This window comes from Arachis hypogaea, chromosome 11, assembly GCF_003086295.3.
Source record: "Arachis hypogaea cultivar Tifrunner chromosome 11, arahy.Tifrunner.gnm2.J5K5, whole genome shotgun sequence".
Lineage (NCBI taxonomy): Eukaryota > Viridiplantae > Streptophyta > Magnoliopsida > Fabales > Fabaceae > Arachis > Arachis hypogaea.
In genome coordinates this window covers 7,982,208-8,054,296 of record NC_092046.1, presented here as the reverse complement: position 1 = coordinate 8,054,296, position 72,089 = coordinate 7,982,208, and the positions used below count along the sequence as shown (strand labels likewise).

Below are 72,089 nucleotides of genomic sequence, written 5' to 3'. Positions count from 1 at the left end.
CCATTAAATTTGTAATTTTTATAATATTTAAATTTTATTATTTTAGTTTAAGAGTGATTAAACTCTTGTATTCTTATTTTACCAATGTTTTCACTTTGAGTCCTGCGCGAGAGAGCTAATGGAATATTTGTACAATGTGTACAATGGGTTATTTATTTTTATCCCAAAAGCTTAAGTTGGAGTTCACCAAAGATCAAACTCTTGACCTTTCGGATTTAAAGCTCTGATACCATGTCATGAAACCACTCATCCCAAAAGCTTAAGCTGATGGGAAAAGATAACACTAATGGTTATATCTCTAATACTGAATCGGACATCCCTAAATCTCCATTATACACATTGTACAACTATTTTACTGGCTCTCTATGCTTCCACCTTCACTTTTAAAATAGCTTAATCTCCCTCTGCAAACCAAAAATACCAATAATTTCTACTAGTTAGATGGACAATATTAAATTATTTAGATTTACTTAGTGCATATACATATATAGACGGATCCAGAAATGATATTATGGGGTCAATAACACATATAATATTAAAAATTATGTAAAAAAATTATATAATATAAGATGTATTATAAAAATATACGGATAGAGAATATATTTTAAAGTAAAAAAATATGTGTATACTTTTTACTAACGAAGTGGTCGATTCTTCGTATCATAAAATTCACCGATAATAGAATTTGTGTCAAAATTTTCAACAATTTTTTTTCAATATAATTAAAAGACAATTAGCAAGAAATTCATCTTTTATTTTGTTTCTAAGTTATTTTTCACAATATTCATAGTTAGAAAAGATCTCTTAATTGTAGCAGTTGAAACAGAGAGAATTAATACCAAACGAATAAAAAAACGCCCACAAGAAAAAAAAAATCACTTTATGAGATTTAAAAATTTTTATTTAATTAAAAAATATTAGTAATAATCTCTTTTTCAGATTTTTTTAATATTGTTACTTATTTTTTAGATATTAAAAATTATTAATATTTAAATTAAACTAAACTTTTATTTATATTAAATTAAATACTAAATATTTTTAAAAAAAAATCAAATTATACCTAATAACTTATTACTATTAAAAAAGTTGGGAGGACCAAGTCTACTCGCCCCTTTATGTCCGTTCCTATATATATATATATATATATATATATATATATATAGTTGATAGAGTGAAGCTCAAATCTTGATAGTACCAGTGAATTCATGGCTCCAGCTTTGAAGTTATGTGCAACATGGGGCCTCTTCTCGCGAGATAAATATACCAAGGTTGGCAAAACGATTCCATCTATATCCTTGGCGCTCGAGTCTTTCCCATGAAGTAAAATCTACAGAGAGATTAATGTGTAAAACACGCGCATAATAAATATAAGTTTATATATTGATTTAATAAGTATTTATATATAAACTAAACCGTAGTTTCGTTGTAACAATACAACAACAAACAATCCTTTGTTGATAACACCATTAAATTTTATCATATATTATATTTACATTAAAACTGTTTACAAAGTCATACGGGAGACAGCATGACTTTATATGAGTCATTAGATCGATCACACTGGAAGACTGCGAGAAGCAATAGAGGATTTAATGTAACAATCCATATTTCTAATTATGGCAAAAATAGTATTATAATAAGGATACTTCCATAAAGACGCAGAAAATGTCTTTTTTTAAAGATATTTTTTAATAATTAAAATTTAACACATATAATCATTTAAATTATGTTATTTTTGTCAAAATTATGTCAGACAAATTAATTTGACTGAAAAATAGTGAATCAAATTTTAAATTTGTCTAAATTAATATCATTTTTTATAAAAAATGACTACAATACCCCTATTATATAAAATGACTAAAATACTCTTATTATATATATTAATTTTAAAAATTCTAAATTCTAACCCTTTTCTTCTCTATCGTTATAGGGTTAGAATTTAAAGTTTTCAAAATATATATATATATATATATATATATATATATATATATATAAAATAGGAATATTTTAGTTGTGTTTTATAATAGGGATATTGTAGTAATTTTTTATAAAAAATATTAATTTATACCGGTTTAAAAATTTAATTTATTAATTTTTTTGCTAAATCGATTTGTCCAGTCTAATTTTAATAAAAATAATATAATTTAATTGATTATATGTGTTAAATTTTAATTTTTAAAAAACACCTTTAAAAAAAAGATGTTTTTGACATCTTTATATAATGGCTCCCTTATAATAAAACGGTGAACTACCAAAATCACATTTCGATTTGTTGAAATGCTGATAAAATAATATTCACTTCTAGTAACGATAAAAATATTTTTAAAATATTATAAAATGTTATAAAAATAATAAAAAATAATTTTTTTATAAATAACAAATGAATTTTATATTTGGAAAATCACTTACGCATTTAATCCAAAATTTTGTAAGAATATTTAGATAACTATTTAAAAACTACATAAAAAGAACCAAATAAAAATTCGATTTTTATAATTTTTTTAAAAGTATTTTTGGTTATTGGTAAAAAATCACAAAAAATCTATTTATCATAAAATTACTAAATTTTAAGAATAAAAGTATTTTATTTTTTAATTATGCTTGTAAAAAATTAAACTAAAATTCAATCTCTAAAATTTTTTTTAAAATACGTATTTAGTGTTAAATATTTTTGTCGTGTGTAAAAATATTTTGAAGATATTTTTGTCGTTAACAAAAGTGAGTAGTATTTTTATTAATATCTTAAAATTTCAAATCGAGTGATTTTAGTCGTTTATCTTATATCAAAATTTAAAATTAAACTCATTTGACAAAAGAAAATAATATATATAAAATGATTACAAAATAGTCTGATATACCTTAAATTTATATTCAAAAATCGAAACTATCTTTCTATTATCTATAATATTCTGTTAGTCTAATATAAGGTTGTGAAATTAATTTTTAGGATATATCAAATTATTTTCAATTTTAAATGTATTTTTATTCTCTCTACATTTATTGAATGTGTATTTTTGTTTATTTATTGAGAAAGATATATTACATAGATGCTGCAAAAGCATAAAGAAAACGTTAGAAGAAGAAGAGGCATACTTGAATAATTGCATCATGATCCCTTCGAGAAGAAAATGAATCCCACTGAGAAAATCTCTTGTTTTTGGAGCGAATTTCCTCAGGTACTTCACCCGACTTGCCTGCATTTTCTATTCTACTTTCCATATCTTCATACAATTTCTACACGTAAAAATAAATAATAATCATAATAATAAGTAACAATATTTATTGATTTGTTCTATTTATTAAATATTCAATAATGTTATATATATGCATGGACAACAATTTTCCTATTATCATTATATACAACAAGACTTTAAAAAAATTCATATTTACTTTAGTGATCTAAAAATATACTTTTAATGTAGATGTTTAAGAACTTTGTAAATTTTAGTTGTTCAGTGGTTATATAAAAAGGAATGTTCATGGTTAATGCATGCCAATGCAATCCAGGTAAGGTAAGAAATGCAGCACCTTTTAGAAAAAATATTATGCTATTAGAGATAATAAATAAAAGAGTAATAGTATAGAACTAATACTATAACAGTTAATTTTAGTCAATATTATAATAAGTTGTCAAATAATTTTAGTATGAATTTTATTAAAAATAAGTTTTTGTTGAGTTTAAATTACAGATGTTTTTTCTAATTATGTTTCGGATTTTTTTTTTTAATTTTAGATGTTCTTTTTCTTATATTAAATGTTAGTTGTAATGTTGGAGGTGTTATGTTTGTTCCTAAAACTTTTTTTTAAATATAATAATAAAATATTATATATATACTAAAATTAGTCATCATATATTTATATATAAATATATATAATTTTATTTATTTTAATATATATTTTATATTTTAATATATATTCTATACTAGTAGTTGATTTTAGTGTATAAATATATATTATTTTTTTTATGGTTGATAAAATAGTAGATTAAAAATTTTAATTCTTTTTGTTAAAAAAAATATATGTAATCTATTTGAATTTTGTTTAAAAAAAGGTTAACTTGATTAGCAAGTTATTTTTTAAAATATCAACCATTATATGAAATATAATAAAATAGAAAGTAAATAAAATTTGTTTATTTAATTAGAAGTGCAATATTCTATAGTATATGAGGAAATTATGCCATTTGAACTATAATTCATTCGTTTATTTTTCTTTTACCGAAGATAGAGAGATTCGAATCCGCAATCTCTTAAGTAAGTATAGAAAAACTATGTCATTTGAACTATAGTTCATTGACGATAAAAATCCATTTTTACCTTATTCGATCTCGTTTAGTTTTACAATAGTGTGTATAAAATTTGTCTCGTCTCTATTTATTATAGATAATAAAAATTTATACTCTAATTTTGCCAAAATTTGTTCCATACTGAACTAAGTAACTTATCCGACTCGGACGAATAGGGACAAATCAGATACCTACAAGTTCTAGTGATATTGTTATCCATAAAAAATATATAAACATTATTTTTATATATTTTTTAATATTTTTTACTATTGATATTAAAAGTGATTAAAGAGAAAGGAGAAAAAAATTATATCATAAAAAAAAGTACAAAAGAGATACAAACAAAAAGTGATACAAATATCATACTACTTATATTGAGTTCCGGAATTAAAGAAGAAAAGAATATTTGTATTATTTTTTGTGTACTCTTTTTTATACAACTTTTTATATAGTATAAAAAATAAATTTTTAAGAATAAATATTTAAATTAATTTTTAAAAAAATTTAGATTAAATATTTTAATTTTTAATAAATTTTATTTTTTAAAAGACTTTGAGAATTCTTTTTCTAAGATAAGTCGGTCTCTTTGTCACTTTCATTCAAATTTTTAAAATATATGTGTTGGATAAATAAGTTTCTAACAAATTTTATTATAAAATAATTAAATTCAAAAAATTACTATAAACAATTATTCTCCCATCAAAATGATAAAATGACTAATCTATCTTATGGAATTAATTTTTAATAGTTTATAGAGAATAAAAATTTATTACAGACGAAAATATCCTATCTAAACTTTTTTGAAGTCTAATTCAATTTTTTATTCAAATTTTGATATTTTAATTTTGTATTAATTACTTTCAATTAAGAAAAAATAAGAATTTTTTTTGGAGTGGTCCTACGCCAAAAATAGATTTTCTTATTTTTTTTAATTATTCAATAAAATATAGTATCTTATTTTATATTCTTTAAGTGGAATTAATATATATATATCTACTCAATAATAAAAGATCACAGCTTACAAAAGAATTAAGAAAAAAAAAAGATTTAGAGGATTCGGTTCCATCCTACGCTTGCTGACCCTCCCTACAACTGGTACTCTGTCAGTGACCATTCAAAAATAATTTCATTTTAGTCCCCACACCATTAATGCTACCACAAGTTAACTCAGGTTATTTTTCCTGCTCTATGAATCTATGAAGTATCAACAGACACCAAAGTAAGATCTTGACGTATTAATTAAGCATAACGTTTGAGGGGGCTTAATGTTAATATATTTATTCGTTTAGCTGTAATGCTATTCAAATATAGAAAAATTGCTGCATTACAAAACTGTTCATGCGTTGCTCTGCTTCTTCACAAATTGGTATAATAATTATTTTTAGTACGGACAAACACAACGAACAAAAGGGTATAAAAAAAACTTTTCAAATCAGTAATTTTTAGTATTTTTTTTATTATTTAATCAATATAAATACTAAATTATCTGTAATAAATAAACTTTATTAATTTGTATATACAAATTTTAAAAAATATGAATATAAATTATATTAATTTATATATAAATTCTGATAAATATAAGTATAAATTATATGTTTTTTGGTGAACAAATCTCTTATAAATATAGGTGTAAATTATTACTACTAAATACTGAATAAAAATAATAATATTTACTAATAATGTAGGGTATAAATAAGGGTTAAGTATGATTTTGGTCACTAAGATATAGGTCGAAAATTTTTTTGTTTCTAACCTTTTTGGCATACAAAATTGTCCCTAAGGTCCAACTTGGTTTTAAAATCGTCTTTCGGACAATTATACCCTCGCCTCACCCTATCACCATCTCACTCACCTGTCCCTCTCGATCTTGCTCTACTTCTCGGCTTCTCCTCTCCCTCTCCCTCTCCCCCTCCCTTCTTTCTTTCTCTTTTTTTCAAAGAATCATAAAAAAAAACAAAGACGAACAATAAATTCTAATCTCAACCTCAATATCTCTAGCAACTAGTTCAGTGGCCATCTCTATTAGAACTACTCTCCAACAATGAAAGTTTCAAAACAGAATCCGCAAACAAAGAAGCAGCAAACAACAATGGAAGTTTTAAATCAACAAACAGAAATAAAGCAAAAATGAATAACAAAATTTGCATTTGAAAGAACAATAAAATTAATAAATCAACAAGTAGAAATAAAAAGAATTTTACAATTCACAGCATCAATAAGAAGTAGAAATCAATACCAAAGAATCAATAAATTTATATTTTAAATTTATTAATAAATTTACAATGAAATCAGAAGCACAACAACAATAAAATCAAAGAAACAGAATAAGAATCAAAAGCACAAAAATAATAAAATCAAAATCAGAATCAAGAGAAGCAAAAGAATAATAAAAAGCATAACAAATAAGAAGCAAAACCAGAACAAATTAGAATAAAAAACAGAACAAATAAAAAACAGAATCGGAACCCTAGGGAGGACCAACGACGAGAACGCGAAGCGGCGGCAGGGCAGCGGCAGAGCGTGACGGCGACGAGACACCCCTTTTCCTCTCCCTGGCGTGCGTTTTCTCTCACTCTTCGCGAGCTCTTCAATGGCGGCGGCAAGACGTGGGTCTCATCTCTCCCTCGCGAGCTCTCTCTCCTTCTGGTTCTGATTTCCGACGGCGACGGCAACTCCAAGCCTCGCTGGTGCCGTCCTCCCTTTCCCCCCTCTTCTTCCCTTCCCTCTCCTTCCCTTTTCCCTTTCCCCTTCCCCCTTATCCGTTGTTCTTCTATTTTTTTTCTTTTTTTTTTATTTTATAATTTATTTAATTAGGGATAATTTGGTAATAAAAATTAAAATTTAAACAAAAATAATTATTTTAAAACAAAGTTAAATTTTATGGATGATTTTGTGTGCAAAAAAAGGTTTAGAACAAAAAAAAAATTTAGTCTATATTTTAAGAATTAAAATCGTATTTAATCCTATAAATAATAATGTTACCTTGATGATGACCAACTCTTTGGAATTTATAGAATCATCTGAGTAAGCAGTTGAGGAAATACTCTTGAAATATGCAGCCGGTGACCTTGGTTCAACATTGAACTTCTTGCAAAATGGCAACCAATGCTTGGCAAAATTAGATGCCTCTAAAAGAGCATAGAACGTAATATCCGAACCTCCATCATCGGAGAGATAGACACTAAGCTTATGAGTTGGATAGTCATATGCCATAACAGAGAGAACTGTATTAATCACCATCATTGGTGGTTCTATTTTTGGATCTGCTGTACACACAAATATGTCCACTCCTGGCAGCTTATCATCATCATATCTGGTCAGAGTTAATTCAAATCAATAATGTTTTGCGGCAAAGATAAATAAGAAAATAAATTTGATATGATAAAAATATAAAGGGTTATACTACGTGTACACCAAAATCAGTCATCAATATAAAATATATGTTAGAGTATAAATACACATTGAAAATAAATTAAACTACATATGTATTTATACACAAATATATTGGTGACTAATTTTAGTGGCTAATTTTAGTGCACAAATAGCATTCCTGAAATATAAATACGAGTGAAATCAACTATCAATATAAAATACACATTAAAAATAAATTAAACTACACATATATTTATATATAAATATATGATAATTGACTTTAATAGCTAATTTTAATGTGCAAATAATATTTTTAAATATTAATAGTCATCAATAATTCAAAAAATAAAATATTACTAGCAGATATTTTTTGTCACTAATTTCTTCATTTATCAATATCTGTCACAAATTCATAAAAATTCGTCACTAATTCAAAAGAGTTTAACAGTTTTCTAAGACAGTTTTATCTAAAATATATTAAATTTCAATGAATAAAAGGTTAAATAGATGATTAAGAAAAAACAATGAATATCTATCACGGACATGATCACAGGTTCATTAACCAAAGGGATTAATTAACTGATGAAGGACGCTCCCACTCACCATGTGACCTAATTTCCACTTTATAAATTTCGCCGAACCTTTTAACCAAAAAATGAAATATGGAAAGCTTGCTAAAACTACAAATCAAGTGCTTCTAAATATATTAGATACATACTTATCTATGTGTATATTTATTAAACTTTTAAAAAACATATTATTTATTTAATATCTTAGTCTAAATATTTATTGAAGAGTTTAAAGCAATATATCACCTTTGGGAAAGTGTGTGGCTGAAGGGTTGTCGGAAAACAGGGTTCCATCTGAGTGAAAGCCTCATGAGCCAATAAAGACCAAACCATAGCTCACATAAAAACATTCCAACCCAAACCCATTTCCCATCTTCACTACTTTTTCTTGGCATGTAACTCACTCTGTAAACCCAGATGAACAAAATTCCCAAAAACATGGAGAAGGAGAATATTCTATGAATGAATATTCCTTTGGCTCTCCTTGTTTCGAACAATGGATGAGACTCTTCATTCTTGCCCATATTTCTTCTTTCTGGTGCCGAGGTCCAAACTGTGTTAGTTGTTTAGTCTACTATATAATAATGTAACGATTTGACATTTGGTAAGAGGATACTGTTATTATTTTCATCAATAATAATCTTATATAGAAACATATTTTTTGTCCACATCATTGATTACGGATATCAGCCGTCAAGGTAGGCTAAATTCGTTAGGCTGATTTATTTATAGATTTTTATCTTTTAAACTATAGGTTAAATAGTTCGAGTTAAATTAATCCAAAAAAATAACAGCTTAAATAAGTTAGTCTATTGGCTAACGAGTGATATTTTCTTTGAATTTTTCAAAAAATTGACTTTTTTTAATATTTTTTATAATTTAATCCAAAAATTCGACTAAACTATTAAAATAATTCTGTTTATATATTTTTTATTATTTTAAATTAATTAATTACTAAATAATTAGACCAATTTGATTTATTTACTATTTTTTAGTAGTTTGTTGACAACTAATTTTTACTTTAAATTGGACCTTTTTTTTTTTAATTAGGAATAAGATTTGAACCCGAAATTTTTTAAGTAAAAATAGAAAAATTATACAATTTGAACTATAACTCGTTGGCAGTTATAATCACTCTATTATTTCTAGTGTTCTATGTTTTATTATTTTTTTAAGTTTTGAAAATAAATTTAGAGATTTAGAGATTTAACTAACACCAAATAATAGAATAATACATATATTACTAAGTAAATATACACACAGCACTATCCCATTAATTAAGTGTGTATGCATTTTGTTGGTTATATATTTACAATGAAAAGCTAAGATTTATCCGTCTTTATCGATCAAACATTCTAATAGATAAGAATAAGATATATAAATGTTTACAAAGATATTCATAAATAATATAATTAATTTTGTTAGTACGCATTTTAGAAATAAAAAGTAAAAATGAATTAGAGCGTGGTTCGTGATGAATGACATCAGGTAAATTTGTATACTCTCTTTATTTTAACAAAAGAAAATTATATCTGTATATCGGTGTATGTCCGTATTTAATGTCATTAACTGATAAAAAAGAATTATTAAAAAATATATTTTTTAAAATTTTAATGTGTTCAATAATTTTTTTTAAATAAAAATAAAAATACTAAAAAATAAAATATCTTTTTTAAAAAATTATAATTCTCATTTTTAAAATATATTTTTGAAAAAAATATTTTAACATAATAGATAAATAAAAATTATTTTTATATTACTATAATATCTAAACATAATTAATAGTTACAAAAATATTTTTGCATAAAATATCTAAATACTAAATTACTTTAACTTTTTAAAAAATCTTGAAAAAGATAAATCACTCAAAAATTATTTTTTTTAATACTACATGTACAAATTTTTTTGGTAAGTAAGTCGAGTTAATATTCAAAATGACTCCCAAAATTTGACTATCAACTCAATTTGATCCTCCAATTTTTAGTTGACCCAATTTATACCCTGAAATTTTAAAGCGTAACTCAAATTGGCATTTTTGTCCAACTTCGTCATCGAAGTGATGACATGAGTACGTGACACCCAAACCTCACCACATGCCTCTCCTTCTTCCTCTAAATCTTCTTACCATCGCCATCGCCATCGCCATCACCACCTCCCCTCTACCAACACCCTCCCTCTCCCAATAAACAACATTCACAACCCACCAACACCCACACATTTCCACCACCACTTATGAAGGATTTTTCTATTATCCGATTCTTCTCTTTTTCACCATCACCATCACCGTCACCATCTTTCCTTTACCAACATCCTTCCTCTTCAACAAACAATATTAACAATCACTAACATTAACAAATTGAAGAGAAATAGAAAAAAAAAAAAAGAAACACACACCACATTTTAGATCCCTCTTAATAAGAACACAAAGATGAGTGTAATGGGTGAGGGTGCTTCTGAGAGTATTTCGAATTTGGGGAAAACATGTATGCTAAATGTGATTACATGAAAATGGGGTTCAAGATTTTTAACATGATTATGCACAAGGATATTATTTCTTGGGGTGCCGTTATTTGCGGCATGACGATGAATGGTCACGGTAAGCAAGTGTAGGTATGGTGAGTGTAGGTGTTATGCTCTTCAAAACTATGACGACGGTGGAAATGTGTGGGTGTTGGTGGATTGTGAATGTTGTTATTTGTTGGAGGAGAGAGAGTGTTAGGAGAGGTGGTGATGGGGATGGTAAGAGGAAGAATGAAAGACATGTGGTGAGGTTTGGGTGCCACATTATCACTCCGGGTGACGGAGTTGGATGAAAGGGTTAATTTGAGCCACGCCTTAAAATTTCAAGGTATAAATTGAGTCAATTGAAAATTAGAGGGTCAAATTCAGTCGGTTGCCAAATTTCGAGAGTCATTTTGAGTATTAACTCTAAATAAGTCTAACAAAGTTGGTCTATTACCAATAAAAGATACTCTAAAAAAACACGCATGCACACGCGCTCCACTAGCGCATAATTAGAGTGTGTATTGAATTTTCTGCACTTTATTGGAGATCACACAAATTTCAAAAAATAGCACACAAATTTTCGAAGTATAACACACTAAATTTTGCACATAATATAACATAGACTTATCGATATAATAGCACAAATTTTTGTATATAACACATAAATTTTTGAAACGTCGTACACAAATTTTCAAATATAGCACACGAAATTTTACACAAATTTATCAATATAGTTAGGATGTTCATATTTCAGTTTTTTTACATAGAAATTAATTTTAAACCAGTTTATAATGTAGTGCACCAATTTAAATCAGTTCATAAAAATAAAACTAATTTAAACTAGTTTATATGTTAAGACTAGTTTTTAACATATAAAAAAATCATATTTAACATCTTTCCCCTCTTTCCTCCTCTTTTTCTCTCTCCACACACTCTCCTCTCTTTCTCTTTCTCTTTCTCTTTCTCTCCCAACTTCTCTCTTTCTCTTCCTCCCCTTATTTATCTTTTTTTTTTCTTTCTTAATTTTATTTTTTATTTTTATTTTTTTATGCTTTGATACAAAGATTTTTTTTTTTATTATCCTCTTTCTTATAAAATATTTCATTTTAATATGATTATGTATTAATCAAACTGAAATTATACATTTATAAGAACACTATAACACAAGATTTTTAATCATTTATACTAAAAATTGGTTAAACTAATTTTTTTAAACACTCTTAGATATAGTATACAAATTTTTACATATAACATACAAATTTTTGCATATAGCACACAAACTTTTATACATAGCATACAAATTTTTACTGCAAATATATTTTTTAGTTGGATGAGTGATGCATCACTATTTCGTGATATATTTTGTGCTTAATTTAGGTGGTTTTTATCCACTTTTTTCACATTTATCCAATGAAATAGCATGGTTTCATAATTTCTCCTTAAATTGTACTTAAGTGTAAAAATATACTTTTTAGGCCTTTAATTGGTTAATTTTGATTCACCTTTGATTCCACTAGATGTCTTGATGTGTTTGTTAGTGATTTCAAATTGAAAAGGCTAGGAATGGATCAAAGGAATGAAGAGGAAAGCATGCAAAATAAAGAAATCATGGAAAATAAGGATCGGGAGAAATTCACTCCACGCGCACGCGCAGCAGACACGCATGCGTGAAACGATGAGGTCGCATGACGACGCGTACGTGATGCGTACGCATGGAACGCAAATTGCCAAGCGACGCGTACGCGTGACCCACGCGTACACGTCAACGCTCGCACGTGACTTCTTTAGTGAAATCGTGCTCAGCAATTTTGGAGGGTTTCCAGGCCCAATTCTGAGTGGAATTCTGGCGGGAAAGGATTAAAAGAACCAAGGATTGAAGGGGATCACATCTTTTACACATTTTTAATTTCTAGTTTTAGTGAGAAGTAGTTTCTAGAGAGAGAAACTCTCTCTTCTCTCTAGAATTAGGATTAGGTTAGATTAGGATTTCTTAGATCTAGGTTAATTTTATGCTTTGATTTACTCTTCCTTTATCAATTCTTGTTCTTCTACATTCTCTCTCTAGTTTAGCACTTAATTCTTGTAATTCTTTATTTTTATGTTAATGCACTCTTGTTTCTTCTATTTCTCTTTTAAGGCAATTCATGATTCATGTTCCTTTATTGTTGATTTGAATTGTTGTTGTTTAATTCCTTGCAATTGAGTAGTGTAGATCTAGATTCCTTGCAATTTTATCTTACTTTCTTTTGATGCCTTCCAAGTGTTTGATTAAATGTTTGGAAGGATGTTAGAGTAGATTCTTCTCCTCCTGGCCTTGGTTGAGTAATTGGAGACTCTTGAGTTATCAAATTCCTTTGTTAATTGATAATTGAAAGTTGTTAGTTGATTTGAATTCCACTAACTCTAGTATTTCCCTAGGAGTTGACTAGGACTTGAGGACTCAAGTTAATTTCTCCACTTGACTTTCTTCCATAGTTAGAGGTTGACTAAGTGGGAGTAATGGACAATTGATGTCATAATTGATGATGATAATGAGGATAGGACTTCTAATTCTCATACCTTGCCAAGAGCTTTCCTAGCCATTAGTTTTATTCTTTTGCCATTTATCTTTCATGTCTCTTATCAAAATCTCAAAGATATAACTCATAACCAATAGCAAGAACACTTCCCTGCAATTCCTTTGAGAGACGACCCGAGGTTTGAATACTTCGGTTATTATTTTTAGGGGTTTGTTACTTGTGACAACCAAATTTTTGTATGAGAGGATTCTTTGTTGGTTTAGAAATTATACTAGCAACGAGATTTTATTTGTGAAATTCTATACCATCAAAAATTCATTCATGAATGAGTCAATGTTTTGGGTATGTAGTCCTCCAAAAATTTGTGTTGCACACCAAAATTTATGTATTGTGCGTATTTCATTAGTTCGATGTTAATGTTTTGGACATATGGTTCTTCAAAAATTTTTATGTTGTATACTAAAATTTGTGTGTTGCACACCAAAATTTATGTATTGTGTATCAAAATTTCTGTGCTCTAATCTTCTAAATATTTATAAGAGAAGAAGATGATGAAGACGATGAGTACGGCGATAATAATAATAGAAGAGGATGAGGAGAAAAAAAAGAATAAATTAAATAACAATAACAACATCAACGATAACATCATCATCAAGAAGAAGAAAAAGAAGAAGAAAAAGAAGAAGAAACAGCGGTGGCTACAGTGATGACCGCGACAATAACTGGAGCGACGATAATGTTAAAGAAGAAAGAAGAAAAAGAGAAGGAAGACGAAGAAAGATAAAGTAGCACGTAAATAGTTTTTAAATTTTAACAACTTAATTAAATTTAGTTACTTAAAAAATTTAGACACTTAGTATTTTTTATTTTTTTATTTTTTTAATTCCGTCCGAGCAAGTCTCATTATATCCGATTTTCATATACGCTTGATGATGACAATATATATTTTACTACTATATTTAAAGTTATATTTGGTTGAGGGATAAACAATGGGATAATTTATTGTCATAAAAAAGACAAAAAAAAAATTTAAAAATATTAAAGATTTATTTGGGTAAATTTTTTTAAAAAAAAATTTTTAAACTATTTTTTATATATTATTTAAAAAAATAAAATTAATTTAATATTTAAATATCTCATATAAAATATTTTTTATTTATTAATTATGTTTAAATATAATAATACAAAAATACTATTTTGTTTATTTATTATGTTAAAAAAATTTTTTAATAAAAAATATAAATAATAACTTTTAAAAAATGATATTTTTATTTTTTTAATATTTTTATTTTTATTACTAAAAATTTTATCAAATATACTAAAAATAAAAATTATTAAAATAAGATCTTTTTTCAATGACTTAGTACTCGTTTAGGTATTATTAATTAAGTTGTTAAAAATTTTTTAATATATTTAAAAAAATTAATAATAAAAATAAAAATACTAAAAAATAAAAAAACATATTCTTTTAAAAGTTATAATTTATATTTTTTTAAATTTATTTTTATTTACACAAAAAATATTTTTATATTATTATATTTAAATATAATTATTATATAAAAAATCCTTTTAAAAAATTACTTAATTTTTTAATAAAAACTCACCGAACAAACTCTTAATAATTCTGAAATAAGCTCTAAGTTCATCTATATCCATAAAACTCCTAAGTCCAAAGACACTATCCGTAGTAGAGAAAGGAAACAAAAGAAAAACATAATATAAGAAAAACATAAAAGTGACTACCGCCAAAGAATATATATATATATATATAGCCATGCATCATGCATGACATAAGAGATTTAATGTCTTCTTGTGCTGAAGGGACCCAAAACATATTTAGAGAAAGGAGATTATGAAAGCCAACAAATTAAAGGAATATATAAAAAAAATTAAAGCTACGCGAAAAGAATAACTAAAGTAATATATATGGAGAGAGTATTTATTTATTTTAGTTCCAAAGAATTTTGAATCATACACTTTAATCTTTAGTTAAAATTAATTATTTGATTGATTCTTAATAATTAATTTCGTTAATCATTTGAGTCTTTTGTTCTATCAATTTTAACGGGAGATAAAATGGTCTCTGACAATTCTAACAAACAGAGAACAAAATAGTTCTTGCCTCTTCTATTCGAAAATGATGCTGTTCTCTCTTAATTTTTATCGTATCTTGTATAATACTAATATTCATACTCTCTTTCTTCACCTTCATAGTCTTTTCTATCTTTTCCTTTTTTCTCTTCAATTCCAAGATTAAGTCATGGTGTAACTGCCACACGTGTCGTACCTACCTCCACATATCATGAACCACACACTTCTCAAATATTTGTGATTGGTACACCCACCTGGCCTTCTCTGCACTTCACTTACCAGAAGCATCTACCTTTACGTCCTCAATAACAGTATCACCTCCAACCCCGACAACATCCACTACATCCTCAAGACCAAGTTTCACAACTACCCCAAGGGTATGCCTTTCTGCACTCTTCGACAAGCAATATAGATTGTTCGACATTATGACATAATGAGAAGATTCTCCTTCGACATCATATGAAAATTCTCATTCGAAATGGACCTCGAGTGCTTCATTCCTTCTCTCCCGGAGACTAAGTTGGCAGATAGCTTCGACCTCGCATCCAAACTATCAGTACAGCGAGCAATGTCACCGTCGCTGCTCATATAGAAACTAAAGCGATTACTAAACATTGGTTCGGAGAAAAAAATGAAGGAAGAAATTAGAGTGATAGGTGGACAACGTGGCCATGGAGATGATAGGGTAGAGGAGGAGGGAGATAGCAACGACGGCGGGTTTTAACAAATCGGACTGTAGAGGTACCAGACTCAATCAAGAAGAAGAGAAAAGGGAGAGGGAAGATTGAGAGTGCAGAAACAGAGAAAGCAGAGAGAAGGAGAGAAAAACTAAATTTGTATTGATTTGGTTTTGTGAACAGTGAATCATCTAGCTCAGCGTTTTGGCTTGAGACTTAACTATATATATACAAAGGGTAAATCCAGCTGTCATAACTAACTTCTAACACATGCTGCAATTACAAAAGCTAACTCTAACAGTAATGTCTAACTAACTGTGTTTACTAACAGCACTAGCTAACTTCACTTGGCTAACTCAACTCTATCATCACCCCTACTGATTGGCCTTTCTGTTGTTGCTTCAAACTTGTTAACTGAACAACTCCATCATGACCCCTGCTGATTGGTCTCTCTGTTGTTGCTTCATTATTCCTTTTTGAGTTTTTAGGATGCTCCTTGACTGCTTCCTCCCTTGACTCTTCTTGATTGAGTCCAGCAACATTGAGCTTCTTCAAGTCTTCTACCATTAGCTTAGACCTGAATGCTAGAAACGCAGCACTTGGCAAGGGCTTTGTCAACACATCAGCTAGTTTTACTGTACCAGGGACATGACTAACTTGAACTACCTGTTTAGACACATAGTCTCGAACAAAGTGCAAATCAGTTTCAAAGTGCTTAGACTTTGAGTGCAGAATTGGGTTGGCAGCAAGCAATACAGTACTTAGATTATCACAGAACATTGAAGGGGGTGTTGAGATTTTGGCACGAAGCTCAATCATGAGACTATTGATCCAGATTAATTCAGCCACAAGATCAGCCATAGCTCTATATTCAGCTTCAGTGCTGGATCTGGCAACAGCACCTTGCTTCTTTGAGCTCCAGGAAATTAGATTTTCTCCAAGAAAAACACAGAAGCCTCCAGTGAATTTTCTGTCATCCGGATCTCCTTCCCAATCAGAGTCACTATAGGCTCTAATGTTGTGAATGGTAGTTTTATGCAAGTGTAACCCAAAACTTGCTGTACCACTTACATATCTAAGCATCCTTTTACCGGCTTCCAATGCTCATCTAAAGGTGCTTGCATGAACTGAGACACCTTGCCAACACTATAGGCTAATTCTGGTCGAGTGATGGTTAGGTACTGCAGGCGACCCACCACTGACCTATATAGCTTTGGGTTTTTGAACACTGAACCACCAAATGCAGAGAACTTTACTGAAGAAGGCAAAGGAGTCTGACATGGTTTGCAATTTTCCATATCCGCCTTCTTGAGTAGGTCTCTGACATACTTCTCTTGTGAGAGTATTAGACCACCCCCAGCAGTTTTAGTGACTTGAACACCAAGAAAATAATGCAGTTCACCCATGTCCTTTAGTGCAAACCGATTGTTCTACTGCTGAATTACTTGAGAAACTGCTTCATCAGAGTCCCCTGTGATGAGTATATCATCTACATATACCAATACAATTACCACTGAGTTATGCCTAAAACTGATGAAGACAGAGACATAAGATTTTGTGGCATTAAACCCCAAGTGTTGCAAGGCTGTGGACAGCTTGTGATACCAGGCCCTTGGTGCCTGCTTTAAGCCATAGAGAGCCTTTGTGAGCCTGCATACTAAGCTGCCATCACCAACTTCATATCCCTTTGGCTGTTTCATATAGACATCCTCGGCCAAGTCACCATGCAGAAAGACATTATTTACATCAAGTTGCCTAATTTTCTAGCTTTTGGATAGAGCTAGTGTGAGCACAATTATGATTGAGGTAGGGTTTACCACAGGGCTGTAAGTCTCAGTGAAGTTAAAGCCAGGCCTTTGAGAAAAGTCCTGAGCTACCAATCGAGCTTTGTATTTTTGCAGGGAGCCATCTGCATTGTACTTGGCTCGAAACACCCATTTACTCCCAACAGCTTCTCTGCCTTCAGGTAAAGTGACTAACTTCCATGTGTGATTTTTCATTAGAGCATCATATTCTGCATCCATAGCAGCCTTCTAGGCTGGTGAGACAAGGCAGCTCTCACTGTCCTAGGTTCAGTAGCAGCTAGGAGAGCTTTGGGTTTGAACACCCCATTCTTACTCCTTATGATCATTGGGTGAGTGTTTAGAGGTAGGATTTGGAGATCTGGTTGATTGTCAGATACAATTTCTAGGTCAGAAATAGGGACTGAAATTGCTGTGTCAGAGGGAGCTGAGGGTGCAGGGAAGGTGGAAGCAAAATGACTAGAGGTATTAGAGATAGAGGGTGTTGTTGAGACTGCTTGTGTAGGTGAAGAGTGTGAGGATAATTGAAGCTGTATAGCTGCTGGTGTTTGTGACTGATTGAGTTGGTTTGAGGTATTTGATAAGGAAGGTTGTGGGAGATGGGTTGGACATCTCTTGATAAGTGGAATGGTTGGAGACAAATGAATATGGGATGGAGCTTTTTCTGGGTTAGGGGAGGATATGAAGGTTCCAGTTTTGAAGGGAAATTGAGACTCATCAAAGACTACATTGCTGGAAACAATTATTTTGCCTTGTGGAGTAAGGCACCTGTAGCCCTTGTGAACTGCACTGTAGCCTAAAAACACACAGGCTGCTGATCTAAACTCAAGTTTGTGTCTGTTGTAGGGTCGCAAATACGGAAAGCATAAACAGCCAAAGGTTTTCAACCTGGAGTAGTCACACTTCTTTCCAAATAGTTTCTCAAAGGGTGACTGATCTTTCAAGACTAGAGTAGGCAACCTGTTTATTAGGTGTATTGTCATGACAAAGGCCTCCCCCCAATACTGCATTGGCATGCCAGCTCCAGCCAGGATAGCTAAGGCTTTCTCCACAACATGCCTATATTTCCTCTCTGCACTGCCATTCTGCTGATGTTCGTGTGGACAGGAGAACCTGTGCATGATCCCTTGCACCTGTAAATCTTTAGCTCGGCTCACATATTCAGCCGCATTGTTAGATTGAAACATTTTGATTTTAGAGTTTAATTGCAGCTTAACCATTTGTTGGAAATACTTGAAAACAGATTTGAGTTGAGAGCGAGTTTTAATAAGGTATAACCAAGTAAATTTGCTGTAAGCATCAACAAAATTGACAAAGTAAAAATTTCCATTCAAGTCAGGAATGGGTGCAGGACCCCAAATATCTGAATAAACTAGCATTAAAGGAGCAATATAGACAGTAGTTGAAGGAGGATAAGGAAAAGCATGAGATTTGCCAATGCAACAAGAATCACACAGGTTTTTATTATTTGAATGAGCAACAATATTACATGATTTTAAAACAGAAGAGACGATATTATTAGAGGCATGACCCAATCGATTATGCCATAGAAGAAAGGGATTAGGTGTGGACACAGCTGAGATAAAGGCAGCTGTCTTATTTGATGGGGTGAAGTTCAGAAATTTGTACATCACTCTTTCAACTTTTTCATGTAGGACAACCTCTCTAGTTCCCTAAGATTTTACACAACAGCCATTAGAGTGGAATTCAAAGTAAACATTGTTATCGCAGCAGAATCGATATACACTGAGTAAGTTTTTGATGATGTTAGGGACATGAAGTAACTTGTGTAGCAAAAACTCTTTATTACTCAAATCAGTTTTAAAATAAGATTTTTCAACAAGGTTAATGTGTAAACCTGATCCGTTTCCTACAACCACCTGGTCTGTCCCTTCATAATTCTCTTTTTGCATAAGGTTTTGTTGATCAGTAGTCATGTGGTGCGTTGCACCTGAGTCTGGATACCAATTCTGATCTTGCAATGTTGCTGGTGTGTTCAGTACGTTGCTTAAATTTGCTTATGGTTCTTGGAGTGGCTGGGAGCTTATCCTGTCACCTTGACCTCTCGGACTATCATTTCTCTCATACCTATACCAACACGTATTTGCTGTATGTCCAAGTTTATCACAAACTTGGCAAACTGGTCTTTCTCTCACAAATCTTGATTCTTCAGTATTAGTGAACCTGGGATCATAGCCATTCCCAAATCTTGAACCGTTGCCAAACCTCACATCATCATGGAATTGAGCATCAGATTTGTAATTGTTGTCACTCCTATCAGACCTGTAGTTGTGATTGTTGGACCTGAACTGTCCTTGTCCATTATAATAGCCCCTGTCATATATGAAATTATTGCTGCTTCCATGAGTTCCTCTGGCTGATCTGCCCCCTCTGCCTCTATAGTCATTTCTGAATCCTCCTCTTGTGTTGTAGCCTTGGGAATATCCTCCACCTTCGGCCACATTTGCTTGTATGAATGAGTCTGACTTTCTGAACCTTTCCAGCATACTTTCATAAGTCAATAAGAGTGTCTCTAGTTCTCCAACTGCGATACTTACTGGTCTTCCTACCACTGAGGTGATAACTGTGCTGTATTCCTCAGTTAAACCATTCAAGATGGCATTGACATGATCACTTTCCCGCATAGGTTCCCCTACTGAGGCCAAGGCGTCAATTGTTCCTTTAATCGCTAACACATACTCATTAACTGAACTGCCTATCTTAATTGTACTCAACTTGTTTTTCAGCTGCACTATCTTAGCTTTAATTTGAGAGGAGAAGTGGTCTTCTAACCTTTTCCAGATTTCGTACGAGTAGATGCATCCCACCATGCGAGTTGTAAACGGTTTTGTCATTGAAGCAAAAAGCCAGGACTTCAATAGAGCATCTTGCCTCTTCCAAGCTGCAAATTCTTGAGTTACTCTTCCAGATCTATCGAATCTTGTCGGTATTCTTTCACCCGTGATGTGGTGAAGCAAATCGTTGCCTTCAATTGTAGACTCATCTTGATCTTTTCATTGTAGGAAGTTATCATCATCAAGTTTCATGAAAATCGGTGAGGAGGTGAAACTTGGAGCTGCATGCGATACATTTGTTGAATGCTCGGTTACTAGGTTTTCTTCTGCCATTGCGATAACAGATCTGAGCTCTGATACCATGTAGAGGTACCAGACTCAATCAAGAAGAAGAGGAAATGGAGAGGGAAGATTGAGAGTGCAGAAACAGAGAAAGCAGAGAGAAGGAGAGAAAAACTGAATCTGTATTGATTTGATTTTGTGAACAGTGAATCATCTAGCTCAGCGTTTTGGCTTGAGACTTAACTATATATATACAAAGGGTAAATCCAGCTGTCATAACTAACTTCTAACACGTGCTACAATTACAAAAGCTAACTCTAACAGTAATGTCTAACTAACTGTGTTTACTAACAGCACTAGCTAACTTCACTTGGCTAACTCAACTCTATCACAGACTTGCTGTCTAGATTCATGGGATTCATCGAAAACGACAATTACTTGAGAGACATAATCATTAGTTTCCTGAGTATGAATTGGTTGAGAACAAGTTGAGGATTTTTCTTCTTATGCACATTAAAGTTACAGAGTGTGTATTGTGTAGTTTGAAGTTGCAACGTTAGACTGTTAGAGTTATGCAAGATATGATGAAAATTGGAAGAAAACAATATTATTTTCAAATAGAGGAGATCAGGGACTATTTTGTCTTCTATTAAAGTTGTCAGGGATTATTTGTCTTCCGTTAGAGTTGATAGAGTAAAAGATCTAAGTGATTAACGGAGTTAATTGTTAAGAACCAATCAAATAATTAATTTTAGTTGAAGACTAAAATATTTTGTCTGAAATTTTTTGAGGATCAAAATAAATAAATACTATTATATATATTAGCTATAACCCCCTCAACAAATACTCATGTAAGAAAAGATTAAAAAAAAAGAAATTAAAGAAAGAAAGAAAAAGATAATTAAAAGAGAGAAAAAAATGTATATAAAAATTTGAACAGCTACACACAAAAAGTCTAAATTCAAAAGTCTCAACTCTCAAGTGTCATATTTCAACACATTACGTAGTGAAATAGAAGTCTAATAAATTCTCGTAACTCGGAGGAATAAGTCTACATGACTACATATATTAGATCTTTTCTAATAAAAAAAAATCTACCGTGTCTAGCACCGAAAATAGAAGAATTAAATATTTTATTTAAGTAAAGATGAGTTTAATTTTTATAAATTGGTTCAAATAGTATAGAGTTGAAAATTTTAAGATGTAATAGAATTTCGATTAAGATTTTTTAAAATAAAAAATTAATAAAATAATAAAATAAAGAGTTAATAATTTTTAAATTAAAATAATAAAATATATATTTTATAAAAATTATAAAATTAATAATAATTAATTTTTTACTTTATTATTTTATCAATTTTTTCACTTAAAAAAATTTAAATTCATAAAATTCGAATTGAGAGATTTAACACGAATATAGTTAGAATGAAACTTGAACTCTATCTTATGACCCTATTCATTGTAACCTAATTATATTTTCCATAAAGCAGGAGAAATCAGATATTAGGTCTGCGTTTATGCAGCATATTCTCCTGCTTATTTGAATGAATAATTGAAGGTGAAATATTCTCCGAGGGACTAAAAAACAATCTCATTTATAAGGTTGTGTCTTTAATGGTTAAATTGTCCTTATTTATGAATTTAGATTTTTTTTTAAAAAAATTAATAAAATAATAAAATAAAAAATTAATTATTATTAAATTTATAATTATTATAAAATATATATTTTATTATCTTAATTTAACAGTAATTAATTTTTTATTTTATTATTTTACTAATTTTTAATTTTAAAAAATTTTGATCCTTTATTTATAGACTTTGCTATTTGTAACGAGAGGACCAGTTATTCTTAAATTTAATTCAGTAATTAATTAATAATGATAGAATAAGAATAGGAAAAAGTTTGGTAACCAAAAAGTTTTTAATTAGCCAAAATTTTCTATAATATATTTCATTTACATCATTTTATAATAGTTTTATTTTTTAGTCCACTTTCTTATCATTCCACTTATCGTATTCTTATCAACTCCACTTATTAACGATATTAATTATAATATCATATCCCTTACTATTAGGCATTCTTGTAATCAATAATTAATATTTTTTTATAATTTAATTTTTATATTTAAGAATATAATAAAGATTAATAATAATAATTAATAACGATTATGATTTATCATTGTAATTGATTCTTGTTATGCTCCTTCACCTAATAGAAATACGATAATATTACATAAATTCAATAATTGTAATTAATTATTATCATAAACATTTTTTTGCTTTATTATTATTATCATTACCGTTTTTTATTATAATTAATTTTCTATTTTTGTTAAGTCATTTATCATCATTCAATGGAAAGATACAAAACCTGAATGTTACCCTAATATGATTTTGTTTTCGTTAATTCAATTATTTTCATTCAAAATTCACAACTCTAATACTATTACAAGCACAATTAGAATAGGTCAAAGAATTTTGCAAGAAATCATCTTTATCATTACAAATAGTATGATATTTGAATTCGACTTTAATACGGTACCTATGGTAGAAAGTGACGAAAAATTTGAATAACAGATAGACTCACCCGACGAGGTTATTTTCAGTCAATCAATTTTCTAGAATATGAAAAACTACACTAGTTTTGATGAGGTATGGTCATAAACTAATTTAATTTTTTTTGTGTGTGTTTTTATGTGTATTTATAATTATATTGTACTAACTAAGTTCATACACATAACATTTATACGTTTATATACATAACATCCATAATTATATACAACTAACATCTAAAAATTAAATTCATGTTTATTAGATATTACATTCATACACATATCATTTTCTAGTTATTGCATAAGTAATTATAAAATTAACACAGATGTTTTTAAATTTTATCATAATTGAATTTAAAAAAATGTCAAATTCTTAAATTAATTTATTCAAATGATAAATTTACTCATAACATCCATAAATTCATACACATAACATCCATATTTTTATATTAATAACATCCATAATTTTGTACTCATAATATTCATAATTTCATACATATGATGTCTATAATTAATAATTTTTTATAATTAATATTATCAAACTTTAAACTATACGTCATATTGTATTCTTCAAATTATCTCATATGTGTAATAATAGATTATGATTTTAATTATTTTAATATTTTTGTTTAATATTCGTATGTCTGCTTATTTATTGATTTTAATATGATGAATTAATAATTATTTTTAAAAATTTATTTTTTTAATTTTTGTTTATATTTTATTTTTTATTTTTTAATAATCTATATGTAAAATATAAATTATATAGTAGAAGTTGTTAAAAAAATTTAATTTAATTTTCATAATTTTTACAGAGAATTATTGCATTTTAATAGATAATAATGTGATTGAGAGATGTTAGGGATTTAATTTGGGAGAAACTGAAATTGATTTTGGAAAGAATATTAATAACTCCAAACATGCAACAAAAATGGTAAATGACAAAGAGAATAAGTAATAAGAAAGTGTATATCACTTACTTATCAAGAGAATAAAAATTTTTACATTATATTTTTATATTGTAATTATTCTTTAGCTACCTAGCATCACCCATAAGAATAATCCTAAATGTTTAAGGTTACCAGGGACCAAAACATTTTAGACATTTTACCAGGAACTATGCTCTCACATCTTTAATCTTGAACATTAATAATTACGTTTAGACAAAGACTTGTATACAATTATTTTCATATAGTTAAAAATTATTAAATAATAATTTAATAAAAAAATTTAAATTATCTGATAATTTTTAACTAATAAATGTACATCAATTTTCACTTTAGGCTTAATTATTCTTCCAAGAGGAAAGTTTCAAGAACTATGAGAGTTTGACCCCCAAAATCAATCAATTTCAATCAAGATTTTTAGCATTTCATAAGGCAACAGACAAGACATTAAATCTTTTAGCTAGACTAATAGACCAGTTTTGCCTACTCATTGTTCTTACCATACATAGACCACACACATGTCATTGATCGAAAGTCATCATTGACTTCAAAAATTCATAGAAAGATTAATCTTTTTCCTATCAAGTTAAGTGGATCGATTACATACACCAATTAGGGGGTCACATATTACACACTAGCTAACTCCAAATATAAATAAAAAAGAAAAACCTCTACCAAATATCTTTCTGTTGTAAAATAAAAGATATATAAAATAAAAATGTATAAATAGAAGATTCTAGTATTAAAATAATTAGCTCAATAATAATTTATATATATATAATAATATTATATGTTGTAATGTGTATATATATATACAAAGATAGAAAAGAGTATAAAAAGTAAAGAGAGAGAGAATTGCATAAATATATATATAAAGATAGAAAGGAGTATAAAAAGTAAAGAAAGAGAGAATAACATTTGCTTTTATTATTGCTATGTGTATAAAGGGAGAGAGAATAATATTCAGTTGTTGTTGTTGTTGTTGTTGTGTAAAATTGACGGAGGCTTAACCTCCTTTTATAGATACATAAGGTCAAATATTCAAAGCTCCATTTATTATCATTTTGCCTTGGGAGCTTCATATCTCATAGGGAAAATGGGCATCCATGTCCTTTCGGACTTATCACAACACTCTCCCTTGGATGATCATTTTAGGATTATGCATCATTAAAATCTTACTAAAGAAAACCCAGTGGGAAAAACTTTAGTGAAGGAAAAAGAGTACAAAATCCTTTAGTAATGGGGACTGCCTCATTAAAAACCTTGTCAAGAAAAATCCAATGGGAAAAAAAAACTCGACCAAGGGAAAAAGAGTACAGTCTCCCCCTCTTGCCGAATCGGCGCATCCCAATCTCATATACGAATCTTTCAAAGGAGGATTTTGGGAGTGACTTTGTAAATAAATCTGCCAGATTGTCACTTGAGCGGATCTGTTGGACATCAATTGTCCCTTGATTTTGAAGATCATGAGTGAAGAAGAATTTGGGAGAAATATGCTTTGTTCTATCACCTTTGATGTATCCACCCTTAAGTTGAGCAATGCATTCTGTATTATCTTCAAACAGGACAGTTGGAGCTATCTTATGATCAATCAGTCCACATGATGACAAAATATATTGAATCAGACTCCTCAGCCAAAAACACTCGCGACTAGCTTCATGAATCGCCAGTATTTCAGCATGATTAGAGGAGGTTGCTGCTATCGTTTGTTTCGTGAACCTCCATGATATAGCTGTACCACCATATGTGAATAAGTATCCTGTTTGAGATCTCCCTTTATGTGGATCAGACAGGTATCCAGTATCTGCATAGCCAACTAGTTGTGACTTGGATCCATAGGGATAAAACAATCCCATATCAACCGTTCCATGAAGATATCAAAAAATTTGTTTGATTCCACTCCAATGTCTTCTGGTTGGAGAGGAACTATATCTTGCTAGTAAATTCACCGCGAATGATATGCCAGGTCGCGTATTATTAGCAAGATACATTAGCGCTCCAATGGCACTAAGATATGGTACTTCAGGACCAATGATATCTTCATTCTCTTCTTTAGGACGGAATTGATTCTTTTTCACATCTAAAGATCTTACAATCATTGGGGGACTTAATGGATGTGACTTATCCATATAAAATCTCTTCAAGATCTTTTCTGTGTATGTTGTTTGATGAATAAAGATCCCATCTTTTGTATGCTCGATCTGCAGGTCGAGACAAAATTTAGTCTTTCCAAGATCTTTCATCTCAAACTCTTCTTTTAGAGTTTTTATAATTGTTGGAATCTCTTCAGGAGTCCCAATGATATTTAAATCATCAACGTACACAACAATTATAATGAATCCAGATGCAGATTTCTTTATGAAAACACACGGGCAGATATCATCATTCTTGAATCCGTTTTTGGCCAAATACTCAGCAAGACGATTATACCACATTCGTCCAGATTGTTTCAGACCATATAAAGATCTTTGCAATTTGACTGAGTATAACCCTTGCGAATATTCACTAGATGGTTTAGATATCTTTAGTCCTTCAGGGACTTTCATATAGATATCCCGATCTAATGAGCCGTAAAAGTAGGTTGTTACCACATCCATTAAATGCATATGCAGTTTATGATATGCAGATAAACTGACCAAATAACACAATGTTATCGCATCCACTACAGGGGAATACGTTTCTTCATAATCTATACCGGACCTTTGTGAAAAACCTTGTGCCACAAGTCGGGCTTTATAGCGCACAACTTCATTTTTCTCATTTCGTTTTCTCACAAATACCCACTTATATCCAACAGGTTTTACATCTTCAGGTGTACGGACTACAGGTCCAAAGACTTCACGTTTTGCAAGTGAGTCTAACTCAGCCTTCATGGCTTCTTTCCATTTTGGCCAATCATTCCTTAGTTGACATTCTTCGACTGATCTTGGATCAAGATCCTTATTTTCATGCATGATATTCAATGCCACATTATATGCAAATATTTCATTGACAATTGTCTTATTTCGGTCCCATTTCTCTCCTGTAAAGACATAATTTATTAAGATCTCATCATTTTCACAATTTTCAGGTACCTGAACGTCTTCTGACGTTAAAACTATATCAGAATTTTGGATCACTACAGGTGTCTCTACTATATCTTTTTCAACAGGAACAGTATTTACCTCTTTTCTCTTTCGAGGATTTTTATCTTTGGAACCGACAAGCCTGCCACGCTTCTGGCGTGTATTTGCTTCGGTGGCAATTTGTCCAACTGGGACATCAATTCGAATTGGGGCATTTTTCACTGGTATATAAGATTTCGTTATCCTCTTTGTATCGGAAAATGCATCAGGCAATTCATTTGGTATTCTTTGCAAATGTATAATCTTTTGAACTTCTAGTTCACATTGCCCTGACCGAGGATCTAAATGCATCAACGATGATGCATTCCAATTAAGTTCCTTTTCAGGAAGCTTATTCTCTCCTCTTAATGTTGGAAATTTTGATTCATCAAAATGACAATCCGCAAACCGGGCTTTAAATACATCTCCCATTTGTATCTCAAGATACTTCACTATAGAGGGAGAATCATATCCAACATATATCCCCAATTTTCTTTGGGGTCCCATTTTGGTGCGATTAGGTGGCGCAATGGGAACATATATCGCGCACCCAAATATTCTTAAATGGGAAACATTTGGCTGCTGGCCAAAAGCTAATTGCATAGGAGAGAACTGATGGTAACTCGTTGGCCTCAAACGAATAAGTGCTGCGGCATGTAAAATAGCATGCCCCAAACCGAGGTTGGGAGATTTGTTCTCATAAGCAAGGGTCTAGCAATTAATTAGAGGCGCTTAATAAGTGATTCTGCTAACCCATTTTGTGTGTGAACATAAGCTACTGGATGTTCAACACTTATTCCATTAGCCATACAATAAGCATCAAAAGCTTGGGAAGTAAATTCACCAGCATTATCAAGACGAATTGCTTTAATTGGATTTTTTGGAAATTGTGCTTTTAATAGAATAATTTGAGCCAATAATCTCGCAAATACCAGGTTGCGAGAAGATAATAAGCACACATGTGACCATCTTGAAGATGCGTCTATTAGGACCATAAAATATCTAAAAGATCCACATGGTGGATGAATAGGTCCACATATATCACCTTGAATCCTTTCTAGGAATTCAGGGGACTCAAATCCAATCTTTACTGGTGATGACCTTAAAATTAACTTCCCTTGAGAACATGCAGCACAACAAAATTCACTAGTTTTAAGAATCTTCTGGTTCTTTAGTGAATGTCCATGGGAGTTTTCAATAATTCTCCTCATCATGGTTGTTCCCGGATGACCCAATCGGTCGTGCCAAGTTATGAACTCATTTGAGCTAGTAAACTTCTGGTTTACAATGGCATATGATTCAATTGCACTAATCTTGGTATAATACAACCCAGATGAAAGTGAGGGTAATTTTTCTAATATAACTTTCTTATTTGAATCATGAGTTGTGATACATAAATACTCATGATTTTCCTCATTCATAGTCTCAATATGATATCCATTTCGGCGAATATCTTTAAAGCTCAACAAGTTTCTTCGAGACTTGGTAGATAACAGTGCATTATTTATTATAAATTTTGTTCCTCCAGGAAACAAAATTATAGCTCTTCCGGAGCCTTCTATCACATTGCCTGAGCCAATAATAGTATTAACATATTCCTCTTTTGGCACAAGATGGGTAAAATATATATCACTTTTGAGAATAGTGTGCGAACTTGCACTATCCGCAAGGCATACATCTTCATTACATATCCTTACCATTCTCTTCAAAAACAAATAATAATAAAATGAGTAGTATGCACAGTTAAATTGAATACTTGATCATAATCATTTTAAAAAAAAAACACTGTACATAAAATAATGTCATATACTAAAATTTTATTTTAAAATTTGACACATTTAATAATTTCAAAATTCATAAACATTAATATTTCATTATTTATGTACATCACATTTGAAACTTAAATACATAGAAAATAAAACTTAACAATAAGTTCTTTACATTATTTATTTACATATATACTTCACAATCCTACATATTAAACTATTCCATCATTGATCAAATGACCAATATTTCCTTCAGGATCCTCAAAGAAATCAGATACATCATAATGAGTGGTGGAGTTCTCAGCATCATTTGAAACAAAATTTGTTTCCTTTCCTTTGTCGTCATTTTTCAAAGATGCCTGGTAAAGATCGACTAGGTGCCTTGGGGTACGACAGGTACGTGACCAATGGCCCTTTCCACCACAACGGAAACACTTATCCTCTGTTGATTTATTCTGCCCGATATTCCTTTCTTTATCCCACTTCTGGTGAGATCCTCTCTTTTGAACATAATTCTTTTTTCTTCCATAATTTTTCTGATTATTAAAACCTTGCCATTTACCTCTTTTGGGGTAATTTGCCACATTTACTTCAGGAAATGGGGTAGTGCTAGTTGGGCGCGCTTCATGATTTTTCAATAACAACTCATTGTTGCGTTCAGCAACAAGAAGGTAAGAAATTAACTCAGAATATTTTTTAAACCCTTTCTCTCGATACTGCTGCTGTAGGAGCACATTCGAGGCATGGAAGGTTGAGAAAGTTTTCTCCAACATATCATGATCAGTTATTTTTCCCCACACAATTTCATTCGTGAGGTGATTCGAAACATTGCAGAATTATATTCATTTATAGATTTAAAATCTTGTGAACGCAAATGCGTCCATTCATACCGGGCTTGAGGAAGTATCACCGTTTTCTGATGATTATACCTTTCTTCAAGGTCTTTCCAAAGATCTGCAGGATCTTTTAATGTAAGATATTCATTTTTCAATCCTTCGTCAAGATGACGACGAAGAAAAATCATGGCTTTAGCTTTATCCTTCTGGGATGCATTATTTTCAGCCTTAATGGTATCTCCAAGATCCATTGAATCAAGATGGATTTCAGCATCTAATATCCATGATAAATAATTGTTTCCAGATATATCAAGAGCATTGAATTCAAGATGAGAGAGTTTCGACATAATGAAAAATTTGTTACCTGAGTCTTCCTAAAAATTTGATCAGAGTCTCGTGTTGATAACGTGTTGTAAAATAAAATATATATAAAATAAAGATGTATAAATAGAAGACTCTAGTATTAAAATAATTAGCTCAATAATAATTTATATATATATATAATAATATTATATGTTGTAATATATATATATATATATATATATATATATATATATATATATATAGATAGAAAGGAGTATAAAAAGTAAACAGAGAGAAAATTGCATAAATATATATATAAAGATAAAAAGGAGTATAAAAAATAAAGAAAGAGAAAATAGCATTTGCTTTTATTATTGCTATGTGTATAAAGGGAGAGAGAATAATATTCAGTTGTTGTTGTTGTATAAAATTGACGGCTTAACCTCTTTTTATAGATACATAAAGTCAAATATTCAAAGCTCCATTTATTATCATTTTGGCTTGGGAGCTTCATATCTCATAGAAAAAATGGGCATCTTTTGGGACTTATCACAATACTTTCTTTTTAATGGAGGACAATTATAAATGCAGAGTGAGCAACAGATCCAGCATATAATATATATAAACCATGAAAACGGAAAAAAAGAAATTCCAATATAAATTCAACCAATAAAGCTAAATAGAATTTGTGCATGTGTGTCATGCTGAATAACATTTTACTTCAATGTTTCTGTAAGGGTAACAAAGTTTAGAACAAAAATTTTAGGAAATTGATTTAATTTGATTTGAAAGGAATTATTGTGTTTAGAATTAATAATGTAAAACAGAAACGGTTTGATTTTAAAAATTGATATAATAAATTAATTTTATATTTTCATTTTTAACTATTTATTTACCACACTTTTTTATCACCATCAATAATCACAGTTAGTCAATTGGCATGGTCCAAACAACTCAGTTGAACCGACAAACAATTGCATTTGTCCCAGCTCCAGGCTAACCTCGCCAATCATGTCCGAACTACTGGGTCAAAATAGTTGACTGGCCCGGTCGGCATGTCCAATTGACCAAGTATGACAGAGTGATCAGTCTGATCGATAGGCACAGTCGACCTGTCCAGTCGGTCCAGTTGGTCATCAATTTTTTGATAATGCTTTTTTTTTTTTAAATTAAAAAATATTGTTAAATAATTAAAAAATATTATTTTAATTTTAATATATAATACTTTTTAAGATACCATAACTATAAGCTACTATAGCATTGACACTATAGTAACATGATATATAATACAAAATAGAAAATAACATAATTTTTTATTTTATATCTACGATACACATTGTTCTTTTGTCTTTCAAATAAAATTTCAACTTTTTTTCATAGTTTAGTCTATACATTCTTTGCATGTTATGATTCTACTTCTTAAAAATTTAAGTGGATAGAATTTGTGTGAATTTTTTGTATAAGTTTATTTTTTTTATTTGATTTTTTTTTAAAAAAGATAACAATGATTAAACTCTAAATTTTTTTGTCATAAAAATTTTGATATATATTATATCATAATACAATTTCTCTTAAAAATTTAGACCAATAAAAAAAACACATAAATAGTTATTGTTCATACCCTGACCCAATAATAAAGGCCCAGGATCCAAACAAAGAAGCCCAACCCAAAGGGTTGGCCCTCACCCAGTACCAGCCTTCATCCCAAGAAGTCGGTACTAAACACGACCTGCTCCAAAGAAGTCGGATACGAGGGTTAGCTGGCAGATAACACTCATTCGACTGAATAACTGTCCCTAGAAACTCTCTAACCACTTCATAGAGCCATATCTTAACCTCCCTAAGATATGGGAACGGTTATCCACCTAAAAAGGTGGCACTACTTCAGCGGTGGTTATTGGTTCACCACTATAAATACACTGACACCATTCAGGTATCTCTAAGTTCCAATACTCTCTAACCTGCTCACACTCTTGCTAACTTAGGCATCGGAGTGTCTTTGCAGGTACCACCCCCCATTCTTTCGCACGTACAAGTCGGACGGGGGAACACCGAGTAGCAGATTCACTCGAAAGCCACCTCCTTCATACGTTTGGGCCAACTAACGCCATCCAGCCCATTAATCTCCGGCTACCTACCGTAACATTGGCGCCGTTGCCGGGGACCCGAGAGATCAACCAGTGATGGCGGATAGATCCCCTGAAGAGGGTCATGTGGAGACAGATTCTGAACAAGAGAATCTGAACACTGGAAACAATGAGGCAGACCAGACCCTTCACCAGGAAGCCAATGATCAACACAGGGAAGGCACCTCCGGAATCAAAAACCCGAAGGTAAATTCTTCGGAGGGACGCGAATCAGAAAAAAGAAGGATCATCCCATGCAACTGAGCTCATGGGATTAGTCCACAGTCGTCTCGAGCAGCTAGAACAGGAACGGGAGCGACAAAAGAAAACCGAAAAGAACCTAAAAGAGGAGATGGAGCGACGAAAAGAGTTAGAAAGAAAACTCTTAAAGTTAGAATCCTCCCTCAAAGGTCAGAACTCCCACGACGGTAGAGAAGATTCGCCCTTATGGGGGGAAGATCCTTTTAGTGAGGACATAATGAGGGCAAAAGTTCCGAAAAACTTTAGAAGCCCCGATATGGACCTCTACGACGGAACCACTGATCCAAAGCATCATCTGAGCAACTTTAAAAGTCGGATGTATCTGGCTGACGCTTCTGATGCTACGCGATGCAAAGCTTTTCCGACAACCTTGTCAAAAGCAGCGATGAAGTGGTTCGACAGCCTCCCTCCGAGGTCGATTACCAGTTTTGAAGACCTCTCAAGGAAGTTCTTGATGAGGTTCTCCATCCAGAAAGACAAAGTAAAACATGCACCGAGTCTCCTGGGAATAAAACAGGAGGTCGGGGAGTCCTTACGAGCCTATATGGAAAGGTTCAACAAAGCATGTTTGGAGATTCAAGACCTGCCCACCGAGGCAGTCATCATGGGGCTAGTCAATGGTCTTAGAGAAGGTCCCTTCTCACAGTCCATATCAAAAAGACACCCCGCCTCTTTAAGTGATGTACGGGAAAGAGCTGAAAAGTACATCAATATGGAAGAAAATGCTAAGCTAAGAGACCTGAGTTGGCGACCTGGTCACCCTCCCTCAACAAAAGAGAGGGAGAGGGAAGCCAAGAAGAAGGAAGAACTCGGCCTCGATAGGCCAAGAAAATATCACTCTTATACTCCTCTAAAAGTTCCTGTAGTGGATGTATACAGAGAAATTTGCAATACTGAAAGGCTGCCTCCCCCCAGGCCCATTAAAAATAAAAGAAGGGGGAGCCGCGGTGATTACTGTGAGTACCATAAGATATATGGGCACTCCACAAACGACTGTTACAACCTTAAAAATGTGATAGAAAAGCTAGCCAGAGAAGGTCGGCTTGACAGATATCTCATAGAAAGGTCGGACATTCATGGAAAAAGAAAGCGAGATGATATGGATAGAAGAGACCCACCACCACAAACTCCGGAGAGACATATCCATATGATCTCAGGAGGGTTTGTGGGAGGGGGACTCACAAAATCTTCTCGTAAAAGACATCTCAAGAGAGTTTACCAGGTCGGAGAGGAGTCATCCGACCTCCCTACCATTTCATTCACAAAGGAGGATGGGCAAGGAATAATCCCGGGGCACGATGACCCAGTGGTAATTACCATGATCCTGGCAAATGCCCATCTCCACAGAACACTAGTAGACCAAGGAAGTTCAGCGGACATCCTCTTTAAGCCCGCTTTCGACAAACTGGGATTAGATGAGAAAGAGTTAAGAGCCTACCCCGACACCTTGTACGGATTAGGCGACACGCCAATAAAGCCACTAGGATTTTTTCCCCTCCACACCACCTTTGGAAAGGGGGAAAAATCAAAGACTCTGAGTATAGACTTCATAGTCATCGACGTGGGGTCAGCCTATAATGCTTTAATTGGCAGAGCTACCCTTAATCGACTCGGAGCGGTGGTATCGACGCCCCACCTCTGCATGAAATTCCCGACCTCAGCGGGGATAGCAACGGTGAGGGGAGATCAGAAGTTGGCAAGGAAATGCTACAATGAAAGCCTAAACCTGAGAGGAAAGAACAAAGAAATCCACACAATAGAGCTCGGTGGAGCAAGGATTAAAGAAGAGCTGCGACCACAGCCCGGGGGAAAAACCGAGGAGATTCAGGTCGGCGAAGAGGAAGGAAAAACCACCCACATAGGAGCCAACCTAGGGGAAACCCTAAGACAAGGGTTGACTAAGCTCCTAAGAGATAATTCCGATCTCTTCGCCTGGAAGGCCTCCGACATGCCTGGGATAGATCCCGAGCTCATGTCCCACAAACTCTCGGTCTACTCGGGGTCCTGACCTGTGCAACAAAGAAGACGCAAGCTCGGCCCAGAGCGAGCCCTAGTAGTGGAAGAGCAAGTACAGGCGCTCCTGGAAGCTGGCTTCATCAGAGAAGTCAAATACCCAACATGGCTAGCCAATGTAGTGCTAGTCAAAAAACAAAATGGCAAATGGAGGATGTGCGTCGACTATACCGACTTAAATAAGGCATGTCCCAAGGACCCTTATCCACTACCAAGCATTGATGCCCTAGTAGACTCTAGCTCGGGGTATCAATACTTGTCGTTCATGGACGCCTACTCGGGGTATAACCAAATCCCGATGTACGAGCCAGAGCAAGAGAAGACATCATTCATCACACCCAGAGCCAACTTTTGCTACGTGGTCATACCATTCGGATTAAAAAATGCAGGAGCCACCTACCAGAGGTTGATGAATAAGGTGTTTGCCTCTCACCTAGGGAGCTTAATGGAAGTATACGTCGACGATATGCTGGTAAAGACCAAGAAAGAAGTCGACCTCTTGCCTGACCTTTCACAAGTCTTTGACACCATAAGGTCGCACGGGATGAGACTAAATCCTGCAAAGTGCGCCTTCGCGGTGGAGGCAGGAAAATTTCTGGGATTCATGCTAACGCAAAGAGGGATCGAAGCCAATCCCAATAAGTGTAGAGCTATCCTGGAAATGAGAAGTCCGACTTGTTTAAGAGAAGTCCAACAACTTAACGGCCGACTTGCAGCTCTCTCCAGGTTTTTGGCAGGATCAGCACTAAGATCCCTTCCACTGTTCTCCCTATTGAGAAAGGGACGCCAGTTTGAATGGACTCCCGAATGCGAGGAGGCGTTCCAGGAGTTCAAAAAGTTTTTGAGCCAACCTTCTATTTTGACCCGACCTGTAGCCGGAAAAGACCTCGTCCTATACCTATCCGTGGCAGACAAGGCTGTCTCAGCAGCCTTGATAAGAGAAGACGAGGACGGTCAACACCCAATCTATTTCATCAGTAAAGTTCTACAGGGCCCTGAGCTAAGGTACCACAAACTAGAGAAATTTGCCTACTCCTTAGTGGTAGCCTCACGAAGACTACGGCCTTACTTTCAAGCTCACACAATAAGAGTCCGCACGAACCAACCCATGAAGCAAATCCTCCAAAAGACGGATGTTGCAGGAAGAATGGTTCAATGGGCAATAGAGCTCTCCGAGTTCGACTTGAAGTATGAAACTCGGACAGCGATTAAAGCCCAGTGCCTCACCGACTTCATTGCAGAATACGCAGGAGATCAAGAGGATAAACCAACTACATGGGAACTCTATGTAGATGGATCCTCCAACAAAACAGGAAGCGGTGCAGGCATAATATTGGTAGATGAAAGGGGAACCCAGATAGAGGTTTCCCTCAAGTTTGAATTCCCAGCTTCAAATAATCAGGTAGAGTATGAAGCCTTGATCGCAGGACTGAAGCTGGCAGAAGAAGTCGGTGCTACAAAGGTGATGATATACAGCGACTCCCAAGTGGTGACCTCCCAAATAAGTGGAGAATATCAGGCAAAGGACCCAAACATGAAGAGGTACTTGGAAAAAACTTTGGAGCACCTTGGGCGCTTTGCAGAAACCGAGGTGAAACACATAACTCGGGATCTAAACAGCAGAGCAGATGCCCTATCCAAGTTAGCAAGTACCAAGTCAGGAGGAAATAACAGAAGCCTGATTCAAGAGACTCTCCAGGAACCTTGAGTGGTAAAAATAGAAGACAAACAAGAAGTCTTCGAAGTGGTCGGATTAAACCTCGGATGGATGAACCCCTTAGTCGAATACTTGAAATTCGACATCCTCCCCAAGGAGGAAAAGAAGGCCAAGAAAATCCGAAGGGAAGCACAACACTACACCTTGGCAAGAAATATCCTCTACAGAAGAGGGATATCAACGCCATTATTAAAATGTGTACCGACCTCCAGAACCACCGAGGTATTAGAGGAAGTACATAGTGGAATCTGCGGAAACCATCTCGGAGCAAGGTCATTAGCCAGGAAAGTAATCCGAGCTGGATTCTATTGGCCAACCTTGCAGAAAGATGCCACAGAGTTTGTGAAAAAGTGCCAACCATGTCAAATGCACGCAAATTTCCACGTGGCTCCTCCAGAGGAGCTCATTAGCATCACTTCTCCGTGGCCCTTTGCAAAATGGGGAATGGATTTGTTAGGTCCTTTTCCTCAGGCGCCAGGACAAGTCAGGTACCTAATAGTGGGAATAGATTATTTCACAAAGTGGATAGAAGCAGAACCACTGGCCACTATCACTGCACAAAGAAGTCGGAGGTTCCTCTACAAAAATATCATCACAAGGTATGAGATACCTTATTCAATTACCACAGACAATGGAACCCAGTTCACCGACTCCACCTTTAGAAGCCTGGTAGCCGGTATGAACATCAAACACCAGTTCACCTCGGTGGAACACCCACAAGCCAATGGGCAAGCCGAAGCAACCAACAAAGTCATACTGGCAGGGCTGAAGAAAAGATTACAAGATGCGAAAGGAGCTTGGGCTGAAAAGCTCCCACAAGTACTATGGGCTTACAGAACAACCCCCCAATCCGCCACTGGAGAAACACCCTTCCGACTAGTTTATGGCGTAGAATCCATGATCCCAATAGAGGTCAATGAGCAAAGCCCAAGAGTGATTTTCCACGACGAGATCGGGAATATACAGGGGGCACAAAGAAGAGCTCGACTTGCTCCCCGAAGTCCGAGAAGAAGCCCAGATAAGAGAAGCAGCGTTGAAGCAAAAGATGACCTCAAGATACAACAAAAAAGTCATTCGAAGGAGTTTCACCCCAGATGACTTGGTCCTAATCAGAAACGACATTGGAGTCAACAAATCTGGGGAAGGAAAGCTCGCTGCTAATTGGAAAGAACCATACAAGATCAACGAGGTCTTAGGAAAAGGCTATTATAGGGTAACCGACTTCGACGGCAACGAGTTACCAAGATCATGGCATGCTTGTAATATGAAAAGGTACTACAGCTAAAAGCGAACCCTACTCCCTGATGTACTCTTTTTCCAACTTCATGATTTTTTCCCAAAATCAAAGGGTTTTTTCTGAGAAGGGTTTTTAACGAGGCATCACAGTAGGGGCTAAGGGAAAATAGATTGTCAAAAGCCCTTAGTAGCAATAAGGTACCTCCTCAATTAATAAAGATCTCTTTCATTTTAATATCTCTTTTAAATTCCCTTTTTTATTATCTTTCTACGAAACGCGCCGATTTAAGCTCGACAAAACTTGAAAATCCCATGAACCGACCTAGATGGTCGTCAGGATAAAACGACGAGGTACAAGTCGGCGTAAAGAGGCTATGGAAGTCGATCATGATAAACTCGGGAGCAGTCCGACTCATAAGTCGGAATGCGAAACCGAGTAAAACTAAAATGAATCTCAAAAGTAGCCTAAGTCACGAAAAGCTCAATGAACCGAAATTGAGTACTAGGAATAACAAAAAGAGATAGGAAAAAACTAAGAAAAGATTATAAGGCTGCCCTGAAGATAAAAAAGATTCAGAAAAGCAGACAAGCCCAAAGAAAAGGTTTCTTCCAAAAAAGATAAAAAATCAAAAGAACCACGAATAGAAAAGCATGCGCGCACAAGGTTACTTCTTTGCAAGAGGAGTAGAAGGATCACCACCACCAGGACCAGGAGTTGGAGAGAAAGTCGGAGGAACGGTAGAAGAGCTCGGAGCGTCCTTAGAGCGAGGAGGGGACTCTATGATCCTCTGCCCCCGAGTCGGACTCGGACTCCACCACGGGGACAGGAGGATCCACGATGGCACCATCAATAACAATCTTATCAGGGTCTAAAGGAGAAAGGTCCAAGTCAGGAGCAATGACTCCGACCTGCTCCTTAAAAACCCTCCAAGCCTCATCAGCACCATCCGCAATAGAGTCCTCCAACTCGGTATAGGCCTTCCGGGCATTCAGCAAGTCATTCTTTACAGACACAAGATCATCAAATAAACTGTTGTAGCTGGCTTGCGCTGCCTTCCTCAAATCCACCTCCATGTTGCATTGGGCTTGCAACTTCTTCTCCTTCTCCCGGAGGCTATCCCTCTCCTCCTTCAGCTTGGCGACTTTCCCCTCCAACTCCCTCTCGTGCTCCTGATATATGCGAAGCCTGCTTTCCAGCTCCTCGACCCTCGAGGTCATCCCTAAAGAGCTGAGAGGATTCTTCTCAAATATATCTAAGAGTTTGCCACAAACTCCCGCCGTCTTGAGACTCTCCTCAACCACAGCAGTGAGGTAGTGCCGAACAGAAACATCATCCATGCTCATACGAGCATGGGGATAAATGTTCTTTCGGACGAACGCAAGAGCGTCCGCCTCACCAGAAGCGCCAGACTCTAAGGTCTTACGCTTCTTCTTCTCTGGTTCAGGAGTAGGTCGGACGGAGGGGGTGGCAGAGAGGAAGCAGAAGAGGAAATCACAATAGGTTGGGAGGGAGTCCCGACGTTCCGAGGAGGAGGAGGAGAGACAACCGCCCTAGCACCACCAGACCTGGCACGAGACCTCGCCTTGGCCTCCTGAACTCTTTGGTAAGACTCCTGAGCATTTGTTTTTGCCATCTCTGAAAAAAGCAACAATTGATAGATTAGACAAGTCGGAAGAATTAATCAGACAAGTTGGAAAACCAAATGAAAAATACCTAGTTGCGCCTGGATAAAACTCGGAGACCCCTGGAGAAACTTTTTCGTGTCCAAGTATGGAGACCTCCCCCAAACTTCTCGGAGGAACCCCACAATGGCTGCCTCCACATCATCCAGGTCGTCAAGACCATATTTTTCACAAGGGGAGGCCTCCAACCAGTATAAAGGAAAGCGGGGGGAAGAATTATCATCCAGGAAAAAGGGGTGGTGACCCTCTACAGCTTGCACTTTGAAAAAATAGTTTTTGAAGTTGTGGAAGGATTCGTCAAAAAGGGTGAAAATTCTCCTACCTTGTATGGCTCGGAACGATACCCACTGTTGTTTATTGTTTAGCCCACTAAAGGGTTTTGTCATATGAAAAAGATGGAAAAAAATCTTTAAAGAAGTCGGGAACTCTAAAGCCTGGCTGATGAATTGATAAATTTTCAAAAAACCCCAAGAGTTGGGGTGAAGCTGGGTAGGAGCGACTCGGCAATGACGTAAAACAGACATCTCAAAGTCTGAAAAAGGAAGAAAAACACCCAAACGGGTGATCATACACTCATACATAAAGAAAAAATGGGAGGCCGCCTCATTAGCCCTCCCAAAGCAAACCCGGTCTTCTGGACCCGGGGCCACTAACTCATACTTCGGCTCATCCTCCTCAGAAGAACAAATTCTGTGGCAAGTACGAAGATGGGTGATAAACTCAGAATCGACTGAGGGTTCCTCCCCTAAGACTGTGACATCAACCCAGTGAGAGAGAGCATCTACAGAAGCCATTTCTTTTTCTAAAAAAGGGGTGACAAAACCTACAAGGGGAAAAGAAAAATCACCAATACGGTCTCTAAAGGGAGGGGGATGCGAAACTAAAGTCTGCAAATCAAATTTATCTACAAAGGCATATTAAAGAACTAACCTTTATCTGGAAATGAGGGTTGGAAGCAAAAGCCTTCGAAAGCACAAGAATGCAGTACGAACGAATGCAAGGGAAATTTGAAAGATCGCAGAAACGAAATAATGAAAGAGAGGGAAAGTATTTATAAGAACGTTAGGGGCATAATGGTAAAATAGGGGCAGTCATTAATGAAGATGCACCGTTACCAAGGCTATTGAATCCCTACGCACACCCCTAACGGACACGACGCTTGATTAGACGTAACTGTCAGAACCAAAAGGTCACGAAAGGTCACGTCGGTTTCAAACCATCACGTCGGTCCTCTTACAAATCGGCTACGACCCCGAGTAGAATACTCGAACCCAAATCTTAAAAAGAAATTGGGCTCGAGTAGGGGCACTGTTCATACCCTGGCCCAATAATAAAGACCCAGGATCCAAGCAAAGAAGCCCAACCCAAAGGGTTGGCCCTCACCCAGTACCAGCCTTCATCCCAAGAAGTCGGTACTGAACACGACCTGCTCCAAAGAAGTCGGATACGAGGGTTAGCTGGCAGATAACACTCATTCGAATGAATAACTGCCCCTAGAAACTCTCTAACCACTTCATAGAGCTTATATCTTAACCTCCCTAAGATATGGGAACGGTTATCCACCTAAAAAGGTGGCACTACTTCAGCGGTGGTTATTGGTTCACCACTATAAATACACTGACACCATTCAGGTATCTCTAAGTTCCAATACTCTCTAACCTGCTCACACTCTTGCTAACTTAGGCATCGGAGTGTCTTTGCAAGTACCACCCCCCATTCTTTCACACGTACAAGTCGGACGGGGGAACACCAAGTAGCAGATTCACTCGAAAGCCACCTCCTTCATACGTTTGGGCCAACCAACGCCATCCAGCCCATTAATCTCCGGTTACCTACCGTAACAGTTATATTTTTATAATATTTTTTTCATGATTAAAAATGATGACAGAATTACATCTTATTTATGCAATACCCAAAAAAGAGGACATATAAAATTACATTATTCTTTCAAATATAAGATCAGAAAATCAAATTATATTCATGCAAGGCTTCTGAAGAAGATAATCAGACTTAGAGCTAATGCTGTTGATTTAATGGCAAGAGAGCTTGGTAATCTTCCATTATCCCTTCTTAAGAAAAGTCCTTGGTATATGGGCAAATTGATAAGAACCAAAAAGCCACACAATATAGTTTGCAAAAACATTTCCTCAAATGCTTCAAGAGTGCTACCTTCCCTCAACATTGCATCCTTCAACAACCCAAGAAAACAAAACAAATTGAGCAATGCAAGTGTTGATAGTATAGTGAACATTGGAGAGGAGGTTCCAAACTCCATGATTTCTTTCTCGTAGCGTTTCGACACATCTTCTTCGGCAACTTTCGCCGTGATTACAAAGGCCGAATCCGAGACTCCAAAAAGCTTTAAGATGGTGTCAATGAAGGCAAACAAGTATGAACTTGTTCTCTTGTATAGCCATATCCTTAGGTCATTCCACCAACCTTGAATTGTGCCTCCAGAGAATAAAAATTCCAATAAACTATAACTTGTTTCCCCAATAATAACATATGCAAAGGGTATGAACCATGGGCTTGACATCTGAGAGACCCAATAATAACCAATTAATATGCATGATATTAAAACGAATTGTGCATTTTTCTAAGCCAAATCAGATGCATAAAAGTACACATTTTAATTTGTGTGGGTGCATAAATGGAGAAATTGAACCAAATTAAGCTCAATCCATAATACATACATAGATGATTTATTGGGAGAGAATGAATTGTTAATCCGTTAAAAATAAAAAGATTAAATTACACAGTTGGTTCCTACACTTTTAGTAAAATTGTAAATTAGTCTCTACATTTTAAAATTTTGTAATTGGATCCCTAAAGAGAATTAAAATTTGCAATTTAATCCCTACCGGTCAAAAAGTGTTGATTTAATAGAATATTCTCAGAATATGTTGAAAATATTCTGTTAAAATAGAGAATATACTAAAAATATTCTATTAAATCAAACACTTTTTGAACGATTGAGACTAAATTACAAATTTTAATTATCTTTAGAAATTCAATTTCAAACTTTTAAAATATAAGGACAAATTTATAATTTTACTGAAAGTATAAGGACCAATTGTATAATTTAACCAAATAAAAAGGTCTAGGATGAACATTAACTAGAATTAATTAAGAGCGGGTATAAAGATGTGTTGAGGGTTAATTATTTTAAGTGTGGGACAAGATGTAGCCAAAGTATATGCAGTGCTAGTTTATTACAAGATAAATTTGGTGCTTTTTATATTTATATTGAACTGATTAATTATATTAAGTACTAATATAAACACGTATATATGAAATTGAAAAACAAATCAATGAAATTTGTAAATAAAAGAAAAAACCAAAACGTGGTTTACAAAATATATATTTTTGTTTTTACGGAAGACATGTATGTGAGATTTTTTTCATGTATTATTTGAAATTCACTTTATCGCTATAAAATGGATTATGAATTTCATTTCAAGTAAGGATTAAGCTTAATCTTATATTAATAATAATAAAAAAATAATAAATTTTAAATAAAAAAACAAAGTTACTTTATATATAGTTTAAAAAATATTTCAAATGTTTTAGTATTCTAGATATTTTACTAATTTTAGTTATTAATTTTAATTATATATATATATATATATATATATATATATATATATATATATATATATATATATAACAACTAAAACTATTAAAATATCTTAAACACTTGGAGTCTTTCAGCTTAGAAAATACTATCCAAACGAAAAAATTGTTGAGAGCAGCAATTTTTAGTATAAAATCTAAATTATCTTTAATAAATAAATTTTGTTAATTTATGTATGTAAACTCTAAAAAAATGTAAGTATAAATTATATATTTTTTGTGTGTAAAATTTTTATAAATATAAATATAAACTATTACTAACCAAAAATAACAATATTTAATAGTTATGTAGCATTGTTCAATGCAAACAACTTCTTTTGACAACTATACAAGATAAAAAGAAAGAGTGCAATTGTTACCTTTGGGAACAAGGAAGTGCCTTTAAGGAGACACAACGAAGGGATAATTGAGTAGTATACTGTTGCCAAAGAGTTTGAGGCCCATAAGCAATAAGTAGAATACCCCATTTGAAGGCCCAAACTGATTCTACCATGTGCAAACCAAGCAGGACTATACTTAGAAAGCAAAATTTGGAAGTCACCTTCAGACCATCTCTTATGTTGTACAAGTGTTTGATGTAATGTTGTTGGAGCTACTCCTAAGAAGGCCTTCCTTTTTGGGTTGTAGTACACTGATTTCCATCCATTGGATTGTATAGCCAATCCTGTTATTACATCTTCCACTGGACATCCATATCTTAAACCCATCTGCATTTTTCAAAATTAAATTTTGGTTTTGTTTCAAACTTTGAAATTTCAAAAACTTAAGCTATTAAGTAAAGAAATATCAATGATTTTATATTTAATAAATTAATATCTAAGTGGTAATAATCACATCCTATAAGATAGATTACCATTAGAAAGGTAATAACTAATTTGGGTTAACCAAATTAAACAAGATAATGTTATTATATTAAGAATAAAACACATACATAAATCAAACACATGCCAATATTATATGAATTTTTCAAAACAAATAACATTCAGCAGATGTCTTCATTCATACTTTTATATAAATTAAATTCATTGAATTTGAATTACACATTATAGTACTAAATTGAAACAAATATATTTGAATTACATGGTGCACCGAATTTAAGTATAAATCGAATTCATTGAATTCGAATTAGTCGTTGCAGGACTGAATCGAATCAATATAATTCGAATTACATGGTTCACTACTAAATCGAATTAAGTCAATTTCCCTTACAATTCCTTAGTAAATCGAATATAACAAATTCTATTTATACTCAATGGTGGCTAGTGGTAAATCAAACCCATTAGATTTGATTTAGTATGGATTGAGATATATATATATATATATATATATATCTCGAGCTGAATTAATTCGATTTAGTATCATACTAACGTATATAAATACGAGTTGAACGTGAATTTCTCATCATAGTGGGATTCACAATAGTTAGTAATGATAGTTTTTTAGTTCTGGTGCACTATAAAGGGTTGATTAAGAAAAAAATACGATCTAGAATTAAATTTACTGATCAGAATTCGATGAGTATTTTCCTCAAACCTTTAACGAGTTTCACCGAGTTTTAGAATACTATCATCCAAAAACTGGGGATCGGATGCAAGGCGTGAAACAGATGGAGAAGTTATTCTATCAAATTCCGATTTTCATATTGCGTGATGATGTGAAGTACGATTCCTTCGACATAGACAATGACAAAGATTTACAAATTCTGCTCCATTATCGTCGTCAATTTTCTGAAGTTAGGACCCTGAGCTATTGGCTAAGCTTGCAGATGTGGTCTGTAGTTCAGGTGGTTCGAACCGGAATCCTCAATCTTCAGCAATGCCAACCTACTCTAGTTCAATATCTTTTGGTGCCTCATTATCTGTGCCCGTGATTACACCTGAGGCAGTTTTGGTTGCATTTCCGTCCTTCGCAACTGATTTAAACTGTAATCGTGACGGAGAAATAGGTGATACTCAACCCTTCGGTGAGCTTGCAATTGCGATGGCCGATACTCTTGTTAGGGTCTCAATTTCCAGAGAGGGTGTAACACCTGATGGTGTCGAGGATGTACTACAAGATAATAATGATGATGATCTGGAGCCCGCCACAATTGCTGATGATAGTGATGATGACATAGCGAGGAGTATTCTAGTTGGGGGTAGTGGAACATCTAATTTAGGAACTCAGCAGTACTCCCGTACTTTTCAACTTTGGACATGGACGACATGACACAGCAGGGAGTACCTGTTGGATTTGGAGTCAAAGATACACAGGATACATGAGGGCTAGTTGAGTTTTAAGTTGGTCAACAGTTTCAAGATAAAGAGGAGGTCATCTTAGACGTGAAGACTTATAGCATCATCGTATGGTTGAGTACAAAGTGTTGGAATCCAATCATCGCAAGTACTATGGGAAGTGTAAGAAATTTGGCAACGGGTGCATATGGTTGATTCGAATCAGACTCCGCCAGCGCAGAGGTATTTGAGAGGTAAAACGGTACAATAGACTTCATACTTGTCTGGCCACATCGATATCTAGTTAAATTAAATTAAACTAAACTCTAACAAAATTTTTAATCACGTTAAACGTCTAACATTAAAAATTTACAAATTCTAACCAAATCGGTTATCACTACTCGTCAACACACTTAGTTATCCCTCATATAACATGCATTTGTGGTTTTAATGTTCTAACAAACTGCTACCCTAAATCAATACTCTAACTACTATTTGAAGTTTAAAATTTTAATAATTCTAATAATCAAGTTATAAGCAATTTAATACCACTAACAATTCTTTATTTCTTAAAAAAATAAATTAAATTAAATTTTATTCACTAACTTCTTCATGGACGCTACCAGTAATATGAGCGACTCCATCCAATCGATAGATTCAATTCGGGTCGTCTTCCATTTCCGAAGTTTGAATTTTCTAGTACAGATTTTCTTAGTTACTCTGAATTTTTCGTTTTGGGTGGATTTAGCATTGTGAAATATAATTCGAAACAAGCGAATTCAAATTTTATATATAGGGATATTTATGCTAAATCGAATTTATATGTGTCAATTTACTAAGAGCACGACACCACTCATAATTCGAAGTTAATTCGAATTATGAGGTGTAATTCGAATTTATATCATTCGATTTATTATGTGGCACATTACCATGAGCTAAATCAAATCAACTTGTATCGAATTACTGTGCCATAATACCATGGGCATTTCGTATTTTATTCTCCTTGGTAAATCGAAATTACTTACTTCGATTTATAATGTTCCTTACTAATTTGAACACATTTATTTCGATTTAGTACTATAATGTGTAATTCGAATTCAATAAATTCGGTTTATATAGAAGTATGAATGAAAACATTTATAAAACGTTATTTGTTTTGAAAGATACATGTACGGGTGTACATGGTCCGGTCCGGCCTGGCACCGAACATTTTATGGGCTAATTTAGTGTGATTTCATCGGGTCTAGGGTCGGGTAAGGGTCTCAAAAATAAACCCGATTATTATTTTGGGTCGAGTCCGGGCCATAGCTCGGGTCACCCGAACTCAGTTCGATCATCATACACAATTAATATTTTGTGTTATTAGTGATGGATGATGGCTATTTTTATGTAAAATTTAAATATTGTAAACCTTAATATTTTGTGTTATTAGTCATTATAAGATTATAAGTTAATGTTTTATGTTTAAAATGCATAAGATTTTAGACTAATGCATAATATTGTGTTATTTGTATTGATTTAAATATTTGGTGTTATTAGACAATATTAGTATTGATTATGGTTATGCTTTAATTTTAGAGAATGGTTGGTTCTTGTTATATTTTTTTAAGTGAATTTTACTATGTGAATTGTGAAATAATAGTTGGAGATTAGGTGATTTTTACATGCTAAAGACCCGGTTTTCACTTGGTTTTTACCCAGTTTTTACACGGCCGGAAGATGCGTAGGTTTTATCGGGTCTAGGATCGGGTTAGGGTTTAAAAATTAGGCCCGATCTATATTTTAGGTCGAGTCTAGGTTAAACCAAACCTGATATGGTCCGGCGCATGTACACCCGTAGATACATGTAATATTGGTATATATTTAATTTATGCATGTGTTTTTCCCTTATATTAACTAAATTAAGCTAAAACACATGATAAAGCCACTATATAGCTAGTTTTTTTTTTTTAGAAAAACAATTTTGATGTACTATTTAGATAAAAAATTTACGTATGTATTTAATTATATATTATCACATCAATAAAATTTTTTGACAAATTTTATGTAAATAATTATTTAAAAAAAAGTGTATATAATTAAATGACTATTATATTATATATTTTATGATAAAATATATTTTTTGTCTTTGAAGTTTATTAAATATTTTAAAAATATTTCTAAATTTTATTTTGTTTTAATTTTGTCCTAAAAGTTATCAATTTGTATCAAATATATTTTTGATGGCTAATTTTTAAAAAAATTTAGAACAAATTCATCAATAATTTTATAAGAGCAACTATCAATATAATATAAATAAATTAGAGATAGTTATCATGTATTATTACTCAATTAGTCTTAAATTTTTTAAAAATTTAGCTGTTAATAATATATTTAATACAAATAAAAAAATTTTAGAATACAATTAAAACAAAATAAAATTTATAAATATTTTAAAAACTTGTAACAAATTTTAAGAACAAAAACCGTAATTTACCTTATATTTTATAATGTAAGAAAATAGTTAAACTCTTAAAACTAAGGGCAAACTAATCATATGAAAGTTTAAAACAAAAACTTATATATGATACCTCTTTCCCCCATAATGTGTTTTCCTCATAGGTACAACTTGCGAGGACCTTTGATCTTTCTTCCAATTCTTCCAAGTTTTCTTCTAGACTTTGATCATTTTCATTTTTAGTCCAATCATTAATCCTGTTTTGGCCATTATTAAACTTCATTCCACAAAGTGTATCTCTCCTATGAAAGCAACCAGTCCCTATATACAAAGGGCCACCAAGACCATCTGCACCATGGAACTCTACCTTCATAATCATAAAAGATAATACATTATTATATAATTAAATTTTAATATTATACAAAACTCAGACAACATAATAATAAGTAACTATTATATATATATATTTTAATACTACATTGTTAATTACTTGAACTATAAGAAAACAGTTATACATACTTCTGTGTTGAATAGAATTTTGTATTTTTTAACAAAATTCTCTAATAAATCTTGCTGGCATGTGTTTTAAGAATACATTTTAATAATATTATAAAAAATATCTTATTAAAAAATATTTTCTTTTACATTTCTAATACATTAAAAAATATATGAAAATTTTGAAATTTTTTATTATTATACTCTTAAAATATGTTCTTAAAACATAAAATAACTAAATTCTTATTTAATTTGTTTAATTTCAAATTTAAAAAATATTAACACACCTGGCTAATTGTTATTAGACTACTCCCATATAAATCATTCTTGGTGACATTCTCAAAATTCTGTGGAAATTGCACAAAAGCAATTTCATGGCCTTTTTCTTCATCCATGAAAAAACACAAAGCATCTCTCACCGATTCTGAATTGTTTGAGTACATATCACAGTCAACATTCAGAATTATTTTCCCGTTGCTAATAGAAGAAGACACCCTTAACTGCATTTAATTAGAACCAATCAAAGAATTAACTTAAAATGGGAAATTTAAACACATATCTAGAGTGCAAAATTGAGGAGGAATAATCATATGAATAACCAAATTAATTAATTAAAGATGTATATCCAGTCCATCCATTCAGACTTTGTTTAAAATAAAATTTAGATTTGGATTCTCTAAATTTTGAATTTTACTTTAGAGGAAAAAATATGATTTCCTACCATTTATTTCATAAGTGAGACCAAGAAAAAAGATGAAAGAGAAATCATTTAAGAGTGAGAGATTACACTTTACCTTCTAAAGTGAAAATTCAAAATTTAAAAAATCCAAATTCATAATATTTATCAAAAAAGAGTAAAATGACAAAAAAACATTTGAGGATTTACACTTCAAATAGATTAGTTCCTAAAAAAAATATCAATAAAATCCTATAAGATAACAGATGTGAACACAATACCTTTAAATTAGTCCTTATAATTAAAGTAAAAGATCTAAATTTAAATTAACTTGTCCACATTTATTATTTTAAAAAACTTTATTGATTTTTTTTTTGAGAATTAATTTGTTCAAAATATAAATTTTTAAGAATTTATTCGTCACTTTCCTCTTAAAAAAAAATATGAATACCAGTGAATTCATAGCTCCAGCTTTAAAGTTGTGGGAATGTTGGGGTCTCTTCTCCCTAGCCAAATACACCAAAGTTGGTAGAACAATCCCATCTATGTCCTTCGAATTATTTGGGTCCTTTTTATCAAGTATTATCTAAAGAAAAAAAATATAAAATTATCATAAGATTAAATAAGCTCATATATATGATGCATTGATGCCTAAGAAAAACAAGCAATATTATTACTTGAAGAATTGTGTCATGGTCACGTTTAGAAGAATATGAATCCCATTGAGAAAATCCTTTGTGCTTTAAACGTGCTTCTTTGGGTACTTCACCCATCTTCGTCGAGTCCTCAATTCTCTTTTCCATTTCGTCGTATAATTTCTACAACATGGAACAATTTCAATGTCCCAATGCAAGGTGTGGAACCACAAAACTGTGATTATTGTACATAATATAATATTATGTCCCTAGAAAAAAAAATAACAAATTTTTATATATATCTTGACCAATATTTGGATAGAAAAATATGATATCATATTATGGATGAATATTTTTACTAATAATTTAAATTGTTAAATAACAACACATACAGATACATACTTATTCTATATCTCTAACAATATACATTTTTTTAAAATTGATAATATATACATCATATCCACCATCTACTTCTAGAATGACTTTATATAAAAGATCACTGATTTTACAATTTAATTTTTTATATAGCTAAAAAAAATGGTAAGAACAGAACTATTCAAAATTTGGTCTTTTTCAAAAGAAACAAAAACTGAACTATTCAAAATTTGTAAAAAAGTTTATTTTCATAAAAGAAAAATTGCCAAAAAAAAAAATTGAAACTAACCCACTCTAGTAAATGTTTCAACCCATTTTAGAAATAAGACTACCCTTATGACATATAATAATGAGTAATGTTGAATGAGTAATAAAATTTATTATTTTTAATTTGGCCAAATAAAATATATTTATATTAAATTTTAAATACTAAATTTTAATAATATAAAAATAAAGAATTAGTACCTAACGTTTATTTATAATTATTTAAACAAAAAAGTAAACGGTAGGTTGCTTACCTACCAAAAGAATAACACTAACAATAATAATACATCAAACATTAAAACCAAACAATCAACCTAAACAAAAAACAAACAACAATCAACCTAATTTACTCTAAATTTACCTTATTTAATATTTATTTATTAAAAAGTATATTAAATAAAATTAAAAATAATAAATTTTAACAATTTTATGCTAATATCTTTTTGTTATCAAATATTTTATTAGAGATATAACCATTTATATTACATTCTACTATAAACTTAAATTTTTAGAATGAGTGATTTCATGATATAATATCAAAACTCTATATCCGAACCATTAATATTACTTTCTCTTATCAATTTAAACTTTTGTTATGACACATTTTTGTAAAACAAAAATTGATTGGTTACTCTAATTTAACATATTACCTTTATAGCCGCCAACTCTATATTGTGAGTGTGATCATCATATTGATTATTTTGGTGTGCCATTGAGAAAATGTTATTAAAATAAGCCGCCGGAGACCTTGGTTCAACATTGAACTTTTTGCAAAATGGCAACCAATGCTTAGCAAAATTAGATGCCTCTAAGAGAGCATAGAAAGTAATATCTGAAGCGCCATCATCAGAGAGATAGACACTAAGCTTATGAGTTGGATAGTCATAAGCCATTACAGAGAGAACTGTGTTAATCACCATCATTGCTGGTTCTATTTCTGGATCTGCCGTACACACATATATGTCCACTCCTGGCAACTTGTCCTCATATCTGTTCATATAAAACCAATTCACGCATTTAATTAATTTTTTTCTGTCTTTAGGATAAAAAAATGTAGGATAATTTTAGTGAAATACATAAATAGATATTTATGTGCATTGCTCACGTTTGAAAAAAGGAAAATAAAAAAAAAAATTCCTATATGAATTGGAAGTGAATTGAAAATTTTAAATTATAAATTCTAAAATAAAAATAACTAATATTAATTAATTAAAAATTGATTCATTATACTTTTTTATTAAATTAAAAATGACAATATATGTTCTAATTTCACAATTTTTTTTTATCAAAGATAGGAGAAACCTCTTAATTGAATATGGGGAGACTATACCATTTGAACTATTACTCATTGGCTTCTAATTTCACAATCTTAATTGAAAAAAATGAAAGAAAAAAATAAGATTAATTCTATATATAATACTTATTACTTAGTGTCTAATTTTTATTTAATTTATTTTTTATAAAAATTTTAGGAAAAAAACTCTAAACAGTCCCTGATAATTACCTCGAAAAACAACGAGGCTCTTAACAAAAAAAACTCAATCTGACGCTGAACTTTTTTTTTTGTGGGACTCGTAGTCATTTCAAAATAATTGTCAGGAGTCGGATAGGTATTCACTCAAAATTTTAAATATTTAAAATTGTATTTTTAAATTAAATATTAAATTTTAAACATTTTTAGCAAGTAATAATAATCAGCAGAAAATAATTAGTATATGATAATAGAGTGGTGTGACCTTTGAGAGAGGGTGTCCTTGAAAGTGTGCCTGAAGACAAGGTTCCATCGGAGTGCTTGAGTGAGAAGCCAATAAAGACCAAACCATAACTCTGCACCAAACATACCAAGCCATACCCAGATGTTGCCATCTTCAACCTTTGAAGGTATGTGGGTGAGTCTATAAACCCAAATGAAGAATATGGCCACAAATAATGAGATTGCAAAGGGCCTATAGATCACTCTCCCTCTTCCTTTATTTGTCTCGAACAATGGAGAGTACCCCATACCTACTGCTCCCATTTTTTCTTCTTTGGTATGCGCAACTTGATTGTTATTATTGTGCTTTCAATTTGCTACCCAATTATTTATAGTACGACATTTAACAGGTTCCAAGTTCCAACGTCTTTTATTACTTTTTAGGTTTGGTATTTTTTTTTTTTATTATATCCGAGTTATAACTATCGAATTACTCTTTTGATTTTAGAATAAAGTCATAATTAGGTCTTTAAAAATTTTGATTTTAGATTAATTAATTTATAAAAAAATATTAATTTAATTTTTTAAAATAACAAATCATAGATATACCGTATATGTGTTGTTTTTCTATTAGTTCACCATATAAAATTTAAAGTGGTATTTATATATATACGGTTATTTATTATGATGTGTTTATTTATAAAAAATTATTATATAAATAATAATTTTTGAAATAAAATTTTACTTATTTTAATAGGATTCATAATAGATAAAAAGTAATTGATAAATGTTATATATGAAAATTTAAAAAATGATAAATATTTTATGATATAAAATTATATTGTTTCTAAGTTCACATAACAATAAAAAACACATACCACTATAGATAATTCTATTTTATTTCATATTATTCATTGACAAAATAACATACATGTTCACTATTTATTATCGTGGAAGATCTAATTAATATTTTTTTTATGATTAATTAGTTCAAGATCGAAATTCTCACAAATCTAATTATCACTTTATTCTTGATTTTAAAATAAGAATTTTTAGCATTTTGTTAACAAGCAATTTAAACTATAATATTATTAAGAATATAAAGGAGAAAGAATCCAAAAATTTAAATTATTCTATCCGTCTTTATAATTAAGTATTTAAGTATTTATATTTTAAAAATTTTTAATTAAATTTTTACACGAATTTTAAATTTGTAATTTTAGATTTTTTTTAATAGTAAACATTACCAAAATATTTTCATCCATCCCACACTACTAATAAATATGCTTCAATATTTTCTTAAGTTAAATTAAATATTTTTAAAATAGAAAGGATGTTATTATAAATTTAAAATAGTGTAATAATTCAATTAAAAATTTTTCAAGTGTACAAATTCAATTATAAATCGAAATGATAGAGACTAACAAAATAATTTAACTAAAAATAGAGTTTAAAATGATATTAAATGTATAAAAATTTACTTATCTATAAAATATTTGTACCTTTATATTTTTAAAAATATCTTTATGACCGTTATTATAATAATAATAATAATAATACAGTAAATTTTGAGGTCTAAATTGAATTAATTAAAAATTTATTGACCAATTTAAAACTCAAATGAAAAGTAAAGATCAGTTTATTTCTTTATTCTATAAATTTTAAAAATAATTATTTAATTATTAAAATCAAATTAAAGACCATATTAGAAAGATTGCTTAATATAATCTTGATATTAGAAATTAATAACTATTTTGAAATATTCTATTTAATTTTTTCTAAAATAACATTAATTTATTCTTTATGATATGTCAACTTTTATTTAGATGTTATATTAATTTGAGTAAAGTATCGTTTTTGTCCCAAATGTTTGGGGTAAGTCCTAAAGTTATCCCTAACATTTCAATCGTCCTGTTTAAATCCCTAACGTTTCAAAATTGACTCAATGTTGTCCTGCCGTTAGGGATCTGTTAACAGAATTTACGGCGGGACAAAATTGAGACGATTTTGAAACATTAGGGACTTAAATAGGACGAAAACATTGGGGACAAAAATGATACTTCAATAATATCAATTTTTTACTATACATAGTATTTAATTATATTTTAATCACATCTATGTAAATTACACTTAATCATATTACTTTTATTTTAAATAAATTAATTTTTTTTTAATTTTACTCTTAAAGACTTTTAATTATCATGAAATGTTTGTAGAATGACTAGTATATAAACTTGCAGAAAAGAAAAAAAATAATATATATACAATAAAATATAAATTATATCTTTTGTCTCTAATGTATCAAAATTCTTTAAAATTATAAAAAAATTAATTTATTTAAAATGAAAGTAATGTGATTAAATGTAATTTATTTAGATGTAATTAAAAAATAATTGAATACTATGTACAGTAAAAAAATAATATTATTAAAAGATAAAATTAAATTAAAATTTATTTTTATGTATCGTTTTTGTTCCTAACGTTTTCGTCCCATTTAAGTCACTAACGTTTCAAAATCTTCTCAATTTTGTCCCGCCGTCAATTCTGTTAACGGATCCCTAACAGCAGAACAACATTGAGTCAATTTTGAAACGTTAGGACAACTTTGAAACTTACCCCAAACGTTGGGGATAAAAACGATACTTTACTCTATTAATTTAATAACTAATTATACTTATAACTTGAGTTACTTTAATTTAATTAAAGCACGGTTAATATTTTAACCATAATAAAACTATTTTATAATTAAGTTATTATTTGAAATAAATAATTATATAATTTTTTAAAATATTAATAACTAAATCTTATTATTCCCAAATCATTCTTCTTCAAAAACACAGAAAAAAAATTGAAAAACTTCTTTTTTTTTTTAAAATTTAATACTCCTAATTCTCTTTATTTAATGACTTTCATTCCTTCTCATTCCTTTATATTTATTGTTGCATATTATAAATCACTACTTTCTCAAGATCATTGAACTCAGTAAATAAAATAGAAGAAAAATAAAACACATGCAGTTATGAAAGATTAATTAACATTTTACAGAAAGCTATTTTCATTTTTATTTTACACCTTGTGGTTACATTTTACAACGAAATTTACCTTTTAAATAATATACAAAATCGTTCACCACAACAAGTAATTAACTTAGCTTGAACACACTTTGACAAAGATAAATTCATAAAGTCTTTATTTCTATCTAATTTTCCATTATCTCTTTTGACAATGTTATAGTATTTTTTATATCGATTTCATCTAATAAAATTAAAATTTTAGCATGAATAGTTACATGCCGCAATAACAACAATAATTATTATAACTGGACAGACATCATTAAAGACGATCCACGATAGAAAAAAAAATCATGTGAAATGACAAAAGATAGTGATGACATTGAAACTGCTTGTTATAACGGCGACAACGATGCATAGAAGGACGACAAAATTATGAGAAGAAGATAAAATTGAGGAGTGATAATGTGTTTTAAATAAAACTGTAACGAAAACTTAAAAGTTTTTTTAAAAAAGTATGATTTGAAAAAGAAAAAAAAAATTTAAATATTAATATTTTTAAAAATTATATAATTATTCATTTTAAATAATAATTAAAATATTAACTCTCATTAAATTAAAATAATTCAAATTACAAATAATTAGTTATCCAATTTAAATAATATCTAATTAAAAATTGACATATCATAAAAAAATAAGTTATATATTATTTTAAAATTTTTTTTATATAATTCACTCATATTTAAGAAATGATCGTCCACATAGTAGCGCGGCGGAGGCTAAATTCCGATCAAGTTGCCATAATCTGAAAGAGACGTACAATATAAGGAGTTATAGTCAATTTTATACATAGATACCCAGACAATTAAATAAGGCATGTACCTGCAAGCTGATATTGACTGAATGGTTTTATTTATCCAATAAGACTGCCTTTTGACACCAACAATACGCCATAAAAAAAAAAAAAAGAAGAAGGAATCTATAAATTACAATGGTGGGCTTCATAAAATTTTTTTTCCATGAAATCACTTTTAGCAAAAAATTAAGCTGATATATATTAGAATCGAGATTAAATGAATCTAATTTAATTTCAAAAATTAATTCATAGAATAAAATATATTTTATATTTATAATTTTTTTAAAATTTTCTTTTAATTAATGTGAGATTTATAATACATCTTTTTTACACTCTTAAATATTTATATAGAGCGTAAATATTTTCAGATGAATAGACTAATAAAATTGAATTAAATAGATTTTAATATTATATTTTAAAAATATTTTTTTAAATACTTAAATTGATAAAAAATTACACATCAATAATTATACGTGTAGGACTCTAACAAAATATATAAGGTGAATGCTATGGTGATGATGCTATTTTTTTTCCTCATGTGATGAAATGAGTTGGCATACAACAGACGGCTATACGTTAGGAAATGGATGCTTTTTTCTTGAAACTCTTCTACTTTTACAAAAGGGTGTGTCAGGTTTGGATTTAGGCAAGGCTTTTACTCCATGTACAAGTAATTCATACCAATCGATATAATTATGACTTTTTTTTTTTTTACCACACTTATTAATTAAGGGAGATCAAACCCCTTTTTTGTTAGATTTTTATGATATTAGTTTAGATTTTAAGCAATAATCAAGTTCAAAGATTAATACCTAAAAGACAAAATCAACCCAAAAAAAGATAATAATAATAATAATAATAATAATAATAATAATAATAATAATAATAATAATAACCTCCGTTACATAATAATACTAATAATAATTCAAATAATCCTCGTAACACATAATATAATAATAATTTCTATAATCACCGTTGCATAATAATAATAATAATAATAATAATAATAATAATAATAATAATAATAATAATAATAATAATAATAATAATAGATAAAGTATGTGTTTTTATCTAAAAAAAATCATATTTTTTGTCATCAAATTATGTGCTTAGCTCATCTTAATTAATAATTTTTATAATTTTTAATTTTTAATTTTGTAACTATGGTATGGATATTGGAGGTTCAGTTTGTGTTGTTTTAATTTTGTGGTGATTCAATATTTAAAATTTTTGCCAGTAATTATATATATCGGTTATGAAATGAAATAAGTTTAGATATATGTGCGTAAATTTTTTTCGTAGGTGATGTCAATAAAATAAATTGAGTATCAAATTAAAAAAATTTTATTAAATAAATAAATTAATTAAATGTTTTCTGTTTTAGAATACTAAAAACTAATTAAAGTTTTATTTAAAAATATATATAATTTAAGAAATATTTATTAATTTATAAAGTATTAGTTATCTTATTTACAACACAAATGAAATAAATTATATTGTAAATACTAATTCTTTTAGTTGTTTTATGGTCCAATTATATATATATCAAGTTACGATTAAAAAAATATATATTTTTATTTTATTTTAAATTCTTGATATCAATTTGCAAACCAAATTTAGTCAATTAAAATTTGATTTATTTTATTTATACTCGATATATATTCATACTTATGTCATTGTCACTAAAAATAAAATATATAATAAAGTGTAAAAATATAATTTTTCTTAAAATTATATATATTAATAAATAAAATATGTATTATATTTATATATAAAAAACTCTAAATTAATTATTATTATTATTATTATTATTATTATTATTATTATTATTATTATTGATAATATGAATATTTTCACACCGAAAAACTTCACACATCTTACTTTTTGGATTTAATTCAATTTAGGAAAAAAAGGTGAAACTTCTAAAACTACTCTGTTCAAAGTGAAGTTTACTCTATATTATTATTAGGTTTAATTATTTTGTTGTTCTTTATAGTTTTGCAAAATTTTTAATTAGGTCTTTATATTTTTTTTAATTGGGTTTTTGCACTAATTTTTTTTCAATTAAGTTTTTCTTAGCAGTAATTGACTTAATTTTATAGAGATCTACCTAAAAAAATTGGTACAATGACCTAAATAAAAGGAAAAGAAAGTATAAGGACCCAATTAAAAAAAAATTAGTGTAAGGACTCAATTAAAAGAAAAAAAAAGTACAGATACCTAATTAAAAATTTTACGAAACTATAAGGACCAATAGAGTAATTAAACTTTTTTATTATTATTATTATTATTATTATTATTATTATTATTATTATTATTATTATTATTATTATCTTTTTCTGGATTGATTTTGTCTTTTAGGTATTAATCTTTGAATTTGATTATTGCTTAAAATCTAAACTAGTATCATAAAAATCCAACAAAAAAGGGATTTGATCTCCCATAATTAATAAGTGTGGTAAAAAAAAGAAAAGTCCTAATTATATTGATTGGTATGGATTACTTATCCTAAATCCAAACCTGACACACCCTTTATAAGAGTAGAAGAGTTCCAAGAAAAAAGCATAACGTGTAGCTATCCGTTGTATGCCAACTCACTTCATCACAGGAGGAAAAAAAATAGTATCATCACCGTAGCATTACCCAATATATAATATCCGTATTCTATGAAGAAAAAAGTTTAGGTCCACCGCTGAATTGCGAAGTAAGGGTCATCTACTCATCTTCACAGCATCACAACAAGATATAAGGGAAATAAAGGTTTATGAATGTACTATGAAGGAATAAAAGAACAAAATGTCATCTTATAAAAACAATGAGATATTTAAAATTGGAATAATATTAAGGAATCAACTTTTTTTAATTATTTTGTTTATACTAAATTTTAGACTATCCTAAATTATAAATTTTAGACTTAAAAAAAAATATTAAGAGATTCTCACATGTGTGACGGAATCTTAGGCCGAAGTGAAGGAAGTAGTTAGAGTAGTTTCAGTGAATAAAGCAGCAGATAGCAGTGTACTAGATTTAAATGTGCACCAGTGGCAGCGGTTTTGTTGGTGACAGCAGTGTTGCTAGTGGGAGATATTACCATCTTTTTCGCCGACCGCCGTCTTAGCAGGACCACGAAAATGACGACAACGACGACTACCAGAATCTTTAGTAATTAGGACTTTGTTTTAGGTTTTTAAATTTGGATACTGAGAATGCAATAGTGTTTTTCACCGTTATTAGCAAGGTATGTTTATTCCTCAAGTGTGGACGACAACATAAGATAAATCTGAGGCTCAAATATATAGCCCCGCAAATCAAAGGATCAATTTTTCTTAAATCGAACTAACCCTCAGATTTGATCAACATACAATCAGACGTCTAGGGATGACCAAATGAAGATCAAACGGTAATTCACTACTAGAAATAGGGTTTTTTCGGACGAAAATTTCAAACGAAATTTATTCCGTCTGAATGACTTTTTCATTTCGAACAAATTTAAGACAAATGTTGAACAATTTTTAGTGGAGATATTGGAATAATATATTCTGTTCTAAATTTGTCTAAATTTTGTCCCAAATTTTGGCGCCAAATTTTTTTTAGATGGTGCCAAAATTTTCATACAGATTAGCAACACATTTTGGACAAAAACTATAATTCGTCCGTATTCCATCTGAATATGCCCAATAATTTCAGACGGATTTGGGACGCATTTTGAAAATGTTAATTCTATCCCAAATTTGTCTATAATTAGTCTTAAATGCTTTTACTATAACTAACCCTTCGAAGTGGACAAAATTTTTTCTCACAAATTTGGGACGAAAATAGCATCATTTGTAAAATCAGTTTAAAAGTTCATCAATTTTCAAATAGATTTCAAATATTTATTGAAAACTTTTAAAATTTAGTATAAAAATATTATTTATATTTTAAACTAGTCTATGATTTGTCCCAAATATTTTTACTATTCCAAAATAAAGTTTCTTTTTCCTAAAATAACCTTAATTATATATAACTAAAGGTACTGTTTTTGTTGCACCTTTCAATTCCAAAACCTTTTAATCAAAATATGAAATAATCATCATACCAATTAACATTTTATTTGTTATTATACATATTTTTAAAAATTGAATTAATAGGTACGTTAGAGCTTATTTATGCAGGTTTTTTTATATATAAATAAGTAAATAAAATATATTAATTTCCATAACACGCATGCAGAGAAAGCTTTACGAAAACGCGCAGGACCATTGTTCGTAAAGCACCCGCGAAATGGATTTAGTCATCATCTCAGGAGGCGCGCACACAAATTGAAACTTCTGGTGGGGAAAGCCATTGTGTGCTTGACGCCAACGAAATGGGTACTTTTGATGGGCTACCATCAAATTTAGTTGGTTTATTTTTAAAATATATTTTTTAATATATTAAAAAATAAAAAATTATTTAATTTTTTATTAAGTTAGTAATTATTTTTATATAATATCAAATATGAAATAAATTACAATCTTAAAATAATTAATTGAATCATTATAGATCAACCATTAAAATATAAAACTAGTAAATTAATCTATTATTCACCATAACTCTTTTAATTCAGGTAGTACATACTCAGTACTAAATAAAAAAATTTAACAAATATACTTATCCAATCCTAAATTTTAGAACTAAATTGACTATATTTTTATTAGTTTTTTTTATATCATTGTATATTATATTATATTTTTTTTAGTTAAACTTGGAAGACTCTATCTTTTTATTTTTTTATATATTCTATCTTCTTATTTTTTTATTCTTTTATTTTATTATATTTAATATTAAATTTTTTATACAAATTTTTATATACTATCTTATATTTAATTTTGATTTTTTTTAGTTATCTCATATTATTTTTTAATTTATTTTTTTAATTATTTACATTATAATAATTCAAAATTTAAATATTTTAAAATTATTATTAAATATAATTTTTTAAAATATCTATCTTTTAAATATCAATATTCTATTCTATAACTTATTGAATATATTTTTGTTGTAATTTTATCCTTTTTAATTTGATATTAGAAATTAGATATAATTTTAATTTTAAAAAGTTTGCTATACACAGTTATTTCAATGCCACTTATTATTTACTTTGCGCCAAAAATTAAAACTTTATCAAAACCGCCTTTTAGGTTCAGGAAATTTTAGTTTTTGAGTGCCTTCTCCCTCGTATCACAGCAACATACCTAGGTTAAGTTGCCCAAAACTAAACCTTTTATCAGAACTGTTTTTTGGTTTCACCGTTTCGTGGTCAGTTCTTCATCTCCTTCTCCCTCGTTGTCCGTGCTCTGCCTCCGGTCTGTGGTTGCCACTTGTGCTTCGCGCTCCTTCTGCGTACTCTGCCTCTGTCTGTGCGTTATCGCTCGTGCTTGGCTGCTCTTGCTCTGCCTCCTGTCTCTGATCTCAGACATCCACGACTCCAGCCTCCAATCTCGCACCTCAGACCACCTCCGACATCGTCAATCGCAATCCCAGGTACCAGCCTTCACTTCTGAACAACCGCTCCGCCTCCTGCATGTGTTCGCCTCCGCCGGTCTCAGAACCCGCGCCCCTGCCAGCCTCAGACACTGCCCCTTTGCTAGATTGTTCGTGCCTCCTCTTCTCTTTGTGCGTCCTCTGCAGGGTTCTAATTTTTGTGAACAGTATTTGTTACTCAGTTTTGTTCTTTTTCCCTGTCTTTGCTTCAAGAACCCTAATCATCACCTCAGGTTCTCTCTTTGCTCTGCTTTCTAGTCTATTTTCTTTAATTAGTTAGTTAGTTAGAATTTTCATGTTGTTAGTGGATTTAAGTGGTTAAGATAGGTTAGGATTAGTTTATTAGATCTTTGTTAACTTGTAAATGTTGGATTATGGCTTTTATGAGTTGAATGCTGCTGAAAATTGCTTGATTATGCTAAATTTCTGAATTGCACACCACATGTTTGATTGAATGCCTATGTAATGCTTTGTATTCGATTTATATGTTGTAGCTACTTAAAGATTAAATAGCTTGAACACTAATAAATTTCCTAAAATTTGCTGTAGTAAAAATCTAAGAATAATGGCTTAAAACCCCTCGTATATTCCGGTGTCATCACTCATCACCGAATCTCAATAACATAAGACCCATGAGGTTTCACTAGTAAAGAGCAAATCTCAATTTAGATGAGTGAATTATAAGTAACAAATTTATTCCCAGCAAAATATTATTATTCTCCCTTTTGACTAATAGTGAGTCTTAAACTTATTAATATGATGAAATTTATTTTTTTATTAATATTTAATAGTAGATTACTAGATTTAGTTTGAGGTTTAAGAAATGTTATGTATTTATTATTAAGGTTTTTATTGGCCAATCTGCTGAACAAGTTCTGATGCTGCTACAAATTTTTCATAAAAACTTTTAACTTGAAATTCACATGTCTTTGACAAACATGGCTAATAGTTTCAATCTGTGTCACTGTTCTAAATCCTTCTTTGATTTGTGCTTGTATTATGTCCCTAACATTTTGAATTAATCAACATGATTATAGAAAGAAAGAAAAAAAGAAAGAAAGAAAGAAATACTAGCCATTACTAAGAAAAAAATTTGATCAATATTTTCTCGTGCTAATTAGCTTTTTAGAATGAAAATTTTGAATTACAAGTGGTTTATAAAATCTTTCATTAATAGCCAATAGGACACAAATGCAGCAAATACAATTTTTCAATATAAGTGGACTAGCAGCTCAATGCAAAAGTGGTGCTTGTGCTCAATTTCTAATTTTTATTAGGAAGAATGGAACGATGATAACCGATTTCGATAAGTTATCTGCTTAATGATTAACTTCAATTTTAATAAAGTCATGTTGGTTACTTTACTAGTTATGATTACATTTTGTTTTGCCAATTCTAATATTATGTTCTAAAACTAATCACATAATAAATTATTTGAATTTGGTTGGCTTTTCTCCAAAATTTTGAGGAGTTCAGAACTTAAGAATTTTTTCATGTTTACCAATACAAGCTAACAAAAACAGAGTGCTTGTTTTTCTTACCTAGGTTTAAAGTCCTTCAAAAATACAATTTTCAATGAGTCATTCAATCTATTTATTTGTGAATATAATTATATTGATTTGCTCTTAAAATTTGTTACTTATAATTCACTCATCTAATTCACTCAATCTATTCTCATATCTTTTGCTTATCTTTCAGTCCTCTTTTTAAAAATTCAATCAGTGGCCTTTCTGCTTTAGACAAGACATTCCTTAGGCTGTGTATGCTTGTAAGTAAGATTTAAGAGAAGAGAGAGAAGAAGGCTTATACTTCCCCCAACAATTTCCATCTAATTACTTTTAGAGTTCACTCAAAGTGGAGATTTCATAACCCAACATTAGTCTATGTTAAACTCCCAAACAAGTGCCATGTTAATCCCTAGTATAATTCATCTTACCCTTAACCTTACCTCTCCTTTCCTCATAACTCCCAAACACACTTCATGTCTTAATAATAACAGAGAAAAAGAATCATGCAATTTTTACTTACACTTCTGAGAAAGTCATTGTATGTGATGCTAGTTTGTTCTTCTTTTGTCGTTTTCAAAAATAATTTGCACTATATGTTAGTATTTGTTCATGGCATATTTAGTTGTGATTAAAATTAATTGGTTTTGTAAGGCGAATTTAAAAAGCGAAAGACAGAACTTTCTCAAGTAGCTTTATCCTTGGATAATGAGGGAGATGTTGAGGCATCTAAGGAAGGTCTAGATATACCAGATGATTATACTATTTGGAATAAAGTTGTGACAAAGGAGAAAAAGAAAGCTACTTTTGGTTTAGGTTCTTTTGGTTTAGATCTTTATTCAAAGTTGGATTCCAGAAATTGCTCAGAGACATCCAAAGACAATCTAAATATTGAGCAAGAACTTCATATGTGGGAAGAAAAGGCAAATGAGTAAGAAATGATCAATAAAGAGCAAAAGGTTAAGTTGAATGATGCTGAGCATAAGTTAAAGGATCAAGGACGTCAACTAAAAGCTCAACAAGACACTTCATGCTTTGTATAAAAAGTTGAATCTCCCACTTCCTTCAACCATGTCTGTTCTTGCGGATGATGAGCTTGGAACATGCTCTAGTGATGATGAAGATGATAACATGAGTGATTGATGTCTAAAGTATATGTTTTTTCTGATTTAGATTAAGAAATTTTTAGGTGAATTAGTTAGTACATTTTATTTTATTCATGATATTTGACCTTTTTAAAGGCTTTTTTTATTTGTTTTAGTTTAGTTATTTTTTTTTATTTTAGTTTGATTACATTTATTTACAAGTATTTTAATAATAAATATTTTTTTAATCTTTTTATGGTAATTGGCTTTTTCATGACTTTATTATGTGTTTATAATTTCGATGATGTAGTATGAAAAAATGATTATGATGGTCTTAATATAGAAAGCAAATCGAATACAATTTATTTTATAAAATATTTATATATTAAATAGCAAATTATTCTGTATGAAAATTATTTGAAATATTATATTAAATTTGTAGAAAATTTGTGCGAAAATAATTTTTTGTTTTGTATGAAATTTGTTTTAAATACGTAAATTCATGTAAATTAAATTTGTCTGAAATTTAATTGAAAAGAAATATTTGATTTGTCTAAAATTTGTTCGAAAAAAATTTGTCTGAAATACGTTGTCTTTATGTTGGCTAATCTGTCTGAAATTCGTCTAAAATACATCATAATAGTTAGAAATCTAGCAGATAAATGCCTATTCAAAATTTGTCACAAAATCGTCTGAAAAAAATTTCGGACGAAATTTCAGACAAAATGTAAATTAACAACAAGGCTTTTTGGGATAAAAAAAATTCGTCCCAATTTTATTTAAAAGAAAAATTTGTCCCTAATTTGTTCAAAATTTATTTCAATTCCGTCTCAAAATTCGTCCAAAAAAATCCCATTTTTAGTAGTGATTGCTTGATGTCCGAAATTTGAGCCTCAAATTTAATCTCTTGTCAATTCGACAGACAGAGATATATCAACGGAGATCGGAGATCGGAGATCGGAGATCGGAGATCGACAATGAATAGATGCTCCACAATTCTGAACCTCCGATTTGTGGTCAAGAACCACGTGTAACGCATGCACATGGAAGAGTGGGGTTGATGGCAATTAATTACGAGGCTCATCTCTTTTTTCTCTTTTCGTTCATCCCTTTGAACCTCATTTGGTTCACTCTTAGCAACCATCCCCCATCTTTCATACCACCAAACTCAAACATTAACATTAAATAAAAACCACAATGGCTAAGAAGAAAAAAAAAGTATATCATTCTGAATTTTATATTGTTAACTATTTTAATCAACTTCATTATGTAAGTATTTTTTTAATTTTTTTTAATATAAATATGAAAATAATTATATTGTAATTTTAATAATTTATAGTAAATAAATTGTAGTATTAACCTATATTATTTGTAGATAATTGTTAGTTTTACATATATATATGTTTACAATGTTAGTTAGTTAGTTTACGTTAGTATATATATAATAATAATCTGTAGGCAAAGAAAAAATGAGATTATATTTGTTATGACATGATTAGATTTATGCTATAGGTTTATTAATTGTATTTGTTAGAGTAGAATGGTAATTAGAATTTAGTTTAGTAGTTAATTTTATTGATCACAATTGATATTAGGATTATTGGTAGTTTTTATTTAATGTTCACAATTGATATTAGGATTCTTGGTAGTTTTTATTTATTGTTAATGACATAATTTAATTAAGCACTATTAATAATCAAAATTAATAGAGTTTATTTTGTGGATAATTTGATTAATTATTTTAGATTGTATGAGAATATAAATTAAAATTCTTAGTTTAGTGTATAAATTATATTTGTATAAGGTAGAATAGATAGCAATTTGAACAAATTATTGTTATAATATTAATAATTAAGCTATTGGAGATAATTATTATTTAGGGTCTGTGTTTGTGTTAACATTTAACTAATTACGTGTGTTTTACGTACATATGTGTAGGGTAAACCTATTTATTAATTGTATTGTTAGTATGTATTGTTAGAAATAAGATCAATATGTTCGTCTGGATATTGTTGATAACAAAATTAGTTATAATGATAATTGTAAAATTCGAGAGATTAGTAAATAATTAGTTAATAATTATTTATTAGTTAAGAAAATTAAAAAATAGAATTTTATGGTTTAATATGATAGAGAAAATTAAAACAAGAATTTTGACACTAATTTTAAAGAATTTAGCCTAAGATTGGACCGAACAGATCGAACCGAACGAACCGAGTCCGTATTGGGCCCGAGGCCCAACCCAACTCAAGTAATGAAACACGTTGCTGGTTGCATGAGGAGAAGGAAGAAAACTCCATAACCCTAACCTCTCATTCAAAGCCCAATAATCTATTAGGTAAGAAAATCACTTCTCAGCTTCGATTTTCTCCTTCTCCAGTTTCAAAATTTAATGTGAATGCATGTTGAATTTTGTGTAATTTCGATGTTTAGGGTCGAATTAGCTTGCGGGTAATGTTGGGTTCAGCTTATTGAAACTGTGGAAAAGGTAAGCACCCTCAAACCCTTTGTGAGATGTTAGTTTAGTGAATTCTATATTGATTATAGTGATAATTATGATGTTAGATTGAAATTGGTTATTAGTTGGAGTTAATTTGAAAAATTGGGAGGGATATCGTTGGCAGGCACAGACCTACACTGAAGGAGGGGGAATTTACCCCTACAGGGTTTAAAAAAAAAACTAATATATATATATATATATATATATATATATATATATATATATATATATATGCCTTTTATTATATTATATTTATCTAAAATAAAATATAAATATTTTTTGTATTTTATGTTAAAAAAATATTTTGTCTTAACATTTAATAATAATTATATTGTTAAATTTGATTTAGTATAAAAATAAAAAATAAAAAATAAATAAACTCAAAAAATAGTGATAATTAATTTTATTATATTAGTTAATTAGTTGATAATTAAATTAAAATTTAATTTTCTAATTAAATACAATTTAAATTATTAGTGACTTTTTAAAAAATATTTAACATAAAAAACATATTATCTATATATTAATATACTCTATTAATATTTATTATTAAAATAGTCTTGTTATAGTAATTATTTTGGATAAAAAATTTATTTATACCATAAAAACTATAATAAGTAAATTTTATAATTAAATATGAGATAATAAAAAGTAAAATAATTGTTTAAGAACATATATAGAAAAATAATATTTAGTCATGTTAAAAATAAAAAAAAGTCATTATAAATTATTTTTTTATTATTTTAAATATTATACTGAGTGAAATTATTTTTTTTTTATTTTAAATACTATAATAAGTGATTGTGTATATGTTTCTAATTCTTATCAATATGTATAGATAGTTCTAATTTAAAATTTTAAATATATCTAAATAAATTTGGGTTGGTCGAGTGATTAGCTTAATCGTCCGCTTAAACAAGTGTTGGGAGTTCGAATTTCATTTCGTGTGTGTAGTAATTCATTGACCCTCTTAAATAAAACTCAAAGTTATGATAGATTAGTTCTTAATTTATTGGATATTGTGAAAAACAAAAAAAAAATATATCTATACCTAAATTTTATTATTTTTTTCCTCCCACAACTAAATTTTTCTGGGTCCGTCACTGATCGTTGGTGAGGGGCTGGAGTTGTGGAGCTTGTGGTTCGGAAACAATTGAGGTGTTCCGGGTTATCGGAAAATCGGCCAAGGTATGGTTTCGGTTTCTCGTATTTAAAATATAATGTGTCGTGAAGACTTAGGCTAATCGACCGTAGGATAGGATGAATATGTGAATTGTTGTGATTAGTAAATAATGAGGATAATTGTTGAATTTGATGTATATGAATGTTTAATTAGTTGGTTGGATTGATTAGTTATTGTGTGAGCATGAGATGTGGATTTTGATGTTTGATATTGAAATTAATGATGAACCAGGCTAATGTAACACCCTACCACACAGAACTTTACGCTCGAGTCGTAAAGCAGAGATGGCGAGGTATTACAACCTCTAAAAATAAAATATATACATAATAATAGTTGAAAGAAATTTTATACGAGGAGCCTTTGAAGAAAAGTTTAAAACAAAGCGTTAAACAGAAAAGCGCATCACTCGCGTAAGTGATAAACGTAAACCGACGAGATATGAGTGAAAGACATATACATAGGAAAAGAATCCCAATGATACAGATATCAAAGCTCCTAACCTGGCTTGCAAAGTTAAACCGGCCAGAGCATATATACGTACATACATATATATACCTAAAGAATCCCAAAATACTGTTCATAAAACTTGTTTCTCCAAGTCAAACTCTAAGAGAGACAAACATCAAACATATATACAATGGAGATACAATTATATAATAACTCTACCAAAATAAAACACCCAAAAGAACAGTTCTTTGCTTCAGAAAGCACCCAGCATGCCTCGGTGAGGTGTCTCACGTCCTGCATCTGAAAACCACAAAATATGTATGGAGTGAGAACCAGAGGTTCTCAGCATGGTAACGGTGTCCACATAACTAACATATAATGTCCTGGAAAAGCCAAATGCAATCCTAGAACTCCGACAATAGATTCAAACTTAAAACTAACATCTAAACCATAAATAGGGTGAGGTATCTAAGGTTTCTTAGTTCCATCTCAAATCCTAACTTATCCCTAAGCTCGTCATCCCTTTCTCCAATCCTCCGAAATACCGATGCACAGACAGACAAAGTAGACAAGGCAAGCACAAGTAGATATTCAAATATAGCAAATACGGCAAATAAGCATAGATATTCAAGTAAGAAACCCCAAGTAGTGCAAAACCAAACAAGTCACATAAATGCATATGATGCATGCCTTTCCTACTGGCCGTGAGCTCACGTGTCGGTTACTTTGTTAGAACCCGATACATCCGGTAGCTAACCCGAATATCGTCTTCTTGAAAACCGGTGGGCGGTACACCACCACGAACCCCACTATTGCGAGCGGTACACCACCACGAACCTCACAAGATCTTCAATTGGAAAAACAACACACACATGTGGGCGGTAAAACACCACGAACCCCACACAACATTCTCTTTCTTTTAAAAAATATGTAGGCGGTACACCACCACGAACCCCACATTACATTCTTTTTTAAAAATATGTGGGCGGTACAATACCACGAACCCCACATACATCTCGACACTGGACAAGCGGTAAACCACCACGAACCTTGCCAGGTCAAGCTAAAAACAAATTCATTTTCAAATTCATTATAACTCATTCATTCTTATCCATTCATAATCATTCAAAACCATTTACTAAGGCTAGATTTATCATATATATATATATATATATATATATATATATATATCACCTTCCAATGCCCAATTCATTCCATAGTACCCCAATACACAACCCTTATAAGCTTAACAATTTTAACTCACAATTAACCAAACTCAACCTCAAATTCACATTCAATTCACAATCATATACCCAACTATCATCATTCTCACCTCAAGTGCACCGTAATCTATATAACATACCTCATTATTCATCAAGCTATCATCATCCTGGTTCATTATTAATTTCAATATTAAACATCAAAATCCACATCTCATGCTCACACAATAACTAATCAATCCAACCAACTAATTCAACATTCATATACATCAAATTCAACAATTATCCTCATTATTTACTAATCACAACAATTCACATATTCATCCTATCATACAATCGACTAGTCTAAGTCTTCACGACACATTATATTTTAATTACGAGAAACCAAAACCATATTTTAAAAATTTTCCGATAACCCGGAACACCTCAAGCATTTTCGAACCACAAGCTTCATACCTCCAGCCCCCGCACCAACGATACCCAGCCTCTAAAGCTAATTCTCTAGCTCCCAATTTCTCAAATTAACTCCAACCGATAATCAATATCAATCTAACATCACAATTATCACTATAATCAATATAGAATTCACTAAATCAACATCTCACAAAGGGTTTGAGGGTGCTTACCTTTTCCACAGCTTTAATGAGCTAAACCCGACAATACGCGCAAGCTAATTCGACCCTAAACATCAAAATTACACAAAATTCAACATGCATTTACATTGAATTTTGAAACTGGGGAAGGAGAAAATCGAAGCTGAAAAGTGATTTTCTTACCTAATAGATTACTGGGCATTGTAGAGAATTCCGAGACGAATGCGTAGCCACTGACGGCTCGTTAATCAGAATTCCGAATCAAAAGTTATGTGTGGTTGAATGAGAGGTTAGGGTTATGGAGTTTTCTTCCTTCTCCTCATGCAACCAGCAACGTGTTTCATTACTTGGGGAAGGAGAAGAGCTGATGCTCTTCATATAGGTTGGGTTGGGCCACGGGCCCAATACGGACCCGGTTTGCTCGGTTTAGCCCGTTCGGCCCAATCTTAGACCAAATTCTTTAAAATTAGCGACGAAATTCTCATTTTAATTTTCTTTATCATATTAAACTATAAAATTATATTTCTAATTTTCTTGATTAATAAATAATTATTAACTAATTATTTACTAATCTCTCGGGTTTTACATTCAGCCCCCTTGCAGAAATTTTCGCCCTCGAAAATTTGCTTTCAAATCTTCATATACGCTCTCTCAACACCAAATAAATCTCACATCCAATTTCTGCCATTCTTCAACAAAATTCAAATACTAATCACATTCCCATTCTCAGGTACAAGATCATAAACTTAACCAAATTCAAGCCTAAGCTATACCCATTTGTTTTACTCTTAGCTTCGTCTAACTTTCTGAACGAATACAAACTTCCTTACCCTTCAAGGGTTCTCTCTAAATGAAATCAATTTCAATTTTTTTAGCCGTCTCAATCACTACACAATTCCTCAATCCCTTATTCTGAGTCAATATGTTATAGCCTGAGCCTTACATTCTCACCCTCCATTCCTCGGTCATAGGTTAATCCTCGAGTCCTTCTTATCTCAATGTGTAGTAGTCCCAATGTTGTTCCACTCAGGGCGCTTCCGCTACCGCACTCTGATTTGCTTATCCCCAAAAATCTTGATCCTTCATCCAAACACTGACGAACAGCCTCACTAAACTCTGCAAGCTTTAACGGCAATTGATAAACCCCTATTTTATGATTTATCTTGTGCTTAATTTGAGTGTTTTTATCAATTTTTCACCCATTTATTCATATGAATTGCATGGTTTTACTTTCCCTTCCTTATTTTATGATATATGTGAAAAACATGATTCCTATGCTTTAAAAATATTAATGTTAATTATCCTTTATTACCATTCGATGCCGTGATTTGTGTGTTAAGTATTTTCAGGTCTCATAGGACAGGAATGGCTTAAAGGACAGAAAGAAAACATACAAAAATGGAAGGAAAGTGCAAAATTGGAGTTTTGAAGAAAAGGCAGCGACGCGAACGCATAGACGATGCGAACGCGTGCCTAAGCGAAATGGCATCGATGCAAACGCGTGACTGACGCGGACGCGTGCCTTGAGCAGAATGCAAATGATGCGTACGCGTGACTGACCCGTACGCGTGACCAGAAAAACTCCCAGATGACCCAAACGCGTGACAGACGCCACATACAAGAATCTGTAGAAAACGCCCTCAGCGATTTCTGGACCCTTTTTCGGCCTAATTCCAAATCCAGAAACACAGAATATAAGCCAGAGAATGGGGAAATCAAATAAGAACTTAGGAAGATGAATTACAACTTGGATAATACACACTTTTAGGTTTAGATGTAGTTTTAGGGAGAGAGAGGTTCTCTCCTCTCTCTTAGGATTAGGATTTAGGATTTCTATTATGTTTAGGCTACTTCTCTTCAATCACAGGTTCAATGTTCCTTTAATTTATTTTCTACTTTTATTTATTCTATTACTTTAATTGTTATTTATCTTTTCAATTTGGCTTATGAACCATTCATGTTAGGATTTTCTTAATTAATATATATTGAGGTATTTCAGATACAAGATCGTTTTATTCTATTTATGTTATTGATGTTTTTGATTCATCTAAATTATTTTCATTCAAGTAGATTTTCTTCCCTTTTGGTTTTGGTTAAGTGATTGGTAACACTTGAGTTATCAAACTCAGCTGTTGATTGAAATTAGAATCGCTGATTGATTTGGATCGCTCTAAAAGCTAGTCTTCCCATAGGAGTTGACTAGGACTTGAAGATTAAATTAATCAGTCCACTTGACTTTCCTTTGCTTTAGTAAGGGTTGACTAAGTGGGGTTGAAAACCCAATTCCCATCACACCTGATAAGGATAACTAGGATAGAAATT

The 72,089-nt window shown here is 31.1% G+C and overlaps 3 protein-coding genes across 3 annotated transcripts in view; all 3 read right to left on the bottom strand.

The window, feature by feature from the left end:
• LOC112720909 (cellulose synthase-like protein E1) overlaps positions 1-8,852 on the bottom strand; it is a gene marked incomplete at its 3' end in the record, with an annotated part of 10,266 nt that extends 1,414 nt beyond the window's left edge. Inside the window, 4 exon segments of the mRNA XM_025772003.3 lie at positions 1,196-1,327; positions 3,094-3,234; positions 7,268-7,598; positions 8,473-8,852. Of these exon segments, the coding sequence (XP_025627788.2) occupies positions 1,196-1,327; positions 3,094-3,234; positions 7,268-7,598; positions 8,473-8,750 (882 nt within the window).
• Positions 8,853-18,017: 9,165 nt separating this feature from the next.
• LOC140176006 (uncharacterized) lies at positions 18,018-20,948 on the bottom strand. Its single transcript, XM_072205848.1, has 3 exons — positions 20,891-20,948; positions 19,953-20,830; positions 18,018-19,493 (listed from the first exon to the last, which is right to left on the bottom strand). Exons 1-3 carry the CDS (start codon positions 20,946-20,948, stop codon positions 18,018-18,020), a joined length of 2,412 nt encoding a protein of 803 aa, XP_072061949.1.
• Positions 20,949-41,323: 20,375 nt separating this feature from the next.
• LOC112720121 (cellulose synthase-like protein E1) lies at positions 41,324-52,258 on the bottom strand. The gene is made up of 8 exons (XM_025770945.2): positions 51,906-52,258; positions 50,820-51,159; positions 49,573-49,713; positions 49,347-49,481; positions 48,507-48,719; positions 47,858-48,091; positions 43,434-43,781; positions 41,324-41,977 (listed from the first exon to the last, which is right to left on the bottom strand). The coding sequence occupies exons 1-8, from the start codon at positions 52,184-52,186 to the stop codon at positions 41,420-41,422; spliced, it is 2,250 nt and encodes a 749-aa protein (XP_025626730.1). The 5' UTR covers positions 52,187-52,258; the 3' UTR covers positions 41,324-41,419.
• Between the last annotated feature and the right edge of the window lie 19,831 nt (positions 52,259-72,089).

Coding starts and splice junctions, on each gene's coding strand:
- LOC112720121 (XM_025770945.2), bottom strand. CDS start 52,186: ATGGGAGCAGTAGGTATGGGGTACTCTCCATTGTTCGAGACAAATAAA. Junction 48,092..48,506: donor GTCTAATAACAATTAGCCAG/GTGTGTTAATAT, acceptor ATGATTATGAAG/GTAGAGTTCCATGGTGCAGA. Junction 43,782..47,857: donor ACACATTATGGGGGAAAGAG/GTATCATATATA, acceptor TGAAAAATGCAG/ATGGGTTTAAGATATGGATG.
- LOC140176006 (XM_072205848.1), bottom strand. CDS start 20,948: ATGGCAGAAGAAAACCTAGTAACCGAGCATTCAACAAATGTATCGCAT. Junction 20,831..20,890: donor TGTATCGCATGCAGCTCCAA/GTTTCACCTCCT, acceptor TACAATGAAAAG/ATCAAGATGAGTCTACAATT. Junction 19,494..19,952: donor GAGAAAGACCAGTTTGCCAA/GTTTGTGATAAA, acceptor GTAAAATCTTAG/GGAACTAGAGAGGTTGTCCT.